General features: G+C 32.0%; 1 protein-coding gene across 1 annotated transcript; it reads right to left on the reverse strand.

The window, feature by feature from the left end:
• Positions 1-604: 604 nt before the first annotated feature.
• Positions 605-19,016, reverse strand: LOC143234992 (cardioacceleratory peptide receptor-like). The gene is made up of 7 exons (XM_076472685.1): positions 18,885-19,016; positions 15,944-16,047; positions 15,357-15,450; positions 13,592-13,879; positions 10,806-10,928; positions 3,782-3,972; positions 605-3,113 (listed from the first exon to the last, which is right to left on the reverse strand). The coding sequence occupies exons 1-7, from the start codon at positions 19,000-19,002 to the stop codon at positions 3,015-3,017; spliced, it is 1,017 nt and encodes a 338-aa protein (XP_076328800.1). The 5' UTR covers positions 19,003-19,016; the 3' UTR covers positions 605-3,014.
• Between the last annotated feature and the right edge of the window lie 53,073 nt (positions 19,017-72,089).

A 72,089-nucleotide genomic window follows, 5' to 3' on the forward strand; every position in this document is an offset into this window, starting at 1 on the left:
CCAAATAGACCACTTTACCAACGGAAGAAACATTTGAAAGAATCAGGAAGGATTCGATCACTGTTGTCATCATTCTCTGTTTATTCTCTTCTTATGGAAACACGTTTCACTTATATAGATTTTATTGTAGGCATTTGTAACGTTGCAATCACTGATGTCAAAACAGTTATCCCACGAGGGTCAGTTTCGATGGTAGAAAACGAAAACTTTATTTTTCACACTTCATATTATTTATTCAAACTTCACAATAGTTGAAAAGTTGTTCACACGAGTAAACATAAAAACGTATTTGGATCCACTACTGAACAATCGCAAAGAAGATTTAAACTGTTTTATTTGTTGTGAGTTTTTGACAGCACCGGACAGCTTTATATTACGCTGAAAGTATTATATGTTATATTTGATTATATGTTCCTTAAAAGTATCTATATATTAATTTATTAAGAGGGATGAAAAATTAACTTTGTTTCTGTGGCCCTACGAGATAATGTTTGTACACTATACAAAACTTTTGAGATAGAAAAGTTGAGAAATATGCAATATTGTGATAAAAACGTATTTTTAATTTAAAAACAAACATTTCTCACAACTACACAGTCTTCAGAATAACATATTTGTGTATATATATTTTTTCAGTAAAGCACGTTACATCCATAAGACTTTTCTTTGTATTATAACATATATATATGTATGTATGCACAAACTCCTAACGCATGAGTGTGTTTTTATTATCAATAGTAGTTACAGCGAAGGCATAATTGAATAGCCAAAATATTCATGATCAAAATTCATACGTATACCATCTAATTCTAAATGAATGTAATATAAATGGGTAAGTGGAGGTGTACTATGCAATGAAATAATATAAAATTCTGGAAGACTTTCTTATTAAAGAAATAATTATTTAACTATAGGAACTTGGTAGAAAAATATAAAAGTTGATAAAGAACGTTTTTTCCTAAACAAAACACTATTTAATAACCTTCAAGATTGTACTGATTATAAATTACCCGCAATTAAGAAGTTAGATGTAATTAACATCTATTATTAAAATTCCCAGTTGTGAGCCTATTGTTTGGGAAAAGCTGTTACATTAATCTAGCTTAACTTCCTTCAGTTAAATCCCGTTCATTCGTTCGTGTTTCAAAAATTAATCAACCTTTCACCAGATGTTTCAAGCGCCTGATCGATAAAAATCTAATACCGAAAGCGAAGACAGTATTAATTACACTATATACGACGTGATTATTTTAACTTCTTACGGTGTTTTGTTTTTATTTCTTATAAAATACTTATAGTACGTAATCTTATCAAAAGTGAAGTATAACATTTCCATCGTAAAAGTATTATCAATTATTTGGTTTTCGAAATAAGATTAGTTATATATTTAACTGAATTCAAAATCAAACGTTACCGTTGATCAATTATTGTGTTGTATTACTACTATGTAAAAACTAGGTCACAAAATAAACTAAACATTCAAATATCGGTCATAGTGCCTGTGGGGGTTTTGAGTCCTCTTACTTTACTATACAGTAATCTAAGTTCATTTAAGAGAGAGAATAATATTAAAACACTGCATCTAATTCATTATCTAATACTGTATAGAGGAGCAACTGTTGTCATGAATATATACAAATTGCATCTCTTTTCTCTGAAGTAAACTGAAAAGAGATATGCGACTCAGAAGCTTAATGCATTTCTTGATTGGTCGTACTCTCTGCTGTGACTGCATTTTCGCCTCTTTAAAGATTATCAACAAAAAATACAGTTAGGTCTTTTTTAATGGTGATACATATATAATACCCATGTGGTTTTAGAGTCACCATACAGTAATCTAAATTAATCTAGGAGTGTGAACAATATTATAACATTGCGCCTAATTCATTATTTGTTATTGTAAAACGAACTATTTGGTGTATGTGTATGTTACAGTTAAATTAAACAGTTGATTCTCTATATAATATCAGCAAAACTACATAGAAATATGAAATGAGCAGATAAAAAGATATTTAAATGTTTTGATTAAAATGAAACAACAACATTTGAATAACTTATATATCAATAATTACATCTCGATTGATAACTTATTTCTTCCTTATCTATACTTTATTCACGTTATTTATAAAAGTTTATTAGCGAGATAGTACGAGGATCGGGAGACGGTCGGAATGATAAATAATTAGCATAATTTATGACTGAAAGAGGAGTGTCTATCGTATAGAAGCGCTCGGTTGCCTAGTTTCGTAATTTATATGTTTGTATCCTATGTATTTTCTTAGTATCTTGGTGTTAGTGATCTAGAAACTAATTCAAGCAAAAATATCTATAACAAATAGCAAACGGAAAGTGCTTAAAAATTATGATAGGAACACAACGCAAGTTGTAAGTTTCGTTTTGTTTTACTGAATGGAAACTCGAACTATGTAATTTAACGTAACTTAATATAAATATCAATTCTTTATCAAGCTTTGTGTTATTATCCCAATGCTATCCATAAAATATACGTGTAGAGGTGGAATTAATGAAGTTTTGTATCAATACATATTAAATGAATTACGCAATACTTGTTCTGTTAGTACAAAAAGTAATTTTGAGCTATTATAGCTATTTCTATAATTTGCTCTTTTTACATGAATTTGTAATCTTTATTCTATATTTTACTGTTTGTCGATTTTTTATTGTCTTGAAATAATACGTAGAGATTTGAAAAAAACAAACAGCGAATACAAATATTAAAAGTTAAAACTCAAAATCATTTTTATATTAGCGAGTATTATAATGAATGACCGCTCCTGATACATATTGTAAATAGTTATATGAAACTGAACACACAAAATAAACTCGTATAATCACGTTAAATTCTCAAATATTAGAATGACCCTAATAGTATTATATATGTAAGAAATACCAGAATTACACTTACAGAAAATATTAAATGAGAATACTTTTATCTTTCAAAAACCTTTTTTTCAAAAGGTTCTCATTTAATTTCGAAAATAGCTTTTTTTTTTTTACACGCAAGTTTGGACATGCTTTTTCGTAGAGTGAGCAGTTTCCCCCTTCAGCAGGTGTGTTGTCTTCCTACTTCCCATGTTCAAAGTGGACTTCCTCTGAAACAAAAATAAATCCACGACTTTCAGATTAAAGATAAAAACATATGTCCCACGCTGGGACAGTGGTAAGTCTTCTGATTTACGATACTAAAATCAGGGGATCGGTTCCCATCGGTGGATTCAACAGATAGCCCAATGTAGATTTGCTCTAAGAAAACATACATGCAGAACATATGAATGCTATTTTGCTCAGCACCATTCAATCTAGTTTCTTATTTTTTGTTTTGTTTTTAATACGTGTTTGAAGAGAAAGGAAAATGTTTTGGTTTGTTTTCTATGTTTGTGATATTGGTTTAAAAGAATCAGGAAGTGAATTTAAAACACTGCAATTTCATAATAAAATAGAATAAAAAACTTAATAGACGAACGACATAATTACGCGTTATTATTGAATATAAACTATTATGAATCTTATATTAACCTTCACACAAAAAAGCGTTTTAATTGGTTAATCTTACGTTAAATTAAGTGATTAAAGTTTGACGACAAATAACATTTATTATTTTATAGACCCCATAAAACTTTACCAAAATATTTGTATCAGTTGTTTTAATTTTAAAACGGCAGGAAGTTATTTTTAAACATAAAAAAAATGTTAGTAGTATTTGATTGTCCGATAATAAATTAATGAAACAAATGACTGGGTGTTGAAGGAGGGTCCTTACCTTCATGTTCTTGATGTTTTTGCATGAAGGTCTGGAAAAGAGACAGTAGATGATTGGATTGGTGGCACTGTTGAGTGGAGCTAATGCTTGAATAAAAGTTGAGATGGCGATTAAGGTCTGGTTAATGGGTATGAAACCATAAACCTGAAGTAAGTCATAGATGAAATAAGGACTCCAGCAAAGAATGAATACTGAAAACAAGATAAAGCGTCGGTCAACAGAAAAAAATATTTCCCTTCAGTGGTACTATTTAGTTCTGTAAAATCTAAAATGTATGCAGAGTCTTCATGTTACTTAAGATTCTTAACAAAATAGAGTGACACAAAAACGGTGAGAACAAGGTAAACACAAGCTTTCAATATTGTTTCTTGTAACTGTCACATAATATTAAAAACATTATTTCTGAGCTTTCTGTATCTAATTTTATAAATACGGAATTATGTCACATTTTATTTGTTTCTAACATCATTGAACTAATGTTGCGTCAATAAGGCAATAGAAAACACTTCATAGTTTAATCTGTTTGTGGACTCTTGCTAAGAAATGCTGTTGTTAAGATATATAAAAATATTAAATGTCACATTCATTTACCATGGGGTGTCAGAAACCTACAAGTTTGTTTCTTATTGAGTATTAACGTTAGATATGATAATCTTCATAAACTGAAAATATATATATATTAAAATGATATACGATTCATGTTAGGTAAAAGGTTATTTCTGGTTTCATACTAAATGAGGGTAAATTCCAGTCAATACTTAATTTAAGAACTAAACCTTCTGTTATTTAATTTATATTTATTTATTTTTTTATTAATTTATTAATAAATATTTATTATATTTCAGTATATAATACTGAACAAACAAACAAATTCTCAAACCACTTTTAAAATACGAACAAATATAATATATGTTTATAAAGGAACAGCTTTTAAAATGTTGTTGTACCTATATGTTGTAACGGGTTTGCGAGCGTATATTTACTTTAATAATGATATTTGTTTTAACAAATATAATATATGTTTATAAAGGAACAGCTTTTAAAATGTTGTACCTATATGTTGTAACGGGTTTACTAGCGTATATTTACTTTAATAATGATATTTGTTTTAGTTAAATATATATTTAGAAATGCATATAACTTGTACTGTTAAATGTGCATTGCGAAATTCTCGCCTATTCACTAAATTTATAGAAGATACTCGAGCGTAAAAATCAACAATGTATATGCGTATGTAAAATATTAGTGATGCAAGTATTGTCGCCAACTGAGCTTTCGAAAACCTCACTCTAAATTTTATAAATCGCCGCACCAAGAGACAATATGTATTGTTCATTTATTATAGTTAACATACTATAAACTACGAAAATTATAACTTTGATAAGCGCATATCAATCGGGAAACTACAGATGGTTGACTAGGAACGTTTATAGTTTTAGTATATTATAAACCGTTTAATTTCAGAGAATTAATTTCGGATGTAAGTACGAGGACTTTAGATATTTTTGTAGGTGAAAAATTTACGTGTACTTAGAGAAGTAGCGAGCTAGCCAATATCAATTAGAAATTCATTTGCTAATCATAAACCGTCGGTAACATGCTCAATTCCAGGCCAGATATAAAACTCAATTTCGTTTATAAGTTTGAAAAACTTTTGTATGGAAATTATTATTTGTAATAACCTTTATTATAAATTGTTTTATTGTTTGTATATTAAAATATATTCGTGTTTGTATTTTTAATTTCGCACAAAGCTACACTAGGGCTCTCTGCACAAGCCGTACTTACTTTACCAGGGTAAAAAAGGTAACTAGTTATCACCACCCACCTCCAATTCTTGGGCTATACTTTTACAAACGAATAATAAGATTGACTATTATATAATAACGCCCCCGGCTGTTTTGTGTGACGAGAAATCGAACCAGCGACCTTGAGTTTACAAGACCAGCGCTCTAACTACCTGGCAATACTAAGCTGTATATTTAGTTTAAGAAGAAAATCTTTTTATATCAATCTTGTTGGGAAATATCATGAATTTGATACATTTCAACATTTAATTAATTTCTAGTCAAAATTACAATTTAACTCAATTTAGGCTGTTTGAAATGGTAACAAGTAACTTATAAATTGGAAACTTGGCCAGGCTAAATTATGATACATAACAATATATATATATATATTTATATACACGTGAATCTATAGTTTGTTATTTCATATTTTGTTCATAAAAATAGTATAATGTCCTACCTGAAAAATACAACGTTTCAGTGTAACGTAATTACACTACTAACTGGCAGAATTTCATCGTTCAGCATTGAATTCCTTACAACTATTTAAACGTGTTCCTGTGTGTAAGTGTTGTGTTGATTTTAAAATTTAATTAATTCTGTGATACGTAAAAATTATACCCAGTATCCAATAATTTTAAGTTATTTTATCTAAAGTCTAAAATAACTAATTTTGAAGTACCGTAATTAGAAATAGTAACGAGAGCAGGGGTGGGTAACTTCATGGTCACTAGTCATATGTGGCCAGGGTAGAGCACAGTTGTGGCTAGTTCGAGTTTAGGAATCAAGTTTTCCATCATTTATTTTTTGTCGCAAATTTCCCAATCAGCAGTTGCACTGCCATACGTCATCACTAATGTCGCGCGATTCATCACTGCCACAGACTCCGCCCATTTTGTAACGTCAATCTGGTTTAGATGTTTGTTTACGAGTGTGCGTAGTTTTGCATATGCTTGCAAACATATTTTTATTGTGCAATTTTCGAGTGTTTAAATATATTTTGTTTTTAATCCCATAATATGAATAAGTGGATAATTCGAAACTAAAGAATCCAGATGATGGTGAACACTCAGAAAATAAAGACAATTTAATTGATTCTGGGATTACTGCTGAAAAGAGAATGGCGCGTGAATGGAAAAATGTGAAGCGAGAATTTAATGAAAGTTGGGAGTTGAAATTGAAGCAAATAATAAGCCAATGTGTGTATTGTGTAACAAAGTTTTTAGGAATAATAAAGTATACAACCTTAAGCAAGACTTTAACAATTTTCACATCGAATTTGATGCAAAACTTCCAGTTGATAGTGGAAATCGTATGAATGAAATTAGCTGTCTGAAAGCACAACATCATGAACAAAAGGGAGGCCTAAAAATATTTCTATCATCGAAAGAACTTGTTACGTCAGCTAGTTATAAAGCAGCTTGGATTCTAGCTCAAAAAAGAAATCATTTTTCTGATGTTGAACTAGTAAAAGAAATATTGGTTGTGATCGTTGAAACTCTGTTGGAGAATTATGATTCAAAAGTAAAAGATGATATTCTTCAAAAGGTAAATAATTTAAGTCGAAGAATAATTGTCCGCAGAATGCTAGAGTTAGAGAAAGACAGAAAATCAGTTGCTTGAACAATTAAAAGACTGTTTGCGCCTTTCTTTAGCACTAGATGTGTCAACAGATGTTAGTGACACTGGCAAGTTGATATTTTGGGTTCGATATGTAACTTCAGGTCTTTAAGTGAAGGAAGAAATGTTTTGCCTTTGTTGATTACAAGATTGAACAAATGGAAAAACCATCTTTAAGAAATCTCTTGAAATGTCAACAAAATTCAATCTGTATTTAAAAAATCTGGTTTTTGTCACAATAGACGGTGCTCCTCCATGACTGGGGCGAAATTAGGACTTGTTTATCTTTTGAAGCAGCATTTAATTTAAAACAATGTGATGTCTACGCTGCCATCTTCCCATTGCATTTTGCATCAGGAAAGTTTATGAGCTCAGATGTCTAAATGTGATGAATTGAAAAATTTGACGGACATTGTTGTAAAAATTCTGAATTATATTAGAAGTGGAACTTCTCTCATCCATCGACAATTTGTTGAGTCTTTGAAGAAAAGCAGTGACTGTACTTTTGATGATCTTACTGATTTTGCAAATGTAAGATGGTTAAGTAGAGGAAATGTCTTGGAACGATTTACTTTCATATTTTTTTTCAAATAAAAGTGTATTTTGTTGAAAAGGATAAAATTGGAAATTTCCTTGAAATTGAAACTTTTTCATGGCAGTGTGATTTGCACTTTCTGTGTGACATGATGGCTCATTTGAAAAATTTGAATACGAAATGTTAGAGAAGAGGTAAAATAATAATCGAACAATAACAGTCTATTCATCAATTTCAATTAAAGTTAAACCTCCTTGCGAAACAATTACAAAAGAATGATTTGACACATTTTTCAAAGTTGAATAGTTTCTATAAAATAATAAGGACTACGATTTCTCTGATGCTAAAGATGATCTCTATGTAAACTGGATCAAAAGCCTAACTCAAAAATTTGAATCACGTTTCTCCGAATTTAAAAATTTGAAATTGATATTTGAATTTTTGCATGATCTATTTCAATTTGACTTAGGAAATTTCAATAAGGAAATTACATATTTTTTGTAGATTTGAAGACAAAATACTTACCCTGTAAACTGTACAACACATAAAAGGCAAACAAAATTATTATGCCAGAGAAATGTAACTCATTATTCTAATAAAAGAGAGTCTTCAAAATTTAAAGATAGCAATTTCAAAATTATTTTACATGTTTGGGTCCACATGGGTGTGTGAGTCAACATGTTCTATGCTAGATTTTCTCAAATCTAGATACAGACCTAGGCTTATTGACATAAATTTAGAGGCAGAGCTAAGATGCTCATTGAGCATAGATATTAAGCGAAATTTCACGAAACGTGTTGATGAAAACCTCCATCAATTTTCACATTGAAGGTTAGTTTAATGCAGCTATTTTGATTAAACTAACATCTTTCTTTCTTTCTTTTTTGAATTCTTTTGCCAACGCTGTTTTCATTAGCCACAGTTGTTGTCAGTATGAAAATAAGTTGCCTACCCCTGAACTAAAGTGTTGACTGTATGCATAGGTAGGTGAGTTTTATATTGTTTGCATCTAGGTGTAGATATAAAGTATACTTTTGGTTTTGTAGAATAATTCTGACTTAATGAAAGGTCTAAATAACATTGGAGTTATATTGAGGACGAGTAGCCAAATTCTAACGTGGCCCTGTGGTTAAGACACTTGTGTTCAAATCCTGCCACCAAACACGCTCATTCTTTTCTCTCTGAAATGTTATAATGTGACAGCCAATTATACTTTTATATGTTTAAAAATAACGCAAGAGCGGTGGGTAGTGTTGACTAACTGCCTTCCCTCTAGTTTACTACTTCTAAACGAGGAGATTCGAACCAGCCACTCTCAGATTACAAGCGCCCTAACCACCTAGCCATATTAGATCTCTAAACGAGAAACAGCTAGCACAGATATTCATCGAAATTCAGCAAAGAAACAGAATAATGATTTAAGAAAAATTATAATTCCTTTGTCTTGACTCAAAATAATAAAAAATGTTAGAATATATATTTTGTGTTCATTATGATATCTAGTAGCGAGCTATTCCACCATAATTACTTTCATAAGAAGCGTAACCTGAAGGAGATTTCCTATAAGTAATGAAATTATTTACCTAATTTTATGATTATTTTCAACCTACTCCAGCAAATACATATTATTTTGTGTCAGGAATGACCACAGCCAAGAAGGATTTATGGAGCTCTTATAATATCATATTATACGAAGAATGGTTTCATGCTTGCTTAAGTTGGGGAAACCACTCCGCGAGCAATCAGTATTGTTGCTTTTGTCGATCGAAATCGTAACTTTTCAAGTACATAACAAAATCACCAGTGCATTTCCTTTGAGAGTATTTTGAAATCCTACAACTCCTTAAGTAATAAAACAGATACTGATAGGCGTTGTTAGATTGCCCATTTAATAACTTTGGAATTTTCCGTGTTTTGCTAAAATAACGTAGGTTAAGTATTTGTATTTTGTATAAGTAGCAAATCAACTTCGGGAATCTACCATATACAGTTAAATAATGTTAAGAAAAACAACCTCATTACCTTTGACTAAGAAAACAAAACTACAACGACGTTGGATGTTTCATATATATTTTACGTAATGTCTCTTTCTTATTTGCAATCTACTGGTAAAAACATTTCCTCTAAAAAAATTATAAACAATTTCGTGCAACAAATATGTGAGGGTTATCGATACCAGTTATTCCTAATTTAGAATAGATAACCTACAGGGAAAGCAAGTAGTCGACATTAACCATTAATAACTCTATGGCTTCTTCAATCGAATAGTAGGACTTATCACCAGCATATTTCATAATGGAATTCGAATGAGCAATATATAGAAACATCACCTTAACTACAGACCGTATTGGGTTATTTAAAACAAAGCAATGTATGGAGTTTTATAAATTATTGTGATTTTTGATCGAGCAAGATTTGACGATCAAATTATCCCAGTAAGAATTTGAAATCTTACTGTCTAGATGATTGGTCGTCTTTCGACAAAATTATTATTGTTAAATGTTTCAAGTTTTTATTGATATTGTAAAAGATTAGAAGAAAACAAAGTAGTTAGATGTGTCTAAATTTTTTATACCTGTACAAATAAACTTTCCACGTAACTAACGAATTACAGTTCAAACACTGTTAACGAGATTATACGTTAATGTAGTTTGTTTGGAAAAAAATAGCGATTGAGTTTTTTAAGAGTAATATTATATTTATATGTATGTATGTATGTATGTATGTATATATATATATATATACATATATATACTTACATACTTTATGAATGAGTTAAGGAAATTACTAAAAGACTTGTAGCATGAAATATATGATCGTTTATCAATGTGTTGGCCCAGAGTTATCAGCACTGTTCGAATATATCAGAGTGCAGTTAATTATGAACTTGGAATGAAAGTTAACTTTAATATTAATAATAAAATGTGAAAATGTAGTTCTGATACATTCTGTCCCAACATGACCTAATATCAGCTGATTTGCTTATTCAAAGTAGTTTTAATATAACGTATCAACTTTCTGTATATTATGAGATGTACACACCCTCTTCAAAGTTGCTTAAAATATGATTATTATTACTTACCAAATACTATAACAAGAGTCATTTTCACCGACTTGATTTTTGCTTTTGGAATTATTCCCCTGGAACTGGCACGTCTGTTGTCGATATCACCATCTATTGAAGTCTTGTGATTTACTGCACTACCTGTACACACCAATGTAAATAAAATAATAATTTAAGTTCAAGTCACTACAGCTTAACAGAAACTTCCACTAAAATATTATTAAATACCTATTTCCATGTCTTTTCATATTCTATATAGATATGTTCTTCCTCACAAAAATACATTTTTATAACGACATTCGTTGTCCTTACTAATATCAATGCTTAATTATAATGATATTTTTGTAGTCATTAGATGTAATATCATTTACTGAACCGATGATTGAAACCAGGTTTCGAACGCGAACACAAAGCAAATCTATAAAATATTTTCATAAATTCTGTATTTCTTATATGTATTAATGAGGGAACAAATCTATTAATCTTTATCTTAAAATATTTAATGAAATATCAATCCAAAACTACAATATTCTTTATTTATCTTTATTTATTAATTCTGTTAATAATTTGTTATATGGACAATGAATTTTAGCCATAACGACTTAATATTTGCAAATACTCTAGTGTTACCGATGATAAGTACATATATATATATAATTTTAATAAACAAAAACAAGCAAACCATAAATTAAAAAAACGCTGCACAAATCAAAAGTATCCCCATGGTGAAGGTTATAATGTTCAACACAAAATGGACCCTAGGTTTTGGAGGTGAGTGGTTAAGTGGGACCCACATTCAGAAATTCATAAATAATAATAATAAAGTTATAAAAATTAAATAAACAAAATAGTCTAAAGAAACTAGGTGAACGAGATGTGCGTGCTGAAACCCATAACGTCCCACATGTATATTACCTTTTACTACCTGCAGACAACTATGGGAAAATGACTGCTCTTCAAAGTAAAGAAGAAGAAAAAGTAATAATAATGAAGTACTACTACTGGAGGGTAAGGTATATACTCTTCAAAAAAAGAAACGCAAAAGACAAAATTTGAGACATATTGTTAACAAGTTTATTCCGGGTAGTTCTGTATGATATGTGTGAAACTTTGCACATTCACTGCTGAACATCCAAAGTCTGCAAAGGCGAAGTCCACGCTCACTAGTTGAAGGTTAACGTCACTCAACGTCAATAACGAGTATGCCTCCCGTGAGTATCAATAACTGCTTGCCATCTCCTGCCCATGGAAGCGAGTAGATGACGAATCACATCCTGTGGAATGGCTGTCCACTCAGCCTGCAAAGTTGTTGCAAGCTGAGGTAGAGTCTGCGGTTGAGGTTGTCGCCGTCGCAGACGTCGGTCCAACTCGTCCCAAAGATGTTCGATGGGGTTTAAATCTGGTGATCTGGAGGGCCAGGGAAGAACGTTGATGTTGTGGTGTCTCAAGAAGACAGTGGTGAGTCGGGCTGTGTGAGGACGGGCGTTGTCATGTTGAAAAACGTCGTTGACGTTCACCATGATGGGTTGCACATGGGGCCTAAGAATCTCGTCGACGGTTGCGTACGGTCTGATCGAAAATCCTACGCAGCCCTGGTATGGTTGAGGCAGTAGACGTCGCAGTAGTGGTCCTATCCCGAAGGTGACGTAACCGGATGTTGCGATCTTGTGCGGGCGTGGTCACACGAGGTCTGCCAGATCGTGGACGGTCACAGGTTGATCCATGTTGTTGGTGACGATCCCATAGCCTTGTGATGGTGCTTGGGTGGACATTCATAGCTCTGGCAACATCTGATCGAGATTCGCCTGCTTCCAAGCAACCAATGGCGTTGTTGTGTTGTGCTTCAGTCAGTCTTGGCGTAACTGAATTGCGTGTCGGTGGCTTAACACTGAGCTATGGAAACCGAGAACCCGTCACTTTTATAGGGATTTTGCACATGTTGCACTTGCAGAACATACAGATCTCTCAAACAAATTTATTGGACACACATGCGTTTTGGCGAAAAATCCGATGTTTTCCTCCGTTTTCAAAGTGCACAACTTTTATTGTAATTTTGGTCTGACAATCAGTGCCTTAACACGTGTAACATCACATACTCTGAGCTTGTAGCGTTATTACATATATTTCTCTTTAAAATAACGAAAATATCCCTTTTGCGTTTCTTTTTTTGAAGAGTATATATGTATGATATATTCATCTATGATGTATAGATGAGATACTGTATATTGTAAAGCGAATGATCCAGGAAAGCATAGTTTTGAAAAATACAAGAGTTGGTGTAACTATGGCTAATTAATTGCTGAAGTTGTGAAGCGTGAGTTCTACTGTTGTATATGGAAGAATGTTTAATATAAGAAGTTTCTAATTATAAAAATAAAAATAGACTTATAAAGTAACCTTGGGTGATGTTTTATTTATGTGTGTTGTTATGTACGCTAAAACTGCACTAACCATGCGAGTGATTTTCTATGAGAGTTTATAACAATCTAGAATTACTCTTGGAAAAAAGAAAGAATGGTATATTCATTCTATAGTCTTGTATATGCTTCAATGTTAAAACTCGTTGCACAAGATTTAGTTGTGGAAACGTTATTATAAGTTACTTAGAAGTTAATAACGGTAAACATAATTATTAACACATATGTAAATGTACATATCAAAATATTTATAATCATTATTATTATTATGAAAATATGAAAGAGAAAATATTTCCAATGAAAGAGCGTATTTAGTTAGCTAACACCTTTGCTACTTCATAACCAAATCTTTTTTATAACTATTATTGTTCATACAGTTTTACTCACTTTTGGAAACAAGAGAGTTATTCTGCATCTTCGGATAGCCCATCGCTTTGCTTTTGGTCCAGATGGTATACACAATCACAATATAACAAGTAGAGATAATCAAAGCAGGAAGAAAAAACAAAGACAAAGCTATCAAGGTTAGATAAACTTTCCATTCCCATGGTTTAAGGTCAATCCAACACTGAACTCGACCTTTTATCAGCAAATCTTCGTTTAGAAAGATTGCCGGAATAGCCAACAGCATACTAAGTCCCCAGGCAGACAATACTAAAATCTTGGCCCTCTTCCCTAACAGAAATCAATATCCAAGATTACAACATTCTTAATTATTGTTGTAATAAGGATACTATACCTTTAGTTATTGTCGTAACAAAATTAGTTCACATTTAATTCTTGTTGTAACAAGATTAACACACTTTTAATTCTTGTTGTGACAAGATTAATACACTTTTAATTGTTGTTATAACAAGATTACTACACATTTTATTATTGTTGTAACAATATTACTACGCCTTTAATTGTTGTTGTAACAAGATTACCACATCTTTACATATTGTTGTAGAGAAACCTAGCAAACACTATACAAGTTATATCAATAAATTCTATGTATGTTGGATGCATACGTGTACATAATATATTATACGTAATTTAACCAGTATAATTTTTGTTTACGTCCTGTAGTGTTACTTCGAAATTTTTGGCACACTTGTTAAGTTTACTTCACATACAACGAAACTAAAATTTGATATTAAAACAAAACAGCAACATATTTATAATATGAAAGCAGCAAAAGGCAAAAAAAAATCAAAATTACAAATATAAAATTCCAGAGACAAGGAACCAGTTACAACTTTTTTTTTTCAACGAATATACAAACAGGAAATGTGGTGAGATGAAAAACTGCTGAACGAAAAATATTATTGTAACCAACTTTTTTATTAAGGAACACATTTATGTAAACTTGTCGACTAATCAAGTTTCACAAATTATATTTCGCTGTTTGTCTAATCGCATAGCTGCAAAACATATACCCACATAAGGGATCGATTCTTGAATTTTAGCATGATAAGCTCTTAAGCTTGCCGCTGATACATCAGAATATAAAATTAATCGCTGGTTCATCATCTTAAACAAAAAATAGGTTTGGCTTTTGAATTCCGCGCAAAGCTACAAGAGGGCTATCTGTGCTAACTGTCCCTAATTTAGCAGTGTGAAACTACGGGGAAAGCAGCTAGTCATCACCACCTATCGCTAACTCTTAGACTACTCTTTTACCAACGAATAGTTGGATTAATCATTACATTATAACGCCTCCACGTCTAAAAAGACGAGCATGTTGGTGTGACTTGGATTCGAACTCGCGAATTACGAGTCGAGTGCCTTAACCACATAGCTATGCCGGGCCTAGCAAATATAGGAATATCTCATAAAAAACATGTAAACATTGATTTTTCTTATTTGCCTTTCCCTTTATTTATTTTATGTTGATATTTTTAAAATGTTTGTTTTATTACTGTTTGTCTACTTTAGCTAACTTTTCCCAATTACTTTATTATAAATGTTTCTGTATTTTTATATTGCAATTATCTACCCATTTATCTAAGTTAATACTGAGATATTGCGTTTTCAATACCTTTACAAAATACAATCTATCCTTTTAAAATTAATTTAAAAACAACAAAGTAATTGTATTGTAATGGGCTTATATTCGTTACATCGTGATTTTGGAAAAACACCAGCAACACACTATCATAAAAATACTTACAGCTGCCTCGGAACTTCATAGGATGTTTAATTGCATCGTAACGGTCTATGCTTAATGATACTAGCATGTATGTCGAAGAGTAAGTCACCAATACCTTAAACATGAAGATTACCATTTTAAAACACTTTGGTCATTTCAAGTTACATGTTTCGATTCTACTGATACAATATACGCTTAAAATCTTTAACTTTCAATTAAAAGTAGCATATGTTAAGTAATATAAACTATATCTCATATTGCGTTAAATAATTTAAGTATTTTTCTTCCAGAAATTAATTATCTTAGAATGTTTGATGTATAAAATGTGGTATTTTGTGTTACGTTTCACTGTGACAGTTTTTTCTTATTGAATGACTTACGGTAAATTTCTAAGACTCGAAATGTTTCAGACAAAAAAGGCACAATAACAACACATTACGTTTAGATATTAAGCATATGGTGAGAAAGAGTTTTATTCAGCTCTTTTAACATTCAAAGTAAGTAAATGCTATTAATATATTCTTATATTAAATAAACCTGTATCCTTTGTAGTAAAGCTTAGATCTAATGCACTTCAATATGCTTTGTGACTTATTTGCACATTATACCTGAAAGTAACGGACTATTTTGCAGACAAACCTTCCTCCATAGAAATCGACTGTCATTCTCCATATCACATCTGCTAACACTTGGACTAATCCGACGGACAAGTCTGGTGAAAATCAGGTGATGAAATAATGAAAAGGTTATATTGTATAAACTAATTGGTACACATATTGATGATCGTGTTTACTTATTGATGGTGAAAATACCTTAAAAGAGTTAAAGTTGTTTATTTAACTTCCACAATAAACACCAACTCATGCATTTTATACGATCTATTCTAGTACAAATTATACACTGCTGGCCAAAATTTTAAAGGTCAATAAACATAAAGATAAATATGCATTTTGCTTTGTTAGACTCAACCACTTATTTGAGTAGAGCTTAGAAAGATGAAAATAAGAAAAGGGGAAAAAAAAAAACTCTTTTAGCATTTAATATGGAAAATGTAAACAATATGAAATTAGCGTAAATACTAGCTGGTCATAAAGTTTAAGACCACACAAAAAAGAAGTCCTAAACAGTGTAGGAAATGTCCAACAAGAGATCTCAGTAGTGAGTTGCACGTCCGTCATTGTGAATAACTTCAAACATTCGCTTTGTCATGATCGACATAAGCATTTGCAGAAAACTGCCTGGAATGTTATTCCAAGTGGTGAAGATGGCTTCACGAAGATCGAGCACTGTTTGGAATTTACGTTCATTTTTATAGCCTTCCATTGCCATCCACTCCCAAACATTATCAGTGGGGTTCAGTTCGGGGAAACACGCTGGATGGTCCAAAAGAATCACGTTATTCGCCATGAAAAGTCCTTTGTCCTGCGGGCATTGTGGATTGCAGCGTTGTCTCGCTGAAAGATCCAGTCATTTTCACACAAGCAAGGGCCTTCAATCAATAAGAATGCTCCCTCCAACGTGCCGATGTAACCAGCTGTTGACGCCCCTGTATAACCTGAAGCTACATTGTTTCATGGAAGGAGAAAGCACCCCAGATCATGATGGAACCTCCTCCACTGTGTCATGTATAAAATGTCTTCGGTGGGATATCTTTATCGTGCCAGTAACGTTGCCATCTGGACCATCCAGGTCAATTTTTTTCTCATCAGAGAACAAAACCTTCTTCCAGTTTTCTACGTCCCAAGTTTGGTGCTTCTCAGCAAAGTTTAACCGATGTGTGGAAGGAGGCGTGGCCTTTGAAGACGTTTATGGTTTTTAAAGCCTTTCTCTCGTAAATACCGTCTTATTGTTCTTGAGCTGCATTCTGCGTTCGTAAGGGCCTTAATTTGGTTCGACGATCGGCTGGTGTCTTGACGGATAACCCGTCGAATTCTCCTGCTCAACGCTGGCGACATTTTCTTCAGCCTACCACTTGAAATTCTCGTTCTGTGTCTCTCAGTGTCTTTTAAGAAATTTGCAACAGCAGTTTTATTACGCCCAATTTCACAAGCGAATGCACGTTGAGAGAGACTTTGCTCTCGCAGCTCGACAATTCTGCCACGTTCAAACTCTGTCAACTTTTTAGTCTTTGCCATGTTTTTACCCAATGTAATACAGTAGATGTCAGTGGGAGATGTTGACAACATAATGCTTGAACACAAAAGACTGAATTTCATTACGTGTTTACCGATTAACGTTTCGCTTTAGTATGGTCTTAAAGTTTTGACCAGCTAGTATTTAGGCTAATTTCATAGTGTTCACATTTTTCCTATTAAATGCTAAAAAAGTTTTTATTTTTATTTTCCCTTTTCTTATTTTCATCTTTCTAAGCTCTACTCAAATAAGTTGTTGAGTTTAACAACGCAAAACGCATATTTTTTCTTTATGTTCATTGACCTTAAGATTTTGGCCAACAGTGTATTGTGATATCTTAAATTGAAAACAAACTTAGTATAATTTGCTTCTTTAATTTTCGAATATTTGCTCAAATCTACTTCAAGTTAGGAACTATATTTTCTATCGTCCCTAGTTTTAAGAAGGAAGGCAGCTATTCAATGGCATCCGTAATTAATCTTTGAGCTACTCTTGTGACGCCGTGTAGTAGGATTTGATCGTCACCCTTATAAGACAATCATGGCTGAACCTCTACTCAAATAAGTGGTTGAGTTTAACAACGCAAAATGCATATTTTTTCTTTATGTTCATTGGCCTTAAGAATTTGGCTAGCAGTGTATGTATGTTTATTAATACTGTTGGACGTGATTTAGGTGCTATTTCATAAAAAGTAAGAAATCCATCCAGCACTGACAGCTACAAGCCTCTTTCACAAAAAAAAAATATTAATTCTTCTTTCTGAAGACAATGTTGCTCGTTTTTATATTTTTACATTTATGTTTGTCTGAACAAAATCGATAATTGTTTACATTTTGTTTCATACTTCGTACTATATTATTCTTACGTGATCAGATTTCATGGAAATCTTTCGTTGATAATACTGCCTCAATCTCGTGAAATATGAGCCTATATTTTTTTCATATGTAATGTTTATTAAATGTATTCCACAATTGGATTATATAAAGGAATATATGTATGACAAAACTAAATCGTACCATTTTGAGAATAGACAAAAAGGCAGTATTTGCATGTATTATTTTAAATCCATTGAATTATATTTATTATTTTCATATAGTTATATAAATATAGTTATTATTAATAGATTGTGATTTTAACAAACAAGAACATAATTAGGATTCTAGTACGTTAAGGAAAAAGTGGATTAGAATTGTTACAGGTTAAAAAAACCTGGATTATGGTTGTAATATATTAAAAATTAAATTAGAACTCTAGTTGGCAAATAAAAACCAAAATAGAATTCTAACATGTTAAAAAATAAGATTAGGATTCTAATAGATTAAAAACAAGATTCAAATTATAACAAATTAAAAATAAATTAGGATTTCAGCAGGTTAAAACCTAGATTATGATTATAATGGACTTATAAAAACGTACCTGCTAGAGCAAGATGCATTATGAAAAAGTTCATTCGAGACTTCCCATTTTTTGACAACAGTAGCCTTACGAGGACAGAGCAATTTCCAACGAGAATCATCGTGAAAATAATCCACATGAAAGTGATCTGTTCTGTCTAAGAGGGACAAATACACTTATTATAAAATACTTGTAAATTGTCAGTATTATGTTTGACTTTAAATAATTTTTACTTTCACACATATGTTTCAGTTAAAACGTTAAGTACTTAAAACATTTTTACTTCATTACGATTTTAGTATAACTGTCTCAAAATGATTGCTGGTCCTTTGCCTTAATATTTTAGTCTACATTATGAACTTGCTTAAAATAAGTAAACTGAATTACTTTTTGTAACTGTACTTTCGAACATGTTCTTACAATTATAAACTACATTGGCTTCTAGTTTGTTTCTTGTCTAGAATAATTACTCACTATATAATGTGATGCTTAAGTCGTCTATTGTTTTTTTAATAATTATTATGTTAGTTTTATCTGGGAATTGTAACATAGACGTAAAAGATAAAAGCAATCAGAGAATTAGTGTTGTCGTAGCAGTAGGATGAGTAAGAAAACATAAATTAAATTATATATACTGGTGTACATTTTCCTACAGCCGGAATATCCATTATCAAGCTCAAGATAATTTATGTAGAAGGAAAAGAAAAACGCCTGCAAAAAGTCGAAATTAAACATTCTTCTAATAGTATGGCGTATTTAATAGTTTTAAAACATTTAGTAGTTAGTTAGCTAACAAGTCTACAGGCGATCTGGTGAAAAAAACAAGTAAACACACTTAACAATTAGCTATACTATAACTGATAGACAGTTTATTTTAAATCTTTTCTTTTGAATTTAAAGTGCTGAAGATAAAAATATGATTGTTTGTTTGTTTTTGAATTTCGCACAAAGCTACTCGAGGGCTATCTGTGCTAGCCGTCCCTAATTTAGCAGTGTAAGACTAGAGGGAAGGCAGCTAGTCATCACCACCCACCGCCAACTCTTGGGCTACTCTTTTACCAACGAATCACTATTGACCGTCACATTATAACGCCCCCACGGCTGAAAGGGCGAGCATGTTTGGCGCGACCGGGATGCGAACCCGCGACCCTCAGATTACGAGTCGCACGCCTTAACACGCTTGGCCATGCCGGGCCTTTTAAATTGTATTGACTTTTTCAAACGACTTTAAATGCACATAGTATCAGTGATTGCTTTCAAACTAACTGAAGAAAACAAAGTGAAAAAAGCCATAAATTTAAAATTTAGGAAAGCAGACATTTAGCTACCTTCCTTTCTTTTAGTTAAAAGATATAATGTGTAGTTTCGCTATCACGTTTTGTATATATCGTTGAGTAGCATCACGAAATAAAGTATTGAAAATCTAGATAATTTTTACTACCAACAATACCTAACACATAATACATCACTGAATAAAGTGTTTTAAAACACACAGATATTTTCGACGTCCGACAATACCTAGAACATAATACAGCCTTTCAAATAAACGCTGTTATATAAATATTTAATTACGAAAATATAAAGACGTTTTTTCATACTTACAAAATTATACTGAGTTTTCTGGAAAAGAAGTTATTTCAAAATCGCAAAAGAAAATAAATAATAGTTCCCTTATAGTGTTAACTTACTGCTGTTTCTTTGGATCGTTTCAACTTTTGACGACCACTGTTTATTTCAATGATATGGAATCCTTTTCCACCTGTTCAAATTTGCTTAAATTTGGTGAGTCGTAGAGACGAACATAAACACAGCTGTTACGACACAAATGGTCTGTAAACTAGAAGGTATAACCAACATACCAAGATTTTGAAAGCTTTGATGGTGGTCAGTTTTTGATTATGATGTCGTACACTTGATCATAAATAAGAAGGGCTCAGTAGAAAATATTGACGCCTATTACGTGGAAGTACTTTTATTGTGTTAAGAAAACATGTTTGTTAGAAATATAAATTTACTAACCGCCAAAGTTGAAATAAAATTCAATATCTGCCAAAATTTTATTGTAATCACATAGGCAAAGAAGAAGCATCTTTGGTACAATGCTATGATATAAAATGTATTTCTTGTTATGTTTTAATATTTTTGCTTAGAAAATAATGTTTTGAGGATAGGAAAGTGTGAAAGGTCAAGTTAAATCCCTTATTTTTAATGTTTGATAAAGCAATTGAAATTTTTTTTACAAATGCGCTCTATTATAAATCAGTTTAGGTGTTTCTGGCTCCACTAGAACTCTACTGCAACCTTCACATCTTCTGTAAATAAATTAATGGTCATGTCAAATGGCAGATATAGACTCAATAATACTCTTAGTTGAAGAGCTGTCAATTAGATCACTTACAGAACTATAGCGAAATATAGATCATTTTCTCAGGCTTAGTAAGAGGATACACAAATATGATGTTTTAATCTATAGAGAACAACCAATTCATTAATTTATATTTCAAAACCGCAGAAGTCAAAAAGTTATATTTAGCGTTATAAGCCCTCACAGTTAACTGTGCAATTAAGATAATTAAGTGTTTTGTTGAATGCTTTAAAATGCAAATTAAAGCTTTACCTGAATATCAGTTTTGATTCTTCACGCTCTCTAAAAAATAGCGAAATTTTCAGCCAATAACTTTTTATCTTCTCCAGTTTAAAAACCTCAACTAATTAGATTCCATGTCAAAGATTAGAATTAGTTTTACAAAAGAAACATTCTCGCACTTACAGTTTTCCAACCATTGAAGTGATTTGAGAATTTGTTCTTCTTTTAACAGTATTTGTTAATTCAAATACGAAGTTCAGAGGTTCCTTTTTAGAAAGAAATTATATACATCGTCTTGACATTCAATTGAAGCATATTTGTGACATTGTTAGTTTTAGTCATTTGTTGATACTGAATTATGTAAATTTATGATATAGTCTCTTGTCAATTGACGCTTGTTTTGTTTAAGAAGTTTAAGTTGATGATTTCAGTAACAGTAATTTTACTTTGAAAAACATTAGTTATCCCTTTAAACAGTATATAAATAAAATTAATTATAAATTATAACGTTTATATTTAACATATTTGCGGTGAAAACAAAATATCCTCTGTTGTACATTCTTGTATGTTTAAGAAATTAAAGTGCAAATAAATTATTAAATGTGCGTAATGTTTAAATAATTTCAGTTACTGGTTTATGTAATTAAACGTTCCCACGAATATGTAAAACATCACTCTTTGTTATTTATTGTTGTAATTACATTATGGTATTCGGGGTTATAAGCACATTAGGATTCAACTGGATCTACAAGATGTGCTTATGTGTATGAAGAATTTAATGATATTTTAAGAGTAAAGTTTATTGATGTATTTTAATTTACGGATGTATTTAAATCTTTTTCTAGTGTTATTAAAGGGCTAATTATTTTATAAAATACGCACAATTCTAGCATATACCACGTATTACTTATTTGATAATTGAATATAAAAAATTGCTTTGTAAGTTTCACACCTGCTTGGGATTTTATTTATTTTCTTGTATGAGCGCAGTAAATTTTTGCGGGTTAATACGAAATGCTCTTTACATAATATTTAATTATTCGGTGTAACAAACTGCACACAGCACTTATACATTGAAGTGACTTACATAAACAGATTATTTTAGTATTTGTTAACAGTACTTTAGTACTTCAAATAACCAAAAATTCCATAACTGAAGTTTATTAAAAGCTTAATAAAACTTAAGGCCTTCGTTTATGTTAAATTATATCGCATACCTTAATCGTAAATAATTGCTATACTTAACTTTGGTTGTGTAAAGCTACACAATGAGGTATCTAAACTTAGCTCACTGCAGGAAATCAAGTCCCGGATTTCAGTATTTTTAATTAAGTCCCTAAGTAACCACTAACTAATCGGGGGAGAACCAGAAGTATAGTTAATAAACACACGCTGTTGCACATTCTAACTTGGTTTTATTTAAAAGACAAATAATAATGATAAGCTTATTTGTCATACACAGTTTTAGGCCGATGCAATAAGATAAACAAAAACGTATGCATTGTTTCTGTCTTATGTTTTTATGTGTGAATGATTTTGCGTAATTCTTTTTTAGCTTGCATTGAGTGTCTGATTCCCAGCCGATAATTTTGAGCTAAAAATGTTTTTTTAAGACCAATATGAAGTTGTGGTGTCAAAAACCACATTAACGAGAAAATAACTGATAATGCTAATGTACTAGTTATTTCAAACACTGGCAGTTGATTTATTATTATTACTGGCATTTTTGGAAACTTTATTGATATGAATTATAAGTGTAACTGTCTATTCTAATAAATTTAATAAATTTTTCAGGCCAGCATTTGACTATGCTTATAAATTCAAGTCTCTCTATTTTAAAAGAAACACAATATCCGAGGTGAAACAAAAAATAGGTTACGTTAAAAGCCTGGTAGTATAATAATATAAGCGAGTTTTAAGTAAGTAGTAGCTATACGTTTTCCTTATATGAGCAATAACCAACCTAACTCCTCTGTAGCAAAATCAAAGAGATACCTTTTATTCTGTGCAAATCTTTTCAGATCATTTCACGAACTTCTAAAAGGTTTACGTACTGATTAAATAACGAAGAAATAGATTTCACAAATTCTTACAAAGTATTTCAAAAGATAAATAATTTAAATAAAACGTTTTACATGGACACAGTTTTTAATATGACAGTAAACCCATATTAAAATGTGTAGAATATATGTATATGTAAGAAATTGTATTTTAATTATTACAAGGAAAATGTTGTATTTCAATTATTTATTTATTTCAGGAGATAACATGTAGAGTATTTTCAAGTGGAAACTGTTGATGACTTCAGTAAATATATTTTAACTATATATATGTAAAACCTTGTATTTTAATTTTTAGATGTAAAACATGTATTTTAATTATTTCTTAATTTCAGCAGGTCTCAAGCTGGGACGGTAGTAAGTCTACGGATTTACAACAGTAAAATCTGCGGTTCGATTCCCCTCGGTGAACTCAGCAAATAACCCGATGTGGTTTCGCAACACAAAAAGACACACACACTTTCAAGAGATGATGTAGACACATCAAAACGTGTAGAGTGATTTTAAGTGGGGGCTATTGATGGCTCAATAAACACATTTTAATTGTTTACCTGTAAAAAAGTAAAGTAATGTAGTTTAACTATTTATTTCGATTTAAAATTACATACTTAAAGTGTGTAATTGATGTGATTGGTAATATACCTAATTCAGCACTAACGTATAGCAGTATTTTTTTTTCTTTTACGCCAAGTACAAAAACATATATATACATTGACCCAACCTAATGTTCGTGATAAAATAATCGTTGGAATACGCCACTGATATTTCTGCCTAATTTGACTGACTGTTTTATGCGATTGTGCTATTACAATATAAATGTTTTGTATGCAAACAAGACGCTAGCATGCATAACTGTTGTATTCTTACCTTTTGACGCCAAAAGGCATTAAAATATATTGCTTCATTTTATTCACTTGTATATTATGTATGTATGGCACTAAATAATAAGAGTATAACATGTTAAACACACTAATTAAAACGGTTATGAAAAAATGAATCTTATTCTAGAACAACACGTAAAATCATGAGGATGTATTAGTTGGTGCAGTATAGCTTATTTTAGGTCTAAGGATTATTTGAAATGTAACGATAACGAAGTGTACCTATGTTTGTCGTACTGGTAAGTCTCCATTCGATTTGTTTTTGAACTACTATTTTTAACTTTAGTAACGGGTGATTTGTGTGAGAAGTTTTTTTTCTCACGTATGTCTATTCCCAGAAGGGTGTAGCATTACACTGCTCAGTAAAACAAGGCAAGTGAGTTTCGAAACAAGAGAATTTACAAATTAAAAAATTCTTTGTTAGTTACTAGTCTAAAACTTTTTATTAACTCACTGCTTGTTTTAAGCTGATAACTGAATCTAACAACATATTCGAACAACGTGCTGGAAACCATCCTAATTTAATTTTTGCAAATAAACAAAACTAAATTTAGAACAAAGGAACACACAAATCAACGTCAATGCATTTAAAATGAGAAGGGTAGGGTAAATGCAATGAGATGGTTAGGATAAATTCTATATCTTTGTTACTTTGTTTAGTTATACATTTTTCCAACAGTATTTAACATAGCCAAAACAGACGCATGATAAACATCTCATGGTGTAAACAGGACTAAAAATGCTAAACTAATAAAGATAACCATCTTCCTTTTTACACATAACAATTTCATATCACAAGTTGTTTGTTGTTTTTAATTGTGTGCACATTTATTAACAATAGAATTAGGAATATCGAACAAATACTTTGCAGTTGTTAGACAAAGAGAGACTGTTGTGACAGCAAAATATCTTTTATTCCTTAATTTCTGTATTACAATATAAATATTTCATGAAATTGATTAAATCGTATTGATTACTCCAGTAATTTGATTACATATTACATTGGAATGACTGTATAGCTAATGGAATCAAATGCCAATGGTTTAAAAATATCAAGTGATTCATTGAAAAGATTTAAACTGTTACACATATAGAAGTTTAAAATTTTTATGCAACTGAAAATAAAATATTGGTTTCATTATTCCGTAAGCATTGAACGTATGAATTTTAATTATAGTTTATACAGAATTACAATGGATCAGTCTCAAGGTAATGTTATTTTAACAACATTATCTCTGGTCAAATAACGTTATCAAATAGTCATATTACACATATATGATAACTATTAATATTGATGTTGCTTCAGTATAAAAACACTGTGAACAGTTTTTGAAACGAAACGATGACAGTATTTTTTATAACAGTTCATGATAAAAATACAAAAATATTGTATATTGGTACCTTATCTGGTTAACAAACACAAGAAACTTAGTTTCTCTGTGTATGTTAAATGTTTACACAGTGATACACAAAGTCTAGCTGTGCTAATCGTCTGTAATATTGAAATGGTAGGCTACAGGAAAAGTTAACCAACAACGGCTACTCTTGTATTATTTACCTGTTAACGCACTCAAGGCCCTACGGAAGATTTCAGAAACGATCACCCCCACGGAAGATTATTTCGAGAATATGCTAACAAATCAGATTACCAACTATGACTTACTCTTGATTTTGAAATTGTTTTAGCGACAATTTAACAAATGTAGTAGACGACATATGTCTGTTATGACTCCTAAAATTTATATATTACTGATTTACAAGAAGAGATATTCATGTTCAGCGAACAAAGAATAAATCTGCTATCAGCAAAACTTAGACTGAAATTTAATATGAAAGGTTAACTTGGAAGTAATAAACCGGATTAAACTTATCCAATGTCTGAAGTGGCTTTCAGGTTGTATCTGAAGGCTAATAACGCTACAAACTAAGTTTCGATACCCATAGTGAACACAACACAGATAGTCCATTGTATAGCTTGTGTTTAACAACCAAACAAACAAATAAAAAATCTCTGTTAAAGAGGAGCTGCAAACTTATGAACTATTCAAAATATTAGTTTATTCACATCTTATACAGAGAAATTATGACCTATTAAAAAGACAAGACTCAGATTTACATGCTTCTTCTTAAACAAGTTAAACTGATGTGTTTCCACAAGAGACATTTAAAAACAGACAGACTTAATAAGAAAACATCAATACCCGTTGTTCAGACGCCACGTAAGAACTGTTGGTTGAATACAAAGACAAACATCTCTTTAGACCTCCTAACCAGATATTCCTACAGCAGGCAATTTTACTTTTCGGGAAATTAATCCAGCAAGTTTTAAATCTGGTTCAGCATTAAGTTTCTGTACCAAATTTAAAACAATGAAAGCAATACGATTATACAAACTGCAGCCATTTAAATAGATTAAAGCCAATATTTAGGGTAGAACACTTTCCTCATATACCGGAAGAACTTGGAAATAGCACGAAATATGGCAAATTTGAGCTTTTCAAACACATAGATACTTAAATAACATTTTTCCTTCATAATACTTTGCAATATTGTAGCCAATAACTTAAGTTCAGTGGTCCTAGATACGCTTGAATAAATCCTTTCACACAACTGTTGTTACAGCTGTTATATAGTACATGTTAAATTCCCTTATTTCGAAACTTCTGTAATAATTTCTATTATTATACATTTAATATAATATTTCTTCTATTACATAATGAAGTATTGTAGCATGATAAAACTTCATTTAGAAGCAATTTGTTATACCAGGTTTATATAACAATGCACACAGTTAATTAAGTTCTTCAAGTTTATACGCGACAATAAAATATGTATTTTCCCGTAGGAATTTAGGCAAAGATAAACCAACACTTTAATTAGTATTTTCTTAAATGTGCAGTGCATTACCAGATTGTCCCAAATAGTTTCTGCTTGTCGGGAGATTTCTTGAAAGAGTGAAGTTTTTTTTGTTTTGTTTTGAATTTCGCGCTAAGCTACACAAGAGTTATTATCTGTGCTAGCCGCCCCTAATTTAGTAGTGTAAGACTAGAGGGAAAGCAGCCAGTCATCATCACCCACCGCCACTTGGGCTACACTTTGAACAACGAATAGTGGGATTGACCATAACATTATAACGCACCACGACTGAAAGGGCAAGCATGTTTGGTGCAACGGGTATTAGAACCCGTAACCCTTAGGCTACGAGTCGAGTGTGTCAACCACCTGGCCATGCCGGACCCCAATAAAGTTGTATTAGAAGGATTACAAATCCAGAAAAATTACTTCAAAAGTATCACAGCATATATAATATGACAGAACTATAAACGCATTTAAATATTATTAATAATTCTTGATTTAAAGTACATAAAAGGTATTCTTAAACTTTAAAACCAAATATGTAATATAAATCTTTGTATTAGCATTCTAAAAACTAAAAATATATATATTATTAAATCAAATTACAAGTGATAGATATCTTTATGAAATTTTTATACTTTCAATTTGTTCAACTTATTTAGTAGTGTTTATTAATATTTATTTAAATATAATGTTTATTAGACCAAAATTTCCAAACGGAAGAGTAGTATTTTTTCTAACTTAAACAAATATTTATATAAGTGTTTATCACAGCTAAATGGGACTTAGAACAAGTTACCTTTATTAATTGCCCAACGATTTTTATCGCCCATGCAGAAGTACAATCTGAAGTTTCTTCAATATCTATACAATTTTGTGCAATGTTTTCTGTATTAGCTTGATTAATTATAGCCTTAAATTAGATATTCATAACCATCATATAAGATTCTGTCGCTGATACGAAAAAAATTCCTAATGTAAATAAACTTTTAAGGTAATATAATTTAATTTATAAACGCTCATGACTTTCGTATTTAATACCGTTTCTTTAACCATGTTTTTATAATGTATAGTAACTCGTTATATAACCCATGATTTCAAGAATTATTTCCTCTGTAACGACCTTAATACTAACTAGTTTGAGGTTAACCGATATTTTAGTAAGTTAAGAATCTTTACACCCGGGTGAATGACCCAATCGGCACCCATATAGGACTGGTTTGAAGATTTATTTCAATGTCTGAAAGTAAAAATAATTTTAAAATATTAATAATTCAATAATAAAAATGCAATTGTAATAAGTAAATTTTGTTTCCAATTGAATAATTTTATTTACTTTAAGAGCATCAAATTCGTAAATGAAATCGTACAGTATACTTCCGAAGGTTAGTGTTATCGACTCATTTATTTAGGCTTGTGAAATAAGTTACATTACATTTTTGTATGTGCTGTAATTAGGATCGTAGAGCGATCCCAGAAAGAGTAATTAGACAACACGGTACAGTTATTTCCTGGTGCCGTGATTGATGTCATTAATCTACCAAATGTCTTATCTTAAAGGACTTTGTTGCACAGCTAGTAAGTGAAGTACAGAAAAAAGTCTAACGTCCAGAGAATAATTACATCACCTTTATTCTACTATTTTGAAAAGTTTTTCAGAAGAGTATGGAAAATCTTTTCTAAGATGTAGTGTAAGTAGTTTCAGTTCTAATTCATTTCTATAGTAAGTTTCTTTGTTTATAATTGTCTACATGATTTTAAATTATTTGCAATATCTCATATTCTGAAATAGATCACTGTAACATTAATAAAAATTAACTTGGTGGCTTATGGGAGAAGAAAATTGGCTCATTGTGTTATATATTAATAGTTGTACTAATAATATTTTATCAGCTTTTATTTAATTTGATTTCACTAATTCATTATTATTGAACTTATCACAGTAAGGTATTTATGGAAAGTCTACAACATAATTTAATGATTACTCTTTATAACAAATATATGTACTTTTCTTACATGCTGGTCAGTATTACTGAATACATTCACATAAATCGTTTTTGATCTAAACATATGAGCTCCATCATTCTACTGATCTAATCCAAAACGTTTATGCTAATGAACCCTAACAATAACCCTATTCTTGATTACTTTGCTGCGTTGAATTTTAATTTTCTTGGTTGCTATCATGCTACTAGGAACAGATGGTCTTCAGTCGTCAAGAAGGCGACCACTCGCCGTTACAAGTAAGAATTTAGTATGTTATAGAAGGTTGTACATCACTTTAGTTATTGTTTATACCGCTTTACCATCAACGAATTCAGTGTAAAAACAGAAAAGAAAATTGAAACCAACATTTTAGATTTTCCACAAAAAACAACTGTCCAGTTGTAAACACTCTTAACTTCTCTTTTCTCTAGCAAAAACATCGGATAAAAAAGTACGAAGTATACTATATTCTAATATGTAAACACAGAAAGTTATAACAATGTCTATTAATCGCTATACTTTCAGACAAAAAATACAGTTTTAGGAAATAAGTATAAGAACTAAGATTAATTTCCCCAATTATTCAAAATTCAGACAGTATCTAAATGTACATTTACTTTGAACTAAAGCCTCAAACCTTAATACTTGATGTAATACTGGACAGACAACATTTGGTAACTTAGATCAGTTTCTGGACTACATTTTTTGAGAAGGTGTTGTTACCAAGTTAACTATCTGTCTTTGGTATTGACTAAAAAAACTCGATTTTCTCTACCTCAAACAGCCCGGCGTAGATTCTTTAATATTACTGTTAACTGTGTTTCCATTCAGGTAGCTCTATATTCCGCTTTTTGTTTCTGTTTATAACTTTCTACCCAATTTTAGTCGAGATGTCAATTTTTTTGCGTTTGTTTACAACCTTTTCTACTAGCTGGATCTGCATTCAATCTTTTCCTTCTTTCACAGCCTCATTGCTAGTTTTTTGCATATATTACTTCCAGATCACACCTCGTTCTCCTCTTCAGTGTCTTCCTTACCAGCGAATAAAAGCGAATAAATATTCGAAATGTAAGAAATGCTGCCTAATAGTGGTTTAGAGTATCAGCAGATATCTTTATATCTTACCTAGCCTAAGATAATGTTGGAATAACTAAATAGCTACGTATTGTTAAGTACAGCAGAGAACAAAGTTTGTAATTTTATAAAAATTATTTCTTTGTACAATGAATGTTGCCTGGCTTACACAATCAATTTGCATCTATAAAGTGCGTGTCCATCCGTTTCAAGCCAAAATATATCCCCATCTATCGTGCAAAAACATGTAGAACAATGCTCAGATACTGCCTAAGGTATCAAAACAAGAAATATGTTACGCCACAGTAATTTATCTCAAATATTTGTGCAGTATACGTATTGATATAGTTCGGATTTCTGTTCTTAAAACATTCAATAAATATATGTTACATACTTTGGGTAGCAAAGTCAGATTAACTTATTTACATGACTTTCTCCTTGTAGCAAAAGGGATTATGTTGGTAAAATTAGCCCATCAAGGAGCTGGTTGTGAAGTACAAGACGTTTCTATAGGTTTTCCTTCTACTTTTAGTGTACCCTAGTAATAACGCTGAGCGTGGAAAGTATTCAAAGGGAAGTGTTTGCTTTGTTAGGATATTATTTAGCAAAGCCTAGAACGAGAATAGTTTCTATGGTTCTTCTGATTTGTGTGGAATAAAGCAAATTTTGGCACCAATATTTCATTTTAATCAGAGGATGTTAAAAACATGGGATCATTATTTACAGGTTTGAGAACTAAGAGAGGATACACCAAAGGCGAAGCTCTGAGTTGCGATAAGAGATAAAACTCAAACGCTGTGACTAAAGATTCTAGTCTTTCTTACAGCGTGTGAACACAAAAGTGCTATTTACCAGTCCCTGATGAAATTTATTTTAAGTATTTCTTATAATACCATGTAATTACTGATTTTTTCAAATGTTGAAGTAGTAAACAGTTTGCTAAGATCTACTCCGATAACATAAACACAACTTTGTGTTTTTACTGCATATTTTACATTATTTACTTCCACACTCCGCAATTAAGCAAGTACTATTGAACATAACAAAATGAATATCTGAATGGAAGACTTAGGCGGTGAAAGCGGAAACAGCGTGAAGGAGCGATACCAACCATCCGAAATATCCTTTTCCTTCGTCATTCGACCACATAGACAAGTTCGGCAGAAATCAGTCAAACAGATCAAACTAAACTTGTTTAAAACTCATGATAAATATTGATCATAAAATACGAAATAAAATCCAAAAACTGGTACATATAATTTATGACTTAGGATTCTCACATTATTATTATCCTAGTGCATTTTTATAAAGTTTGTTTGTTTTTTTTCGAATTTTTCTTGAGGTAAATCACATTTTACTTACTTTGGTAAACGTGTTATTATTGTGTTATGTAACAACGTCAGAGATGTTTTCAGTAATATGTTCTTCTAACTAAGATATTTCTACTTACTTTCTGTGAATATTGTTACATACGTTTTAGATGAAAACGTAGTAAAAAATGTATAACTATGAAGTGTACGCTTAAAACAAACATTAGACACCTCATCACGCTAGGAAATAGTATTTTAAACATGAACGAAACCTTATAACACACTAATTTGAAATATTGATCAGAGAAAGAACAACTACATAGATTAAGTGTTCAGTAGTATAATGGCTCGAACTTTCAGCTCTTAGATCCAAAACCCATCGTGCTAATTCTTACATTGTAAAAGTGAAATATACTATATATGCTAAAAACAGTGTCGACGAAGCCTTTTACCTAATACCAGGCACCATCACGTCAGCTGGGATACGACAGACATACGTACAATATACCTCATTTCTATGTAGGACATCTCATATCCATTTAATAAGATTCAGTGTCTGTGTTTCCAATCCTATGTGGAACAATTAATATCTATGTAATAAATTTCAATGTCTATGTGTGAGGTAACTTAATCTATACTGCTCGTTGCACCTAGTTCCAAATGGTATTAAACGAATCGTCTCGATTGCGAGGTTTGTACAAAGGTAAAATTTTTCATTCAACTCCTTGGAAAACCCGGTTATTTCGCGAAAACATTTTTACGGGTGCCCTAAATTTGGCGATGACTTACTTTCGAGCACATAGATAGGTAGGACTACTATTTACCATTCGTAACTTGGTTTGAAAATAATTACATAATGATCACTAAACTAAAACAGCTCAAGGTAGTGGTCCAGGATTAAATTTGTATTACAGCAGTTCTCTAGATATGGTCCACGAGTTCAGCTATTAACACGCTATAAACGCACAATTAAAAGTAAAGCTTCTTTATTGACAACGAAATATAGAAGAGATAAAGGTATTTGTTATTCATGGCTTAATAACATTTACAAATAATAATAATAATGAATGGATAAATAAATCTAAGATGCTTTTTAGGGAAATTCCAAACAGGAATTTGGAAAAAAATATTGACAGCCTTATTTTTTTGAAACAAGTTTCTGTCCGCTGGAGATGTGTGCAACAAAAACTCGAATGTTTCGGTACTTTAAGATAGTTATATAGTAATATACGATATCTGAGGAGAAAGCACCTATATTCTTGTTCTCTTCTTATCAAAAAGTAAAAGGTTATTGATTCTCAATTCTTGACGCCTTTAATATTCGAAGCAAGTAGCCTTTCTCTCTCTCATAAACATTTTAGTCCCAATGATGACCGGGTTCGAATCCCCGTCACACCAAATATGCTCGCCCTTTCAGCCGTGGGTGCGTTATAATGTTACGGTAAATCCCACTGTTCATTGGTAAAAAAGTAGCCCAAGAGTTGACGGTGGGTGATGATGACTAGCTGCTTTCCCTCTAGTCTTACACTGCTAAACTATGTACGGCTAGCGCAGATAGCCCTCGTGTAGCTTTGCGCGAAATTCCAAACAAATGAAACGTTTGAGAAGGAATTTTCTGTTTTCATTAAAAGGTTTTTAGAGCACTTACAACTAACAAAATTGGAAATATGATACAGATAAACAGCAACGTATAGTGTAATAGTAAGAGAAAATGTAATATTGGCTTTTATAAAACAGCACACGAAATATCAAACAAGGTCAGGTGAACAGTACGCATTTATCAGAAATAGGTCTCAAGCGATGGAACAGATAGACTTACATATTTCTTTATATCTTGTAAAACTCTATGGAAAGATTGTTAAAATTAGTTTCCTCTTTTAATTTTCATTTGTTTCAGATTAAAATACTATATATTTAAACAGTAGATAAATATGGTAAACTAAATGTTCACTTACAGCATACTTTAGCCCAGTAAAAATCCGGAATAGAATATACAATTAAGCAACAGTCGAGCGTTATACTTTCTATTTAAGCATCTTCCTTCATTTTGTGCATCAGTGATTTAGGATAATTGCTTGTCACTAAAAATGAATTATAAATAAATAAGAGTTTTGTCCATGACTGCTGCGTTTATTCCAAATCTTTCCTTTTTTATGTTCCGTTATGATTTTGTGTCGTTAAATATGTCTCATGTTAATCAATAATGCAGGCCTGCGAATTTAAACTTCGTAAAAGTTATTTTGATTTTATAACGGATTTTACATAATTCAGCAACTCAAATTTCGAAAATAATATTTGTTTCTATCACGTAAGGATTTTTTTTTTTACAAATCGGGAGGAGAAAACAACTCTTATTTAGATCAAATTTACCATAAATATAAAAGAGTATATTTGGGTTATTTTACACAATATCTTTTTACTATAGCGACGCATAAAAAATATTGAAAATAAAAAATAATGTCGAAATGCACGCAAAACAAATATTATCCAGAAATTGTACATCTTGCAGCCTGTTAACTGTTTATATTATATATTAGTTGTGTTTTTGTGGGTTCTAGAACGATCAGTAAAACTCTTTTCTTCGGTCTTATATAGTTTTCTTTGGTTATAATGAGCCTGTGAGTATTTAAAGTCACAATACGAATGTTCATTTATAACTTATTAAAATATTTCATATTTCTATCAAGTCGATAATATTTCAAGAGTTAAATGGAAAGGTTAAGTGAAACCAATCAATATAATACTTAAGAGCGAATCGTTTTAAATTGGAATCCATGTTGACGAGAAAACCCACTTGTAGAGAAAATTATATACGTAAAAAGCGGCTGGTATAAGTAGAGAAAGCACAATGTAGAGGAGTGAACAAAGTTTCGACCTTCTTAGGTCATCGGTAAACCTGACGATACATACATAATTTTAATTGGAATGTTAATATCAAACTGCTCTCTCGAAAAAAAAAAGTAAAATCAAATAAAGTATCCTCAAACATATAATTTTATTATTTCACAAGAAATAGAACAGTTCCTACTCAAGTGACTTTAATTATTTATATTTAAGAGAAGCAAGATGGCTGTGATTGGAAAGTAGCTAAACATTTTTGTATGTTTATCAAGACGGTCAACTACGGCGGTAAATATGGTAATCTATTTCTTTTAAAAATATTTAGAATCCCTCACATTGTAGATAAGTGTTTTTGGAGATTGTATGGTCAACAAGTGTTTACAATAGCAATAAACCGTATTATGGTAGAATAAATCATTCAACTGCCTATTCTATAAGACAAAATAATAAGAACACTAGAACCCTAAGCATATTCAATTAGCCCTTACTTGATGTTACTGAGACATTATAGATGCTTTTTAACGTTCAGTATTTCCGAAATGCAAGTCTGAGTAAGTTTTATAGAAATTATAAATTTAGGTTGGTTCTACTGCTTCTCCGATGATAAAACAGTACAAGAAACTAAAGACTGTTTCTTGGTACGTGATTCAGTTACAAATAAAGACACTCCTGGCATGAAGTGGTATTCGTTTTATTGCCCCGTTTTGTGTTCTGTAATACTTTAAGCTTTTATACTTCCCGTTCAGGAAAACTTTAGATATCAGGAAATTTATTTGAATTTTTCAACTAAGCACTGGTGTATCCTCAAGGTCTATGCTGTACCACGTTTAACTATTTATGAGTACTTTAAGCAAGTTGAATAAGTCCTCTAGTTTTTCATAGAAACTTAAGCAGTTGAAGATAAGCAAAAACAAGTATTGCAAACGTTTCTTTATTTAACACAACTGCAATTATTATCCAGCCATAAAGAGAAAACACGTTATGTAAACACTATATACAGAAATATCAAAACTAATAACAGTGTCAAAGTCTACACAGCTTTATATACTAAATGAAAAGTGGAAGGGTACAATAAATATTATATTCAACCAACAGTACACAATTGCACGTTACACAATTGAACGTTACGTTAATTGAACATTAACCGAGTATTCATGGGTTATTTGATTCCCAAACTATACCTTTTGCACTAAAATAATTGTAGAATACCGTGTACATATTATTCAAAATAACAGTGAGCTATCTGTCGTTGATGTGATAGCGAGTTCGTTTCTATTGAAATAGATGTAGACTGGGAATATCACGTACATGCTACTCATTTCAGGGGCAAAACGCTTGTTATTGTTATGACACTAAACGTATTTCTTTTGTACTGTATAAGGCAGTGAATTATCATGGACACACTTCTCACAATAGCAATCAAATATTTTGTGCCTCTCCAATATTAATTAAGGTTGTAGGTTTGGTAGTCACTAACTCTCCTGACAGTTTTAAAGCAAGTAGTTTCAGTCTTGGCAGGTGGACTCCAAGTGTCCCGGGAGTAGGGAATATTTTATGTATGTGGCATAATTCTTAAGTGGTGCTTGAAACGAGCATAGAAGATATTGTATTCCTGATAATAATGTGTTACTATAACACTCAGTCTATACTTGAGAAGCCAGACAAGGTCATGGGATATTCTGTACGTTATAGTAGCAACAGAGGCCAAGTATTTGTGGATATTATAGCACTAAGTCTATAGTTATGAAGCTAAACAAGGTTATTGAATAATATATACACTCTACTAATAACAGGGATCAAGGATTTGTGGCTATAACAATATAAACTACATGTGCTTTACTAGATAAGGTTATGCAGTATATTACACGGTCAACTGGTGAAAATGTTAAAATATTTGTGATTTGTATAACGCATAGTCTACACCTGTGATACCAGACAAGGTTATGAAATATTCTGTACTCTCTACTAACAACAGCAATAAATTGGTGGTTACTATAGCCTTCAGTCTGCACGTTTGAAAGTAGAAACGGTTATGGAATATATTGTACAATCTATTGATAACAATAGCCAAATATTCGTAGTTATTATAATGCTCACTTAGTATCTGTGTATGATTTTTGCTTCCCAAAGCCCCTCCCCAGTGGCTCAGCGGTATGTCTGCTAAAAATCGGATTTCGATACCCGTGTTGGGCAGAGCACAGATAACTCATTGTGTAGCTTTGTGCTTAATTCAAAACAACAAAACAACAACAGCTTCCAAAAAAAAAGGTAAAGTATACATATATAGTCTTTACATCTGAAATTGTCTGTAAGGTTTGAAGTTAAACATAAAGCTACACAATGGTCGGCCCGGCATGGCCAAGTGTGTTAAGGCGTTCGACTCGTAATCCGAGGGTTGCGGGTTCGAATCCTGGTCTTACCAAACATGCTCGCCCTTTCAGCCGTGGGGGCGTTATAATGTGACGGTCAATTTTCACTATTCGTCGATAAAAGAGTAGCCCAAGAGTTGGCTGTGGGTGATGATGACTAGCTGCCTTTCCTCTAGTCTTACCCTGCTTAATTAGAAACGGCTAGCGCAAATAGGCCTCGAGTAGCTTTGCGCGAAATTTAAAACAAACAAACAAATACACAATGGTCTATTTCTGCTTTTCCCATCACGCGTATCGAAACCCCGTTTCTAGTTTTGTAAGTCCGAAGACATACCGCTGTGCCACTGGGGGGGCGTCTTTAAGAAAGAACTATGTACTTACTATGCTCTATTTTAGAATTTTCACGCAAAACCCGAACGAACCGTTAAGCCGAGGTTCGTGCAAAGGTGCCATCAAATCACGTTCATTACTTTGGGTCATGGAGTAGTTATAACAGTGACGGTCAAATATTATTATTCTGTCTGGCAAGAGTTGCCCATAGAGGACTGTGAATGGTGTTGACAGGTTTCTATTCTTCTTCAAAGCCCGGTTGCCCCCATTGGCTCAGCGATATGTCTCCGGACTTACAACGCTAAAAACCAGGTTTCGATACCCGTGGTGGACAGAGCACAGATAGCCCATTGTGTAGCTTTGTGCTTAATTCAAAACAACATCAAAGCCCGGCATGGCCAGGTGGGTTAAGGCGTGCAACTCGCAATCTAAGGGTGGCGAGTTCGCATCCCTATCGCACCAAACATGCTCGTCTTTTCAGCCGTGTGACGGTCAATCTCACTATTCGTTGGTAAAAGAGTAGCCCAAGAGTTGGCGGTGGGTGATGATGACTATCTGCCTTCCCTCTAGTCTTACACTGCTAAATCGGGGACGACTAGCGCAGATAGTTTTCAAGTAACTTTGCTCGAAATTCTAAAACAGAACAATTTTCTTCAAAGTTTTACATTTCAAGATTAAGTGGATAACTATCGAGTCTCTTAGCGCGAAATTCAACAACAGAAACGAAACAATATCTGTTCGTCTAAATTTTCTGCTTATTAGACAGCATTCAAAATGAACAAAATACAAAAGATAATCCATATCATAAATTTTGTTTACGTCCTAGCGTGTAGTTCTAAAATGAAATATAACAGGTTTGAACGCGTTCTGCTCTTGTGTTTCGTAGTTAAAGCATATGTAGGTACACGAGTGTGTGTATGTATATGACTTTTTAGGTATAATGTTTTACCGGTGGGACAACGGTAAGTTTACAGACTTACAACACTAAAATTCAGGGGTTGATTCCTGTAGTCGACACAAAAGATAGCCCAATGTGACTTTGTTGTAACATACAAACTTTAATTTGTTAGTAGAAATAATTCTTGATACACGTATACAATTAATTAACAGAATAATTCTTGATGACGAGAAACCCACTTGAAAAAAATGTATCTCAGAACGGCTGGTATGGGTATTAACACTTTTATTGATAAGGAGAGAACAACGTTTGGGACTTTTTTAGATCATCATCAGGTTAAGAAAGAGAGAGTTTGCAAATGACCGTTGTCGGACACATGTTTTATAAACGAGAGTATAAATGGGTATGGGATTGTAGATGGCGTTGCAGTTGGATATTAGACATAAAGGTGTTTCTTTACATTGGTTCAATTTTGGTTTTAGTTGTTGTATAATTAGGACTTCTTTGATTTTGAGTTTGTTTATATTCGTTTCCTTATACCTATACCAATTAATAACCTAACATCCAACTGCAACAACCCCTACAATCCCATACCCATTTATACTCTCGTCCCTGAGACATGTGTCCGGCAAAGGTCACTTGCAAACTATCTCTTTCTTAACCTGAAGGTGACCCAAAAGATCGAAACGTTGTTGTTTCCTTATCAAGAAAAGTGTTAATACTCATACCAGCCGTTCTGAGATACAATCAACAGAATAGTGCTAGTATGTTGCATATTGTAATGTGGTTTTTATTTGTAGTGTATGCATGTAAGGTAATCATACCTGCTTGAGAGTTTAAATGACAGGACAGTTTAAGACGTTTTGACAGCATTAACTCTATGTAGTAGAATACAGTCGTTAACAATGTGGTTAAATTTTGATTACGTTATAGATGCGCATCAGTTATTTTTCTCTTCACATTGTATATTATAGCAGATAGTTCTTCAATGATTTATTACACATATATATTCTACAGTGCAAAACATGGAACGTTGACGAACACGTATTAGCTCATGAATTTTACGAATGTATTTTTCCAACTAACATGTTATACAATAAAATAGTTAATTTAAATATTTGTAACTATGACTCCAAGAAATAAATTCAAATATATAAGTACGAATCATCTCAAACTGCAGTCACAGTTCAAGATTTTTAATATTCATATATTTCCGAATGTAGGAAAGTTTGGAGGCTACTTCCGATCAAAAGACCAGTATAATTTTAAATAAATGTAAATGTTTTACTAACATTCTAACAAATCTTCAAAAATAAGACTACCTTACGTGTTTATTTTGGCTTTACGAAGTTGAAATAGTATAATAATGCCTATTCCATATATATATGTTTATTTTATACAATATTCTCTCTAAAATATCACTCTTATCTGACTGTAAGAGTACATTGTCAGATTATGTGAAAAATACGTCATCTAAAACCTAATAAAATCTCAAATAAATTCTGTTTTTGATGTTTTTAGAACACATAAAGTTAAGTATTAATTTATAATCTGTTACTAAAATTACTTTATTAGAGAGTTTAGTAAGCGAATAGGTTTAGTTTAAACTATGATCAAACTATAAGGAAATAATTAGATATGTTACTTATTTAGAACAACAATTTTAATTTATTCTCATATATATCTTTTTTGTTCCTACGTAAAATAATATATAAGTGTTTGCTTAATCAGTTTTACTCGACTTTTTATCATTTTACTTAAACTTTAACCTTTATTTGTTGTTGAATGTGAAATATCTACTACTTATATTTGTCTAAGATTGAACGATACAACTGCGCAAAAGATGTCACACTTTACCGGCTGAAGATATTTTTTGTTACAACAATAACTTCTGTTCACTAAGGCTTACTAACATATTTTTCCTATTATTTTTTTTTAAATACATGATAACTTTATTTAAATAATCTTATCATAATTACAGTTTTGAGAGACGATAAGTCGAATTTAAGTTGTTTTTTGTAAAATAATATATATATTTTTATTATGTACGAACTGATAGGCAAGTAACTGAAATTATTAAATAACATCGCCTTACGTAAATAGGAATTCTGGTAAATAGTCATTTCCTTTTTCAGACCGTTTTCGTGAAGCCTCATGACAATCAATAAATAATGAAAATAGAAATAAAGAAGAAAAACGACTGAAAAAAAACCTGTGAAAACTAATTCTACTTTAGAGGATAAGTTTCAGTTCCACACCGTGTATGGTTACAAGTAAAACTTCAAAATTTCTGAAGAACTTACATTTCAAAGAAAAAAATTATCTATAGCAACGTGTAAATAAATATTTAACTTTTATTCTCACCTATAACTACTAGGTTTATTTTAGTATAATCGAACTTTCTTGCACTTTATATTGAGTTACTGACTTCTTTTTACAGTTATCTAGAAACACTCATGGTGCATAATTGAATCTTTTCACAGGTAAGAAAATAAACATACGGTTGTTAGCAGCTGTTTTCAGATATCACCACAAAACGACTTAAGTGACACCTGCACAAGCCGCAAAAAAATACCCTCAACTCTTGCACGGCCGAAAAGTAGTATTTAACCACCACCTTTTTAAGATACCCACAGCCCTAGACTTGTATCCTGTCGGGCCACACTGGACTTTTTCAGTCCGAGAAATCTTCTGAGAAAATCGTGTAATATTATTTAGACTTTCTCCCATTTGCATCAGTATAAAATTACCTCTCAGTTTTTATTCTGAAACAGAGTCTTTTTTTATCAACTAGACAGTGAAAAAACTCGCCATTAATAATGTTTTGTATGTTCTCAGTTAATATGACACGAAATTTTAGACTACGATAAGCGTGCACAACCAGAAACTTAATGAAGTGGTTTTGTTGAAGAAATATTATGGTACTTTTACCAAACTGTTTACACTTGTACAACTAGAAACTATTGCTATGATTATTATCTAAGTTATACTGTTAACTTCCTTCAGCTACTCTAACATTAAAACATATGGTTGAGACGGTTGAGAATGGTCAGGAATGTCAAAAAGCATTTAATAAACGATAATTTTACCAAATAACTTCCTCTACTTATATGAAGAATAACATTTTGCTACATGTAATGAGTCTTCAGCGTAAAGTCGACATTAAGTTCTAGATTTGTGTTTGACTTATACAGATGACCTGATTTATTGGCTTTTACCTTTTGTGATTACTTCTGAGAGAAACTGGGGTTACCCATTACCACTGAGGGCAACATCCTTTTTTTTATGTAATAAGTATCCGGAGAATTGCATGTCATTAACTAATTATTATTTCCAAAGAAGGTATTAAAACACTTTATAATATCTGTTACTTAAATACAGATTAACAGATGCAAATAAATTAATTACAAAGGATCATTATAAGAAACATTTACAGTTCGCGAAACATCTTATTGCAATACAACTGATTCAATATAACATATATCAACACAGTGTGTTAAACAAAAATATTCTCAGTGACGAATGGTCAATGGATTTAATACTTAATCAAGTTCATTTGTATGTTTGTATGTTCGCAACACTTAACTATGAAAACACAAATACAGAACGGTAGTATGTTTCTATGTGTATCATCAATGTGGCAAGATAAATTATTTTTTCAATTGTAAACAAGAAATGGTGAAATATATGAGAACAGAGATACACAGAAATATATGATCCTTTGAATACTCAATTCTATCAATAGTAATATATATTAAAATAAGCAAATGTCTTTATTAGTTATCTGCCCCCGCTAGTACAGCGGTATGTCTTCAGATTTACAACGCTAAAATCAGCGGTTCGATTCCCCTCGGTGGACTGAGCAGATAGCCTGATGTGGCTTTGCTATAAAAAACACACACACACATTATTAGTTATCCACTTCTTTTCAAATACTAGTAGTTTTTCCTCGAGGCTCCAAAGCCAGAAGTATTCGTTGTTTTGCATTTTTAAGCATTTTGTTCTTCTGGTGGCGCAACGGTATGACTAACTACTTATAACGCTGGAGCTTGGGATGAAGAGAACATACACAGCCCATTATATAACTTTGTGTTTATCAAAAAACTTAAACATTATCCGTTGATATCCTTTACTGTTCACAGTTACTCTACGGAAATTTCTTACAAAAGAAGCCAGAAAAAGATAATGTTACACTTCACTGACTCCAAATACTTTTTGATTAATTAGGAACACAAGAGGGTGAAAATTTAGTTCCTGAGTGTGATGGTTAAACTATATATAGACTAAAATCTTTGGAATGACTATGTGCGATGTGCAATCAAACTGAATATTAGTTCACTAAAGGTAAAATGCGGACATAACTGAATCTGTATAAACAAGTAGTGTTAAATGATAAAACATAATGTTTAAATTTGGAGTAACTGTTTGGTTGTGAAAAGGCCTTCATCAAAACCAAAGTGTAAGAGCTAAACATGTTACTCAGTTATATACACATACTTGTTAAAATTATCAACTGTTACACAAAGTAACGTGTAGTAAGCACACATATCCTTATGAATGAATAACTTTTTATAAGTCAAGTTTACGTTCTTTCTTTTAAAGCTAATCTGGTGTCAGCTTTAAACAAGTGGACTAAGATGTTGAATGCACAGATTCAAAAAATTATTACATATCGGGAACAGAACGTCAGTTTTCCTCGCAGTTTAAAGGCACAAAACACGATTTTTTAATTTAAAAAAAAACTTATTGTGTTGTCCAAGTAATATGGACCATTTATCTTGACTAATTCCAACCTCAAATAAGATATATATTACACTATAAAGCACTATATCATAAACCAAACAAAGTATCTGTTACTAGCTTCTTTTTTTATTTTATACTCACTGTGTTTGTTAGCAATGGTTTGTTAAAGTATGACTTAAAACTTAGCTACCATGCAGAAATATTAAATTAAAATAACATTGAATGTAGTAGTTTTCAGGTTTTAATACGTAACCAGTTAACGTACAAGGTAATAACGGATAAAATACATTAATCATCACTTTAATTCTTCTACATTTTGAATATAGATACACAACTGATTTATGGCTAGCTGTATAAAGTTTAATAATGCAGCCCAAAACAAGTAAAATGGAGTCTTTAAGAGTAACTTTTTTCTAATAATAAGTTAAAAAAAATGATACAGAGCTCGGAATAATGTGAGCGTATTAACCAATACCGAACAGCGAACATATATAAAATATTTTAGGGAAACTTAAATATTTGTACAATAAGTGGGCAGGAAATCCAAACGTTGGGCTGTTTTATCGTAACATGTTTAATGACCTTGGAATTAGTCCAACGATTTTCTAATATGGTTAATAAGGTAAAAGCATTTATAGATTTGACCCAAAGCTGTATAAATGATGACCCACACATCACTATGATTTTTACCAGCAGTTTCGTTAATACAGAACAATTATACGTTTCACTGATTTAATATTGTCTAGCAGTTTAGTGAAGGGTGTAAGCAGATCTAGCTTTGAATTACAAGGCACATTTAAAAATTATGCTGTTTATCAGGATCATATATTATGCTGATAGAGTATTTTACTGAATACTGTAACATTAATGTACCAGGTTCTGTTCAACACTATCAGCAATAAACTTGGAATGACTATCAGAATAAATTTTAGAAATCATTGTATATACATCAGAATGAAGATGTATAATTCTATAGTAAACTCCTATTAACAACAACTTTCAAGGTTATGAATATTGTATAAAATGTAAGTTTCAAATTCAATATATACAATACATGTTTTAGTACAACTGCTTGTACTTAAAATACACAACTTGGCAAAACGAAAAATAAACTCACTCATTTACAGCTTTACTTTCTTCACCGTAATAAAACAAGACTTGAACGTTTGTGACTATTTTGCCGAGGTTAAATATTTGCACATTTCTAAAAGAAACACTATATTGATTAACCTTTACATTTATAAGTAAACAGTTTTAGAGAGGTAAACATGGTTCAAAGTAACTTTTGCACTCCAGCGACGCAATACTTGAAATTTCTATAAGCATTTTATTGAGGAGGTTTAAACAAATAGGAATGTGATATTTGAATGAACTGTTTCATACACCTTAATATATGTGTAGGCACGGTCTTACACCAAGCCTTATATTCGAATTTGAGTTTCATCTTTATATCCAATAAAATATCAGAGGTCAATGATAAAAAGTGTACAAGTTCTAATTATAGCCTTAAAGTTCTAGCTGTTTCAAGTATTGCTTGGATAACAGAAAGTTTGTTTGTTTTGGAATTTCGCACAAAGCTACTCAAGGGCTATTTGTGCTAGCCGTCCCTAATTTAGCAGTGTAAGACTAGAGGGAAGGCAGCTAGCCATCACCACCCACCGCCAACTCTTGGGATACTCTTTTACCACCGAATAGTGGTATTGACCGTCATTGGGAGGGCGAGCATGTTTAGCGCGACGCGGGCGCGAACCCGCGACCCTCGGATTACAAGTCGCACGCCTTACGCACTTGGCCATGCCAGGCCGATAACAGAAAGAAAATACACTTACAAACTTGGTATATATATATATATAACTGTTTAATTTTTTGTGTAAACAAAAACATTTTTTTTTGTAAAAAAATACTACACAGTGAGTTATAGTTATTTAGACATACTTTTTCATATATGCTTTAGTTTTCGTCTTCAAAAGTTCTGACACTGAGAAGCAAAACATCATCAAATCAGTGTTAAAAATACATTTCTATAATAAAATGTACGATAACAGAAAAAGATGAAGTAATTATATTATTAGTATTTCAATTTTTTGAAATTAGTTGTGCATGATAACAAAATGCCATAAATAATACTTATAATTATTTATCTTTAGAACATTACAATTTTTCACGAAAGTGTACAGCGCGTTTGAAAAAGGAAAAAATGTTACAAACACAAAATATTTCTTCCTCGATGATTCTTCAGTACATTTGTGGATTTACAACGATAAAATCCGAGGTTAGATTCCTTACGGTGGACAGAACACAGATAGCTTATTGTTTTGCTTTACGCTAAAAAAATTGAAACAACAAACACGAATCAAATAATAAAATGTCGCATTTACTTCGCTTTGAGAAAGAATACGTATAGCATTATACAAGAAATAAATACCTTGTAGAAATAGTAGTATTCTATTTCTTCATCTTCTATAGTGCTGTTAAGGGATGAGTTATCAGTCCGATTAACAGCAAAGACAACTGGAACTGATATTACGTCCTCTAAACAGTCAGGTCTTGAACAACCCATGGTATTGGTGTGTTTGTTTAATGTCATATTCTTTAGAATTCTAAAAAGATAAATAGAAAATGGTTAAGTGTTAATGTTAAGTTTAGAATGAAATATCTAACCTTCAAATTACAAGGTTGTTTGAATACCGTTTATTTCCAATGGGATAAACATTTTGCATCATACATAAATTTATTTTCTTATTTTGAATGAGATTTATGTAAAAAATGAACGGTACTTTATTAGTCTTATTTTTATATTTCCTCAGCAATCTTAGAATTCAGGAAAATAGTGTTGTTCATTTAGTCTTTATCTTAAATTTAAATGTAAAAGTAATGTAGAACAAAAGTTGTTAAATTAGGAACAAAGTACCCAATTGTCCTTGGATACCTTCGGTTAATAATTACGAGATAATTCAAAATGACTGGTTATCCTGCTCACTGATAATCAACGAGAAAAAAAAAGAGTGACAAAAAAAAACTCACGTATATAGGATCGACTTCCTTCTTAACTGATCGCTACTGGAGCAAATGTTACACTGAGCAATGAATCTGAGCTATTTGACTTGTGAAGCAGATATCGCCTCCTCTCTCCTGATATACGTACTACACAAGGCCTTCTTCAGGGTTATTGGTGAAGTGCCAGTGAGATGTTAACTCTGGGAACGCCTTCTTGTTGCGTATTTATGTGTTTTCTTGTTTGTAATGTGCTAAACCAATATTGATATTCTTAACCTGGTCTTTTATATCAACTGTTTATTTTACCATGGTAGATATTCCATAGTATCCTATTTGGATTCACTATAGATAGCGGTTGCAATTAGAAATGGTTTCTCTCAGGAAAAAACAAACAAGAAACATGTATCTTAAAATTATAATTTTGTTTATTTTGCTTAATACACCGGTTTAACAATTAAAGTTAATTATCTTAATACATGCTGTTTCTGTGTACTTAATGTCAATGATTGAGAGTGTTTGCTAATTTATTTTTGGTACTTGACAAAAGTTTGTACCCTTGTCCTGTTTCTAGTAAATAAATAAAATACTCCAAAATATTCAAAGGCAAAAATTAAGGTCGAATAAATTTTCCTTCAAACAACTGAGCTGATATTAAAATACTTTTTCTTGAATAATACAGTTAATTAACAATGAATTAGCTTTGTTAACAAAACACAGGTAGTTACAATCCAAGAAAATAAAATAATAATTTTAGTCAAACTGAACTAAAACATTTACGCTTGGGAATAGAAGAAATCGCAGAAATAAATATGAACATCAGTACAATCTCTAAATCTGTGCACCAAGCTCCTAATCAACTGATGGATAAGGTTATACAAAGTTCAGTTTCATTTCTTAGCAAGTACACATTTCCAAGAAAGTTTTACAGACGTTTAATAGTACTTATATAAGTAATTCTTTTTACACAGTATACGAACTCTAATTTTTTTGCTCAAGATACTTTATTACCATTATATCAGTATAGCTTCTACCATTTTTCTGATTCAAGGCAAAGCTAGGTCCGATTTTTTCTGAAAGATATCACGCAATTTGGTTCCATAACCTGCTTGTCAACCATGTGAAATTCGTTGAAAGTTTCACACTTATGCCCCTCTGTTATACCAAAGAAATGCACAAATGATCAAATTCATAAACTTTGTACATATCATATAATTCACCATTAACTTTTCAGACACGATCCTCAAATCTGCAAACAGTAAAAATGCCCAGTGACATTGCTCCCATTTCTAGCAAACTCAGCGAAAGACTGAACGATTTCTTTAGTGTGTTGTTGTTAATTGTGATAGAGAAACAGGACTTCTACACTTTGAAATATTGTTTAGGCAGAGTATTCATGATGAAACTTTGTAAAATGGACGGCAACTGCTTGTTTGGAGACATAAGTGTAGAGGACGACGTTTCGAAAGTCTTCCGCTTTTCGTCTTCTGACCTTCTACACCTTTCGGAAGAGAGTGTGTTACTTAACACTTGCTTACGTTTAGTTCTCCTAAGTGCTTTTTCAATCCAATAAAAGGGGGAGTAGTCATCGCTAATGGCTATACTGTACAGATTAGCGTTCGTTATGTGGATTAGACGATCTTCGCTGTTTGATTAGAATTTTTAGTGTAAAGATTACTAGTCTTATATAGTGTTCAATCAACCCTCCAGTGTGGACCTGGACACAACTAATTAACTACAACATTTGTTTCGTATCTGTTTGAGCTGTATAATATCAACAAAACTGACAAAATAGATTTCTATAAAAACAAGACTAGTTTCTATTAACACACAAATATACTGAAAAAAGTCCAGTCTTGAAACAGTCCTCAAACTAAAAGCAATGAAATGTGGCCATGAAATGACGGTCTTGTCATTCCAGGTCAGAAATTCACTAAAACCACATTACATACATATATGAGACGAAACAATCCTTAATAATCATATGTCATACAGAAGCGCAAATTAAATGGAAAATACCATATAGTTAGAAGATCCTAGTCTAATTGAAACACATTATGCTTTCAAGTATTTTATGTTATTAGACGTTGATTGACATTATTTAAATTTTCAAGTCATTGCTCAATTTTAGTGTGTCCAACTACGATTTTCATTAAAACCATTTATCATTGTTATTGTCAACTCCGTTCCTATTATGTTGTGATCTGTTATGTCTTTGTTTATTTATTGGAGTCACCATGGTAAAAAAAAAACACACGTTCTGAATATTGACTGTGTTATTTATTTTTTAAAGATTTGGTTAAATTAAAAAGGTACACTCACAGACAAATATTATAGTACATAATTAAATCAATTCACAAAATCAGTACACAATTCATAGTTGTGATGTAACATCAATATTATTTACACAAAACATTAAATGAATAACTTAACTGTGTTATATTTATTATAAATAAAAATTCTTATCATAAAATAAATTCGACACGAATTTAGTTATTTTTATGTAATTTAGGTAAATTGTTTGTTTTGAATTAAGCTACACAATGGGCTATCTGTGCTCTGCCCACCACGGGTATCGAAACCCGGTTTTTAGTGTATAAGTCCTAAGACATACCACTGTACCACTGGGGGCGTTAGGTAAATTATAATCAAATATATGACCTACGTCTGCTAATGTACATTAGGTATCTATGGTTTTATATGTTCATACTGCATGGTATTTAACTTTAGTAAGGAATATGGCCAGTAAGAAGTATTTTGCATGCTAAAAATTAGGGTGTTGATAAAGACTTAAGGTAGCCTTGACAGTTTCTCCAGAAGAACTATTTGCAGAGTCTGAAGTCATTTGACACAATATAATGTATCTTCGAAAAACATCCTATTATTTGCAGATTAGATCGCATTTTGGTGAACACGTCACTTTCTTGTTCATTTTCATAGTTTCTACAGACAAGCTTATTCCTACCCATACTGTACTTTCACCACTGCCATATATGTCATGTCCCTTTACCAAAAATAGTGTTAGCGTTGGTTCCAGCTTCTTTCCACATTTAACTGAATTGCTCTTAATACAGTACATCATATCAATCATCTTGCATGCTGCTGGCCAGTCCTAGGAAATCTGATATTTTGGTTACTTAGGGATGAGGGTTTACTTTTTACTAAAACTCTGAGCATATTTCCAACGATTACAACGAACCAGATATCAGGTACTATTTGATGCTAAGAATCATGGCTTTCCTTGTCTACTAGCAACTGTACAATGGCTTTACAAGTAGATCATTATTTTGTTAACTTAGACACCTTTGGCCACTTTGTACCTAGCTATTTTGATGATTTGGCTTACGAAATTTCTCACATAAATGTAATATCCAAACACTTTCTTTGAAGACGAGCTGTGGTTCGTAAACTAGTTTTAGTACTTCAGGTTGTCGTGACTTCAAAGTCATAACTGAAACAATATTTGTGCCTTATACCTGTTTGGCATAATAATCAACTTCTGGTTGGTTATATTTTGTAATATAGATTTTGTCTTGTCATAGCTACAATATTACAAAACTGTGCAATTCCCACTCCAGCGGTACAGTGGTATGTCTGTGAATTTGTACAGCTAAAAATCAAGTTTTGTTAACCGTGGTGGACAGAGCACAAATAGACCTTCTCTTTTGTGTAGCTTTGTGCATCACAAAATAAACAAACTATAAAATCGTATTATAGTATATGCATATATAAGTCCACTAAAGTAGAAGTGAAGGTTTGAAATATCAGAAAAAAAAGGTATAGGAATTAAAACTGATGTGTTTGGGCACGTGCAAAGGATGGGTGAAAAGGGTTTGGTGAAATGGGCAGCAGAAAGAAGAGTAAAAGGTAAGTGGAAATGAAGGAAGGGTTGTAGTTAAAGGAGACAAGTAGACATCATTGTGGTGAACGATATATGTAGAAGGAGTCACGAGACCCCACATGAGTAGATTCAAGGGCGACGAAGATATATGCTGAAGAGTGTATTGTTTATTTATTTATGTTTTAGGTTTCAGATGTTTATAATTTATTAAAGTGCACAATAAGTTATCTGCGCTGTTAGCATCTATTGAATTAACATTTTTGTCGTTATAATCACTGAAGGTTACTAACGAGCGGAAGCAATACTTTGGATAGAGTGTTGTGTGTTCTGTTTTTCTTATATCAAAGCCACATCGGGCTATCTACTGAGACTGCCGACTTTGGACAGAAAGACTGTAATGATAAAATAAAATACTGTATCTAGTAGCATCCAGATCAGAAGAGAATAAAAGTGAAAATACAATAAAATAAACATAGAATTATGTTATAAACTCAACTAATATTACTGACAACAAATTAACTATATAAAACATATTTTCTTCTCGAAAGACACACAACAAATTATATTGAACCTTTTTATATTTTACATGAAATAAATAAAGTGACTACTTTAACATGATGTAAAAGGCTGTTCATAATTACATTTTTCACAGTTAACAGTTACGCTGTATTGAACTTAAGCTATTGATATCACAGAGGAGACACTGCTGGGATATATACCAAAAATTGTCACCAGAAAATATGAAAAACTACTTACAGTAAAGAAACATTCAAAAACAAATGTGGTTAGAAATGTGTCCATAAGAAAGTTTACCGGATTGGTATGGTGCAATAATGTGGTAAAATTAACATAAACAAGATGTATTCGTGTAAGACAGTGGTCATAAAGGTTCACAATTTTTGTAATAAATATACATATATACTTTACTATAAAACGTGTGGCACGTATATAACTTTAGTCATGATTCAACTTGGATTCTGAAACAATAGGATGATGAAAGTATATATAGTTATGTAAAATGACATTTTACAACATAAATCTTATTTAAGCATTTGTGATTTCAATCAAGATATGTATATAAGATCAAGACAAGGTTAAACCTACATATGAAAATAGTTGTATATACATAAATGTCATTTATGCAGAAGTTAAATATATATAGCTTTAAAATATCTTAGTAACATAGAGTGATTTGCATTTTCGGAAGAATAAAGTAAAATAGTTAACTATCTTCTTGTATATGGTTGTATAACTGTATAACAATGGTCACTGGAGAAACTGGTGTCTGTACCACACATAAAGTACATAATTGCATCCAAAATTTAACAGATGGCTGGAGAAATGTGTAAATACTATTTTTGAAATGAAATAATCCTACAATAATATCACTAAACGATATAAAGATCCTTTTGAAGACGGGAACTGCCAGTGTTCTTCATGGAAGTGTAAATTCCAACACAGCAGAGTTTTGGCTCATCAACAGGCCCAAAAACCACACCTCAAGCTAATCAGGACCAACATTCTTATCAGCAAAGTGAAGTGTATAGTTTCAAATGAGAGCCCTCTGGCCCAAAGAGCCATTACGATGAGTAAGGAATATTTTCTGGTAGTAAGATAACAAACAAGAAGTACACGTTCACGAAAGCCAATAAACCTTACGTTCACATGCTCCCAGCTGCGACTCAAAATCAATGAATGTTTTTATGGGAAAGATGGATGAAAAAGTCCAAATCGTAGCAATCATAGTAAGGGAAGAAGATATAGCATAGTGGTAGGAGACACTTGAGTCTTCAGTACTGTTATGTCAAACTTAATCATCATTTCTGAGAGTGCAAATAACCTGCTTTACGACATCTGTCACCTTATAAAATTTGCTTTTGATGCAAAATTTGAAATATATGCCGAGCTAGATCAAAAACGCGGTGTTTTGTAACTTTATTTTTATCTACAACGAAACGTTTATCGGCTCTTACCAAATAACGCAAGGAAATATGACAAGCAAATAAACTACACATTTTATCAGCATAATGAGTCTTTCCAACGTTTATATGCCTCGGATAGTCAGTCCCATTTCAGATAATTTAATTTTTAAAACATTCAAAGAAATTCAGCCTGTTTGTTTGTTTTTTATTACACGTAAAGCTACACGAGGGCTATCTGCGCTAGCCGTCTCTAATTTAGCCCTATAAGACTAGAGGAAAGGCAGCTAGTCATCACCAACGAATAGTGGGATTGACCGTAACATTATAACGACCCCACGGCTGAAAAGGCTAGCATGTTTGGTGCGACGGGAATTCGAACCCGCAAACCTCAGCTAAACTCACCTGGCCATGCCGGGCCGGAAATTCAGCCTAAAAAAGTATAAAAGCCTCTTTACATAAAAACAAATATATTTATAAGTTAAATAATAAAAAGATGTAGTTGGTTCCAAATAATATCTCAACGGATTTATCCTATTGTTAAAACATCATCTTTTAAAACTGCTGGTAATTATGTTTTGTGTTACTTTGAAATTTTACTACCGTACTTTTAAGATTTTTTTACCACCAACTTTATGTATCTTCTCAATTAAGTATATAGCAATTCAAAACATACTATCCAATACTTTAGTTTGATTTGATTTTGAATTTTTGTGCAAAACTACTCGAGGGCTAACTGCTCTAACCGTTCCTAATTTAGCAGTGTAAGACTAGAGAGAAGGCACCTAGTCATCACCACCCACAGCCAACTCTTGGGCTACTCTTTTACAAATGAATGGTGAGATTGACCGTCAAATTATAGCGCCCACACTGCTGAAGAAACAAGCATATTTGGTGCGACGGGGATTTGAACCAGCGACCCTCAAATGACAAGTTGAATGCCCTAACCACCTGGCTATCCAGGTCACGTTTTAGTAATGTTTGTCTTAGTTTGCTACAACTAAATATTTATGTGATATCTATGAACAAATTATAGATTAAAATATTATCATACAGTTCCTGAAAACAAAGAGTAACACATACAAAAAAATGGATAAAATTATTTTACCAATGCTTTGTTTCAAACCAAGAAACTTTTACAATTAATAGTAATATTAACACCGTCCAAAGCTTGAATTTTAAAGCGCTGAAACGAGCTGTTTTGATACGTAGGATAAAATGAATATTTTGTATGATAACCTAAAGTAGTACTTTGGTATATTACTATTGATGCTTTTCTTTAATAAAACATTATAAACGATTACTACTGATGCTTGTCTTCAATTCAACATTATGGGCGTTTACTTTCACATAATCAAGTAAAGGTATTATTAGGGTTAATTGCCATGGGTAAATAGAGAATTCCATGTATATTGTAAAGTAGTACAGTGAAGTCTATCTTGCAATAATTTTCATATCGTACACTATAATCTCACACAGTATCAGCAAGTTAGTCTATAGCACAAAAAAAACTGTTAAAGTAAATTCAAAGTATAGCTTCGGTCGTCTTACAGGATTCAAACTTATAAAAGTGGACTGTATTGTATTTGTTAATGATCTTGACCCAAGAAAACATGTACTTTGTGAATGTTATAGGCTTATATTCACCTGTAAGTGAACAAAATGGTTCTAGTAATCTGCATTATATTGTATTTTACATAAATGACAATAAACTAGTTTTAACAAATTTGGCTCAGCTAGCAGTTGTTTGTTTATGAACTATAATAAACTGTTTATCATCGTGTACTGATAGAAAACGAAGCCCTATTATGAGCTTATAATTTCTGAATATCTAATTGTTTTTAATTTAATTTTTTTTACATAGAAAATAAATAGATGAAATTATCATTATGTTATACGTATACTTCTCACACTGAGAGTCAAAATTAGGAACCAGAACATTAATTTAAATACTTGCAAGTTGAAAAATGCACAATAATGAAAATCTTCCAGGAAGTGGAGATGTTCTGTTAAATTGCTAACAATTGTCATTTTTAGAACTATACTTATACTAGTTTCTATAAGTTATAACAAGATATAAACACATTTAAAAAGTGGAAAAATTTAGTCGTTTTACATTATTTTTGTCTTATTATTCTATTTCCAGTATGAAATTAAAAATGCTTAAACTGACTAATGCAGTGTGTTCATTTTAATCGAGATAAAAATTGAGATCGTTTGTTTTAGAAAATATTTATACTAAATAAACTACATATGCAATAGAAACATTCGAGCATTTTGTGTGGAAAGTATTTGACATTTTGAAATGTAGAAAATCATTATTGCAATTTCTTTAATAGCACTCATAACTGGGTAAACATATCTTGTTTCCATGTACACAATATCTAAATGTATGAATTATTGTTTTATGACGTAAAAAAACGTTAAATCTCTAACCATATCCAAAATAAAGATCCAAATTACAGTTAAAGACTTTGTCATATTAAGATGTGATATAATTAAGAATCAAGTTGCATAAAAGGTCAAATCGTACACAAATATAATGTAAAAGTGAGTAAGACAAAAGAAAACAAAATGGCTCACTAGAGGGACATCCAGCAGTTTTTGTCGTCACAAGTTCGTTGTCTTCTTCCTTGAATTCAATAAACTGATTGATTGTAAGTTTTACGCGCCCACAACTGAAAATGTGGCCGGTATTGAACAACATCACGTATAAAACACTCAGACCAAACTTTTGTCCAACTCTGAAATGTTGCCACAACTGTTGCTTTTGTTATCTTGATAAAGTCTAAAACAAGTCGTCCAAGATTAGCAAGTTTTCATGATGATTTTCATTACCATTATTTAGATGTAATGAGTTTAAAATCATCATTTTTTGCATCGAAATATGCTTATTTTCAAACATCTGTCAACACATTCCCGTATCAATATAACTTTTAAAGAATAACGTATTTCGTGAAGCACTCTAATATTTATGTTAATAACTTCTTTAAACATCAACAAAATGAAATACTGTTTCAATTTTCACATTATATTGTACCCAAAACATATTTATATTGGGTTTATTTAATTTCTTTAGACTTTCACAAAAATAATCTCAATCTAAGCACCAAAGTATTTCAAGGTAATTTATGAAGTCACCCTTTTTTTTGATGAGCTTGAAGGCTTATAAAGCTAAAGTTCGCGCGATGTGAATATAGAGCAGATATCCCTTTGAGTAGGGTTGCGTTTAAACAAATAAACAAAAATATTAAAGAAAATGAAATCTACCCAAAACTCTTTTTCTCTTGCAAAGAAAAGATTTTAGCCCAAACCGATTTATAGACTCTCCATTTTGTGTTTTTAAAAGTATAAAGTATTATACTGGTAATCAAAATAACCTATTCACACTATATTTCACTGGTACCAATGTAATAATTTATTCACACTATATTTCACTGGTACTAATGTATCAATAATTTCATGTTTGAAGTACTTCCACACTGACTGGTTACTTTGTTAGGATCCTACCAATTTCGTGTTGGACTTTCGTTAAGGCAAATGGTAGTTATTCGTGATGATGAAAAATGTATTCTGGGTATTAATACTCTAATTAAAATAAAGTACATAACAACGTTTTGACCTTCTTAAGTCATCTTCACTTTAATAAAGAGGGTCTAAATTCATTTTTTTTTATCTGCAAGTCATTTAGTTTTTTTATATGTTTGAGTTTCACACAGCTTTTAGCAGTTTTTGTCTGTAAATTATGGATGATATTTGTGCACTGGCTAAAGTTCTCATATACTTTTATCCTCAGAAAATTAGGGATTAGTTTTTCTCATTTCGGCATTGTTAAATGAAACAAATGCCATTTTTTCTAATGATAATTTTTTGGTTTAACTTTAATTACAATAAAGTACAGAACAACGTTTCGAAGTTCTTAGGTCATCTTCAAGTTAACCTTTTTAACCTTAAATAAAGTTTTAATACCCATACTAGCCGTCTTGAGAATATATGGTTATGTTATGTTTATTTGGTTTGCAGTGTTCAAAAACATGTGAAGGTATTTTTTGTGTTCTTTTAATCACCAGTTCTAGCCAACATTTTTATGCCACAGACTGAATCACAAGCGATCAATTCAGCCTTACACCAACCACTATACTAGTACAGGTATGTTAACGATACAATTGCTCTATTCACATCTGCAGAACACACACTTAGTTTTTTCAAACACGTTAACTCCATACACTCCAACATTATGTTCATTGTGAACAGGAAAAAACTAACAAATAGCATTTCTTAACCTCAAGATCACTAGAACTGATACACAATTCAAAACAGGAATCACCCATACTGGATTATACATTTCCTGGGACTCAACTCACGAAACATAAACTCATCATATTAATAAATAACACACACAGCGGTCACAACTCAATAAATAATACTAGCATAGCTTTTAAGAAACCAATTATTTACATGTACAATAACTATTTTATTTGGTTTTATAAATAAAATACTATATAATGAAATTAATTACTTTTGTTAAACTAGTCCAACTAACGGTCAGTTGTACACATTGTTTATAGTAATAACAGTTTATAGCTCTTTAATTGATGTGCATTTTAATATATGTGTTATAAATTTATCTTTTGTTTTTTTACTTCAGTAAATCCCACAACAACTCTTGTTTAATAAATAAGTCATAATTATGTAGTAGAAGTGATTATACTATACGATAACACAATACTCCTAATTAATAAAGTGTATTTTCTTATAGCAAAGCCACATCGGGCTATCTGTTGAACCCACCGAGGGTAATCGAATCCCTGATTTTAGCGTTGCAAATCCGTAGACTTACCGCTGTACTAGCGGGGACCTTAATTAATAACGAAACAAGTACGACCATAAAGTTCTTTCAAATTAATTCATTTATCTTCATTTTATATTAAATGTTTTGTGAAAGGTATAAAACCATTATTCTATATATTTAAAAGGCATAAATCCACATTTTATATTAATCTAAAATGAACATACTTGCAATTATTGTTATATTTTCTCTTTATACATCACATTGAAGCAATATTAAACTTATTTAATAAATATAACATCATATAGATAGTACTCACAAGGTTTAAAGTGCATTTCACACGAAAAAGATAAATGTGTTTTCTTCGAACTCCTACAATGCAAAAATGTCTGAAGACTTATAACGTTAAAAACCTGGTTTCGATGTCCATAGTGGCCTCAGCAGTGGGAGATGAATTTGTTGCTTTGCGCTTAACAACAAACAAGCATACAAATGTCAATCCTGTACATTAGCCAGAAGAACATATAATAAAAATTCCACTAAAACTCTCTAATAGTTTACAAATTCTACTTTTCAGATATGTAAGAATAGATTTGTCAACTTCTAGTTGTCACAAAGAAATGAAAAAGAAAAAGAATCTAAAATAAACGTTTATTGCAATGCAATAAATTACCTTTCAACCGTGGGGGCGTTATAAGTGACGGCCAATCTCACTATTCGTTGGTAAAAGAGTAGTCCAAGAGTTGGCGGTGGTTGGTGATGACTAGCTGCCTTCCCTCTAGTCTTACACTACTAAATTAGGGACGGCTAGCACAGATAGCCCTTGAGTGTCTTTGTGCGAAATTAAAAAAACAAACAAACAAGTCTCTATTAACGAGGGCTGTTCAAAAAATACGCGGACAGACGTCATAAAACAAAATGTACTTTATTTAGAAGTTACAGGTCTGGGACCCCTTCAAAGTACTCTCCTCCCCAACGCACGCACTTATCCCAACGGTGTTTCCACTTGTTGAAACAGTTCTGGTACGCTTCTTTTGTAATGTCCTCCAGCTCCTTCGTCGCATTTGCCTTAATCTCGGGAATCGTCTCAAATCTTCTTCCTTTTAAGGGTCTTTTAAGTTTGGGGAACAAGAAAAAATCGCAAGGAGCAAGGTCAGGTGAGTAGGGGGGGAAGAACAGTGATCGAGTGTTTGGCCAAAATCTCACGAGTTCTGAGGCACACATTTCGCAGCAACGCGGTGCATCTTCAATTTGTCGGTCAAAATCTCGTAACAAAATCCAACTGATATCTCACACTCTTCAGCAAGTTCCCTGACAGTCAGACGTCGATTTGCCCGCACCAGGGTGTTGATTTTGTCGACGTTTGGGTCGTCAGTTGACGTGGAAGGACGTCCAGGACGCTCATCATCTTCAATGGACTGTCGACCATCCTTAAAACGTTCATGCCACTTGAAACATGCCGTACGATTCATAGCAACATCACCGTAAGCCGTGTTAAGCATAACAAAAGTTTCAGTCGCAGATTGTCCAAGTTCAACACAAAATTTCACAGCAAGTCGTTGCTCCTTCAGGTCATTCATTCTGAAATCCGCCAAACGAAAAAATCGCACTTCACTTAAAACCGCGTAGCTAATACACAAATGAAGATATCTGCAATCGGGAAATGGCGTCGTAATCAGCTGATCTGTGCGAACCTAGCGACACCAAGCGGATTCCCCTGGAACCAACTGGAGCCGCGCATTTCAAACAGTCCGCGTATTTTTTGAACAGACCTCGTATTTCTCTGTTTCGTGATATTAGTTTCTCAATACCAATTTTTCCGATTTATTGTTTCCATTCTAAGTTCCATTTTGCTGTAGTTATTTTTAGTCAATATGTGAATAAGATACATTTTGGTTTACATAAAACCCAATGAAACATATCAATAAATATGCGTTAATGTCTAATGTTAAATCAACAAATTTCAAGCATAATGCGCAAATTACAATGGTGGAATTCTATCTACAGGAGAATAATAAATTATTTTTTTTTACGTGATCATTATATCCACTTAAAATACTTTTTCTTTCTCGGGGTGAGAATTTCCGGAACTACCTTAATAATGACATTTGGAGGCATAATTTATTAGCTTAGTACTTCAAGAACAACGATCTATAGACGTTTCAAAGTATGTTAATATTGTCAAAACACATAACTACGTTGAGTTATTACTTTTAAACGTAATATTGTGGTTCCAGAAACTATTTTTCATGAGGTGGATAACATAAAATTTTAATATATCTGCTATATAAAGAGCAAATATGGCACAGCTAATACGTTGTTTTTATTGCCATATAAAATTGAACAATCGCAGGATAGTTCTTGTTATTTAACTTGTGCAGTCCTCAATTATTTTTTGAGAAAGTAGACAGCTTTTACGATTAATCCGAATACGTGTTGTTAGCTGGTATGTATCGTAGATTGTGAAGACACTTCCAGTCAGTGCTGGGAGTAAACGATCGTGATGTAATATCCTACTTCAAGGAATGCCAACCACGTTTTTTTACAAGATTTCGACCATCTCTTGTAGAAATAAATACCTTGAAACAGAGCTTGTATTCTTGGACACTTTCTCTAGAATGTCACAGCTGGATATAGATTTGCTTTTCTAGATACCGCCACAGAGATGGGTCATTGAACTGAAGGATACAACAACATATGGTGAATCCTAAAGATACATATACAAAAATCAAAGAAATCAATTTAAATATAAAACTGCTGGTTTGTCCGCTGAAACTGGTTCCACGCTGATGATATAATTCCTTTCTCCAAAAGTTTCTATTATGCTGAGTAAGAAATTTTTTTAGAATATAAGATCAACGCAAAAACTGCTTCAGGACACTTCCTTTGGTTTTATTTATTCTGTTTAGTGTAATGTATTACGGAAATTTATCAATTTTGAACACTGTCATAGCATATTTCTTCTTTTCCTTGAAGTCCTTTTGTGCATGATTTATTCATCACAGAGAAACGCTTTCATGGTGTCGTGTTGTGACATGAAGAAGTCGGTATTTATAAGTTAATAATCCGTTAAGGAGTATATGAAATATATGTTATAGTTTCCTGAAAATTTAGAAAGAAAAGTATATTCATATTCAGAATGGTCACAAAAAATATTCTAGTTACAAAATTAATTAGAAAATATTTGCAAGACGAAAATATAACAAAGTAAAAGCAAAATCAACAAAAAATAATATATAAATAATCTTCTTAGTTTTGTAAAAAAAAAGAGAGGAAGAGAAAACAAAAAGGTTCACCACGGGTCCTGCGAAAAGACCATCTCTCCTCTAGTTTAAATAATTCCTAATTACAAATGACAAATAAGATAAAAATATTCTTGCTGAACAAATTGTTGTTGGTTAGAGAATCTCGATAACATTATTGCAAAAACAAAACTCCATAGCTAACACTTCTAGTGGTTTTGTTATGTTTGTAACTATAGCTCGTTGAGTCATCTTTTATGTGCGTTTATATATGAAAAAAAATCATGCTTTAACAACACACGTATTTCTTATATCTATTTAATTAGACTGCAAACCAACTTCACAGATATTTTGGATAGTATTGTGTGATCACATAAGAATTTATTTTATTTCTGATAGAATCTTTATGAAGCAGTCCATTATCAACTAATTAAAACAAAACCAAATAACTTGAATATATTGTATTTTACTGGTAACAGTTTGTTTTTCACGTACTGTCAAAATTACTTACAATACTACTTTAATGACTAGCAATACTGTGTTAAGTTGCATATTTGGCATTGTTATTACCTTTAAACGTATTATCCATACCCCCTTGATTCAAGTTATATATTGTATAAATTTTATAGATTAGCTTTAATATTCCATTTGTGCCATCTTTCAGAGCTATATTATCTTTGACTGATGCGATTGCTCTTATTAAACAAAATGGCAGGTGTACATTTAACACGTCTCAGTATCTCAAAATTAAAATTCACATCTTAAACGAAATTAATAATGTACATAATAACCATATATAATTATTATGATATTTAATATGCTTTTAGAAAGAATCTTAAAATGATATCGAACAACATATGTGTTGCCAAACCTTAAAAGTTTAGTTTTGATAAATTTTAGATGTTGTAAGTAGGAAACCTAATATTAAATCTTGAATTTTCAAAGAGTGTCTTCATATAAAGAATATTTATAAAGCTTACAAACCTTCGTAAGTGCTCGTTTACAGATTTTTTTTTAGGTCAAAGTGGAGTAAGAAACTATCTGTATTAGTATATGTACTAATATGCCATAGTATATGTCATAGCGATTATGAAGGGATAATAACAAAATGTAAACACAACATTTATATTTTTGCATTGCTGCGTGTTTTACATTGTTTTATTAACTTGAACTAAGTTAGTACGTTTTATACCACTACTTCGCTCTCTGTTAATTTGACATGAAGATTTTTTGTACCCATGTAGAGAGATACATGCAAACTTTTTGTGTGCGTTTTGCAGGGAAAGCAATTTTTCATGTCCCAAGATAACATGTAATTAATCACAAATTTTCATACCTTCCGCCAGGAGGCGGGAACTCCAGTTAATTGGTAGCAAAATTGATTCAAAAGCAATAACTTTTCGATAAAACATTATTGTGACTTTCCTGGTAATTAATTTTTCATCTGCTTGTGCTGTAGATTTAAAGTGCAGCGCTAAAATCCTTTATAGTTTCCGAATTCAACTCTCATAACAATACGATCAAACAATTTGATATCTTTATAACTCACCAAATATACAAAAGTTAAGCGTTTTAAATTACCGGCTGTGGTTAATTTACTTTTGTATTATTGCTCAGCCTGCATATCTGCAATATATATAATTTTCGGTTTGAATAGTTTATTGCCGTCACTTCAGAGCCTTTAAGCTTCTGTTTTCACTTAAATGTATAACTTTTTCTTTTTTCAACATTGCAAGTGTATTTAATATTCGCAGAAGCTCACACATTTGTCGTATGATAAGATTAATTATTTCAACATTGTTACTTAATATAATTTTCTGTATCATTACGCATGAATAAGTGCATTATTTGCAAACTTAATCGTATTTTATTATATCTGCTCCCTCATCAAAAGTCACCCGGCGAATCAGTGGTAGGTTTCCAAACTTACGGTACAAAAACTCGGTGCTCGATTCCCGCTATGAACGAAGTACAGAAAACCTGTTGTGTATCTCTTAGCAAAGAAAATGTACCTTGATAAAACAACGGTAAGCTTATGGGGTAACAAAGCTAATATCCACGGTTCGATTACTCGTGGTGTAAATAACTGATAGCTTAATGTGGTCTTGTTCCAAAAAAAAAGAAAACACCAATATCCCTACCCAAATCAGTTATATTTTACGATGTGTTATGGTGAGAATGAATATACGTTAATAAATAAACATTGCAGAAATAAGTTGCATTTGAGGCTTAAAACTGCATTTATATAGTTTATTTTGAAATACTGGCTTATTATACGAATTTAGAACAAACAAAAATTCTCCAAGCAGCTGAACTTGGTGAAATATGTTTTTAAACAAAAGAACCGGATCTTTCATTCAGTAGAGCAATGATAGGTATTATTTTATGTTTTATGGCACTAAGTATTTGTAATCAGTGCACTAAAGGAACATATTAACAGTATACTGTATTAGTCAGGTCCTTTAATACAAAAATCAGAATCTCTTTTTAACAGAAGAAGTTTTATCGCATTTTGTTGTACTTTATTAATTTAGAGTAGGAAACGTCTGACAAATAAAGAAATTTGTAGCTAATTTGTTTTCCTTATGTTCGATAACCAACATTTCTTGTAAAAACAACAACAAATTCTTAAATAAACTTTGTAAAACACTTTCCAAACAGACTATGAAATAATTTTATTGGTTTTTTTTTAAATAAATCAAACGATAAAGTTAGAAAATAAAGAATGAGGAAAATCTATTACTTTTTATTAAAAGTTAAAAACACAGTTTCCTTCCTGTTACTTATTTTTGCTTTTTCCCTTACTTTTGCAACAAGTCTAAATTTTGTTATCAGTGCTCCGAATTTTACTTTTTAAACAGGAACAATGTTTACCTTCTTTTATGCTTTTGCTTAAGATCCCTTTTTGATTTTTTTTCTACCTATCCTTTTCCAGGTACTGTGTTAGTTTCAGTTACTGAATTGAAATAATCACTTATTTGTTTTCTTTCAAGTGTGGAATACATCTCTAAATGTAAATAAAATGAAAGCTTCCTTTATATTCACTATAGATGTTTTATGAATTACTTTCCACTAGAAAATATTATTAGGGAAATATATATAGTATTGGATAAGGAAATTCAGTTGTTAAATACAATAAAAATTATGGTACGTGTATCTTTAAAAAGTTCAGTCCCATTAAGTTATTATAAATGTTCTACACATAGGAAATTTTCACATTTTTCCGCGTATTATTAATACTGTTTTTATTAAATTGTAAGAAAATAATTGTTGAAAAACAGATATATTTCAACCTAACTTTTATGGAATGCGTTTTAATCTAATATACAAACAGTTCAATATCGCCCTCTCATAACCGAATCTATTTGTTTTGAAATTAATAGCAAGAGTTAAAAATTAGAAAATGAATTAGAATATAGTGAATGTATATGTCGTTAGACATCCTGCAGAAAGGAAACAAACTTTCTGCGTTTTAAAATATTGTAACTAACAAAATTATATCTTCAGGTGTTTAATAAAACATACGAATTTATCTATTGCCTTTGAAATAAAGCAACACTTGATCTGCAACACCTATTACTATTATTATTGCTCAACTTTAATCCAAAAAACAAACGGAAGTTTACTCGCTATTCTTATGCATGTGTGTGAGTTTTCCTTTAGGAAAGCCAAATCGGGCTATCTGCTGAGTCCATCGAAGGGAATCGAACCGTAGATTTACCGCTGTGCCATTAGAGGACTCTTATAAGTGTTAGTGAGCAAATTCTCTTTTATTTTGTCCGTAATTGACCCCTGATAAGATTTTAGACCAATAACGTCACATTTTTCTAGGGCATGTTTAAGAGCACTTTATTTAGTAGTGTATTTTAGGTTAACTTTTTTTTCATTCGCGTTAACAATTTTTAGAATCACTCTATACGTGTTGACAGGAAGAACAAGTTAATTTATGAACTACCAATGGTTATTGTAAAGCAGAGTGTGTGCGTGTTTTATAGCAAAGCCACATTGGGCTATCTGCTGAGACCACCGAGGGAATCGAACCCCTGATTTTAGCATTGTAAATCCGTAGAGGATAATAATATATAATATTTAGCTAATATTTGTTGATAGATTTTAGTTTATTTTTGTATTATAATAGGAAACTTTATTTAGTATGTGCAATTACATTGTGTTTGTGTGTGTGATTTTAAACCCTTAACAGCTGGAATTTTTTCGTACCACACCGACTTCGTACTCTTTGACGACCTTGCCTTTCTGCTCTAAATTATGCAACAAAACTCACTTTTTCCATTGAGTTAGAAAGGGTTTGTTTTTTAAATGGAGGTAGTGAATCTAAATATAGGATGAAATTCTTGATAATGCTAATTTACAAGTTAAAAGTATAAGGTGGATTTTAGTATTTCTAGTTCTAAAACCTATTGTATTTTCAAAATGTCCTAAGAATATTAGTTAATAGTTGATATTATTAAAAACAAGTTCAGTAAACTTGTGCTAAATAAATTAAAAAATGTCGAACTATTAAATTTCAAAATTTCTGTTAGTAAATTGGCCTGGCATGGCCTGGTATTTAGGGTTTTCGACTCGCAATATCCTCGTCCTTTCATCAGTGAAGACGTTATAATGTGATGTTCAATTCCATTATTCATTAGTAAAAGAGTAGCCCAATAGTTTGTTGTGTCTTTTCTGTATTATATCAATGATAAATTAGGGACTGCTAACACAGATAGCCCTCGTATAGCTTGCGTGAAATTCAAAACAAAACAAACTAAAAATAAATTACCAATTATTTCCTTCAATGAATAAAAATGTTTAGAAATACTTCTTCTCTTCTTAAAATTTAAAGCTTCTATTTATCATTCTGTCATTCCAGACAGTACAATAAAACTCAAATTTAATTTCGCAACTTTCAGATTCGACAAAATAAATGAGTTATTTAAATTTTATCATCTAATCTATTGAAAAATAAGTCAGTTTTTGGAATTTGTTTACATAATAGTGTAACTGGAAAACAGAATAATAAAAATATTTAAAGGACAAAAAAAAAACAGCTGGTTAAGTTGAATAGTTTGAGAAGAGAACTGGGTAAAAATTCATTCGTAAAAGAGCTTGAAAGTGTTATTTTAAATTATTTAAAGTATATTTTGGGTAATGTTAAAAAGAAATTTAGCTCATGGTTTAAAATTTATCATTTCCTTAAGTTTGAAATAATTTTGTATAACGTAAAAACCTTTCTTGTAATTATTGACACGTCAACTTATATAGCCTAATTCTAGTTATTTTTTTAATAATAGTAAATAATTCAGAATAGTGGTACATTTCTGACTACTTTTGCGCCCCAGTGGCTCAGCTGTAGGTTTGCGGACCTACAACGCTAAAAACCGGGTTTCGATATCAGTGGTGGGCAAAGCATAGATAGCCCATTGTGTATCTTTCTGCTTAATTCAAAATAACAACAACAACTGACTACTTTTAATAATTATAATTATGAATGTGAGACTTCTACTAATTTATATACATACTTGTTTTTTTATTTTTTGTTTTTCTGTCAACGAGGCTACATCTGGTCTTGTGAAAAAAATTAATGCGAATGAAAGAACAAGCTGAGTTAAGATCCCCTATTAAGTCAAGTGTAGTTGAACATGCCCTAGGGGGATGTGACGTTGTTGGCCATTTTGACTTATGTAAGATCTTAGCGAGGAGCAATAATTAACAGAGCTTTCAAATTGTTTATTTGCTTATTTTAGATCATATTTTTATTGAGCTGTCGGCTATGTCGATAGTTGGAAATTAAATCCTGGATTGAGCGTTTTAACTCTTTACACTTACATATATTTTATTGGTGGACCAGAGCCTTCAGATAAAATAGAACTTGCTTATTTATAAATAAGTATTTTAAACAGTTTGTCTGTTAAATAATTCAGAAGAATAAGCTAGTATCATCTTATATACAAATCTTAATTTATCTTATTTCATATGACCTTATACGCCTCCTTTTTCTCTTCTGGGTGTTCGTATCTGGACATTATATTATTAATACTACGGTTTCTTTTAAGGTATATATAAAGCTTCTATTAGAAAGGTATTCGAATATTATGCTAGCAGTAATAAATACAAATGATATACTCTTCAAAACAAGAAACGCAAAAGGGATATTTTTGTCATTTTAAAGAGAAATATATGTAATAACGTTACAAGCTCAGAGTATGTGATGTTACACGTGTTAAGGCACTGATTGTCAGACCAAAATTACAATAAAAGTTGTGCACTTTGAAAACGGAGGAAAACATCGGATTTTTTGCCAAAGCGCATGCGTGTCCAATAAATTTGTTTGAGGGATCTGCATGTTCTGCAAATGCAACATGTGCAAAATCCCTATAAAAGTGACGGGTTCTCGGTTTCCATAGTTCAGTGTTAAGCCACCGACACGCAATACAGTTACGCCAAGACTGACTGAAGCACAACGCAACAACGCCATTGGTCGCTTGAAAGCAGGCGAATCTCCATCAGATGTTGCCAGAGCTGTGAACGTCCACTCAAGCACCATCACAAGGCTATGGAATCGTCACCAACAACATGGATCAACTCGTGACCGTCCACGATCTGGCAGACCTCGTGTGACCACGCCCGCACAAGATCGCAACATCCGGTTACGTCACCTTCGGGATAGGACCACCACTGCGGCGTCTACTGCCTCAACCATACCAGGGCTGCGTAGGATTTTCGATCAGACCGTACGCTACCCTCTACGAGATGCAGGAGTCCGACCTCAACGTCCAGTCAGAGGCGTCATCCTCACCCAGCAACATCGTCAAGCACGGCTGCAGTGGACTCGGGCACATCGGGTATGGCCTCATCGACGATGGAGGCATGCTTGGTTCAGCGATGAATCACGTTTTATGCTTCGTAGGCAGGATGGAAGGACCCATGTTTACCGTCGCCGAAGTGAACGTTTTGCAGCAAACTGTGTGCAGGATGTTGACAGATTTGGTGGTGGCAGCGTCATGATGTGGGCTGCCATCGCCTACAATGCCAGAACAGACCTTTTGCACATTCGAGGGAATCTTACGGCTCGACGATACGTCGACGAGATTCTTAGGCCGCATGTGCAACCCATCATGGTGAACGTCAACGACGTTTTTCTACATGACAACGCCCGTCCTCACCCAGCCCGACTCACCACTGTTTTCTTGAGACACCACAACATCAAAGTTCTTCCATGGCCCTCCAGATCACCAGATTTAAACCCCATCGAACATCTTTGGGACGAGTTGGACCGACGTCTGCGACGGCGACAACCTCAACCGCAGACTCTATCTCAGCCTGCAGCAGCTTTGCAGGCTGAGTGAACAGCCATTCCACAGGATGTGATTCGTCATCTCATCGCTTCCATGGGCAGGAGATGCCAAGCAGTTATTGATGTTCATCGGGGTGAAACTCGTTATTGACGTTGAGTGACGTTAAACTTCACCTAGTGAGCGTGGACTTCGCCTTTGCAGACTTTGGATGTTCAGCAATGAATGTGCAAAGTTTTACACATGTCATTCAGAACTACCCGGAATAAACTTGTTAACAATTTTTCTCAAATTTTGCCTTTTGCGATTCTTTTTTTGAAGAGTACAGATAAATAAAACATCGACATGCCACAAATGTTTAATTTTATCAGTAAAATCAATTTTACAAGAAAGCTGTGTGAAACTTCAATGTCGGCAGTTTTATTAGCTTAACTTCTCCATTCTTGAAAAGTTTGGAAATCTAGCCATACGCCATAAATAGTATCAACATTTCTTTTGAATATCAGGCAAAGCTACTCGAGGGCTATCCGCGCTAGCCGTCCCTAATTCAGCACTACCACCCACCGCCCACTCTTGAGCTTCTCTTTTACCAACGAATAGTGGGATTGAGCATCACATTATAACGCCCCACGGCGAACATGTTTGGTGTGACTCTTGGATTAGGAGTCGAGTGCCTTAACCACCTGGCCATGTCGGGCCGTTCTTTTGTCAAATAAACTGGATGAAATATATTGAAGTAACAAAATGCTATTAATAAAGTCTTATCAAGATAAAACTACATGCGCTTTTGTATTTTTATCAGTTTACACAGGAATAAATAGTATGATTTATATAGATATATGAGATATATATACATTCTTCGTGTTAACCGATAATAGCATTGATCTTTCAGAGCATTAATATTCACTATGTATTATTAATGTTGTTAAGAAGTAGAGTATACGTTATATTAAAATAATTTTGGAGACTCACCATGTCGTCCATTCCATGTCATTACGTCATGTTCCACCTGACGGCTACACTTTTGAAAATATCCCCACACAGTAGTTTCAGTTGTAAAAAGCTCCCCAACGCCCTTTTTAATAGTGGTCGCACATAAATTTACTGGTACCATTTTGGCTGATTGATATTGTAACGGATTTACTTATCTTTATTTACTTATAATGGCGATGTTTGTTTTAGTTAAATGCATATTTAGAAATGCGTGTAACTTATATTATTAAATATGTATTGCGCAAGTCCCGCATGTTCTCTAAATTTCTAGATTATCGAGCGAAAATTTCTTAAAAACTACCTTTCAAACTTATAAAAGATAAGTAACAAAAAACGCAAAGAAACAGTTTAATATTGTTAGTTTGCTACAGTTGATATACTATAAGCATCGAAAACTATAATTGTAATTAGCACTTATTGATCAAGAAAGTTCAGACACTTGACCAGGGACATTTATAGTTTTAGAAAATTACTTACCGCTTAACTTCAATGAATTAACTTATGATGTTAGTATTATTACAAGAACTTTAGATATCTTCCTCAGTTAAAGGTGAGCTTGTAAACCGCATTAAGCCAGCCAAGAGTAGGACTAGTTAGCTTTCCCGTCAAGAGAAGTGTACCTGTGTATCAACATAGAATTAGCTCGTTCTCCGCGAACCATGGACAAAAGATTCAGTTCCGGACCAAAAAGGTGACTCAATATTGTTTGTAAGTTTGTAATACGTTTGTAATCACCGTTAATTTAAATTGTATTGTTGTTTATATATTAAAACGTATTTGTGTTGAAAAAGAAAACTGTATGTATCAGTTTTGTTGGCACATATCATAGAAAACGCTACATACTGACATTCATTTAGCTTCTAAATTAAAATTAAAACTTCCGGCTGTCTGAAATTGTAATACATAACGTACGTAAGATAATAAATAAAAGAATCGTTGGAGAAAAATTCTAGTATGTAACAACATGAATACCAATTTCATTCTCCAGCTGTTTAAGGTTTATAAAGAATGAACAAATATGTCGTGGAACAGATTCCGTGCAGTTGAGTTGGTCCTTTTCCAGATAGATAACTTACTCGATTACATATTATTGTCTAGGGTGCGTGGAAGGATTTTGGTATCCTCGTTTGTATTCGTGGTTTCTCATCTGTTATAAGACGCCTCATTTTGCTTGTTATGGCTGGGATACAATTTATTATAAATCTTTTTTCTGAATAGTCCTGGGTCCCAAGTTCATCCTTATTCCTTTGTTTTACAATCCCGTTGAGTATAAGGAATCGCACAGTATTAGACAAATTTTAAATTCCTAGTATGATCACGCCTTTATTTCTGAGTATATGCATATTTTGCGCCTGAAAGTGTTGTTAAATATCCTTTCCAAAAGTGATTGCTTTTCGATGGCATCATGACACTGACATTTCATAAAACAAAGTAAAAATGTAGTTCTGATGTATGCCTTTCACCATAACTTTATATCGGAAATCATGTTTAATATTTATTGTTGTGCATATGCAGAATTGTCTTTAACATATAACAGTTAGCAATCTACCGACTTTTAGTGACATTTAAATTATTTTGTTATTACTTTTGTTATTAAATTTTTGTAACTATTTTGTCTTCAATAAGAGTATCTTGAGTCAAAATAATTGTAGTTAACTAAAATGCATTCGGTCAAATTTGCGAGTTAAATATCTGTTAAACATTTCAAGATTTCGAAGGATTATTGCGCAGTGAAAAGTCCCCAATAAAATTGTTTGATACGAAAGGTAGGTTTTACAACAAAGTCAAAAACACGTTCTGTGACCATAATATATAATGTGATCTGACTGTTTAACTTTAAAACACATTAAAAAGTCTGTTTGCACGATATAAAGTGAAGCCGATATATATACCGAAAAAAATTTAACCACTGCCACTTTCATTTACTGTGCTATAAAAATGTTACCTTTCTTTGTCTCCGCTCATAGTACAGCAAAGAATAACGACAAGTGTTATCTAGTTGGTTTTGTAATGAGTGACAAGGGAACACGTAGTAGCAGAACCATATAGGAATCAAGCTTGATTGAAAACCTTTTGCTATTTTCACCATGTCTCGAGTGGCACAGCAGATTGTCTGTGAACTTAAATGCCAGAAATCGGGTTTCGATACTCGATGTGGGTAGAGCACAGATAGCTAATTGTATAGTTTTGTGCCTAATTTCAAATAAACAAACACATTTATAAATGAGTTTTCTTAAAAAAACAGATACCGGTTGGCCATACATAAAGAGAAATTCGTTCCCATTGGAACACCCACCATGTGCTTATATACTTGTTCTTTAAAAACAATATAATTGTTATAAATACAAAAATGTAGTGTATTTTTAAACTTAATTGTAGTAAATTTAAATTTTGGTGAAGTGTATAGTTCTATTTTATTATTTTTTTGTAAAGGTGAAGGTTGGTAACTTAAGTAGCACAAATATCAGGGTAACTTATTTTCTACTTTAAAAAATGATGTAACTGTTTTCCCACAACTGGTTATAGAGAGTAAAAGGCAGTAGAAGCTGAAACGTTTTGGGTATAATCACTCAGCTTCATACTCTTATTTGATTTATTTAATGATTTTCTATTTCGTCTGACTAAACTGACATCAGCGTTTGGATTTTGTCTGATAGATGGGATACCTCTAACGCATTTGGGTGCTATTACCGCAGACATTATTCGTCATGACAATAAGTTCACAACCTGTACTGATAACGGGAATGATATATATATGTGTATGTGTGTGTTGGTTGGGTAGTATGGTTACAAGCTGGGGAACTTTAAACGCGAATGTTTTGGACTCTCTCTTAATAGAATCCTGTCGCAACACACTTGTTAGTGCGTAGTTTCTAATTTCGAATAACCGAAAACAGGACAAAAATTGACTATCAGATATCCGGCTATTTTTATATCATTATGTATTTTTACTTTATTTAATTGATCGTTGCATATTTAGGTATATTTTACACCAAGTTCCCAGTGTAAATAAAAGGGAATTGCGCTTTTAATATAAAACAGTTCAAATAAAAGACTACCAATCATTCCTTCAAATCACAGCAGCAGATAAAAGAATTACAAGGCCAATATAATATCAACAACTTCGCACATAATTGCACAAATTAAAGAAACTGGTCCAAATTCACTGTTTCATTTTCAAAATAACTTTTCAAATGTTATTAAAATATTTATAAGAAGTTAAGAATAATATTATTATTTTTAAATACACACAGATGCTTCCTATTTATTAAATATAACTTATTTGTTTAAAACAGAGAACACGTCTATTTTACTAACAGTAATGAGACCCAAAATTGTTGCTTCATTTTGACATCTTCCTGGACTTTAATGCCCCAATAATTAACAAATGGGCTTACCAGTCCACCATCTAAAGTATCTTTTCGTGATGATAAATAGAACTACTGTTTCCTATTTGATCGACACCATATCATCAGAGCAATCAAACACAATTCCATAATTTAGCATTTAATTGCACAGTCCCAATGACTATTTGCTTGGACTTAAGCACATAACTAAACAATGGGCTCTCGGTACTCTGCTTACCACGAGTATCAAAACCCGGTTTTTCGTGGTGTTAGTCCGCAAACATACTGCTGTGCCACTGGGGGCCCAGTCCAAAAAATTGATTTAAGTCGATTATCGAATTCTGAAAATAATTCGAAATAAATTTGCATATTTGTAAGGATTTCCGAAAAATACTAGTTAGGCCACAAATAAAAATAAGTTTCAATTTTTAGTCATTGAAGAGTGAGGACTAACTTGGAAAAACGAACCATGCAATAATAGCGATATTAAAAAGTTTGAAACATTTTGCTCCTCCATAAAAAACTATTGAAATAGTTGATGACACACATCTTAAATGAATGCTCTGATTTTTATTGTAATAAAAACCTTAAGCCCTGCCATGTTTGATTAGATATAATACTGAATTAAAGCTATAATGTATCAGAACTTGTCCTTTAAAGTATAATAGTGATTAATGATAGGTAAGAGTGGCTGATGTACTAAACAGCGATTCTGCGTCCAAAAGGGGTCATTTGCTGAAATGTTTCAAATCCTGTTCTAATCAGTTATATATATCTTTAATTATTTTAAGCGAAATCTAAACTCAGATAGAATGTGCCACTTTCAAAATACACAATTCTTTTGGACAGTTACATTATGGAAATTAAACTCATT

This window comes from Tachypleus tridentatus, chromosome 12, assembly GCF_004210375.1.
Source record: "Tachypleus tridentatus isolate NWPU-2018 chromosome 12, ASM421037v1, whole genome shotgun sequence".
NCBI lineage: Eukaryota > Metazoa > Arthropoda > Merostomata > Xiphosura > Limulidae > Tachypleus > Tachypleus tridentatus.

Coding starts and splice junctions, on each gene's coding strand:
- LOC143234992 (XM_076472685.1), bottom strand. CDS start 19,002: ATGTGGATTATTTTCACGATGATTCTCGTTGGAAATTGCTCTGTCCTC. Junction 10,929..13,591: donor TAACTCTCTTGTTTCCAAAA/GTGAGTAAAACT, acceptor TGGTGTGTACAG/GTAGTGCAGTAAATCACAAG. Junction 3,114..3,781: donor AAAACATCAAGAACATGAAG/GTAAGGACCCTC, acceptor TTTTTGTTTCAG/AGGAAGTCCACTTTGAACAT.